Source organism: Sus scrofa, chromosome 5 (assembly GCF_054392235.1).
Source record: "Sus scrofa isolate SSC_HxYL_T2T_F1_AM1 chromosome 5, Sscrofa_HxYL_maternal_Yorkshire_Landrace_v2.0, whole genome shotgun sequence".
Taxonomy (NCBI): domain Eukaryota; kingdom Metazoa; phylum Chordata; class Mammalia; order Artiodactyla; family Suidae; genus Sus; species Sus scrofa.
Window position 1 is genome coordinate 73014252 of NC_139387.1, and position 57725 is coordinate 73071976.

Consider the following 57725-nt stretch of genomic DNA (forward strand, 5'->3'; position numbering starts at 1 on the left):
CAAATGGAACTGGCTGAGAACTCACTGAAAACATGAACACAACCGGAATGCCTTTAAAGATTAGGTCTGTGAAAAGTTGGATCACAACAGTCAGCCAGTTATAGCTGTGCTTCAGATATCTCCAGAAGGGACAATGGGGTGATGGCAAGACAAATCGAAAAAGACAAGGTCTTCTGTTTTAGGAGAACTTGTAAAAATTACTCTAAGGATGTAGAAAAAATGCCAACTGATTCCAAATAGGTCCGAGTAAAGGAATGAGAGAATAATCATAGTCGCTTTAATCAAAGCCAATTTCTTATAGAATAATGGCTTGCCCTTTGTTGTTGTACTAAATTATTCAGTCATCCTGCCGCAGCCGTGCTGTATGCAAGACATTCATTCGGCCAAGAGTCAAAGGTCCGTAAACCTGGTAGCAAGATAGAAGCACATGCTTAGTTCAGAACCTCTTCAAATTCTCCACGGGTGATGACAGGAGATGAAGGGAAGGAGGAGGGTCTCCCAAATACCAAACAGGCTCCCGAACTCAGGGGAGGACAGTAGGACTCGGGAGTCAACATCTTGGAAGCCAAGTTTGAGTCCCATGGCGAGAATCTGAAAGAAATCTGGATACAGTTGACCTATCCAAATTATCGCTCGTTTTATTCAATGGCTATTTAGCACAACCTCCAGTGTGTCCGATATTATGCAAAGCCGTGTGACTTCAAAAGAAGCCCTGGCCTTTCCAACACCTCTAGACTTTCATCACTTCGGGTCTCTCAGCTCATTATCCGATTTTTAAGAAAAAGCAAATTTGCACCTCTCCTGGAGGGCCCCCTTTACTTCAAGATAAGAGGTGATTTAAAATGCAGGATAGTAGATTATGGTATTTTGATTCCCACAGATGGAAAAGGCTGCAGACAAGTAGAGAATGCTTATAAAACTTATCTAGAATCATAGAATCCCTTTGATGAAAGGAGACTCCCAAGACACGTCCTGGGTGGGGGTTGTGAGTGGTGCCAGGAGGGGGATGGGCTCAGACGACTGAGCTTAGGGCACCACTCCCGGAACTTGCCCTCCTGTATCCACCGACCTCAGCCCCCAGGAGGCACAGAGCACTAGTTGGAATGAATTAAAAAGACCGAGAGGACGCCAAGGGACTTGAACTGACTTTGGATTTCTTTTCTTCACAGAAATGTGCTTTTGTTCTGTCCAATATAGACCCTCACTAAAGCGTTGTGTCTCTGACAATTAACAAACGTGGGTGGGGACTGGGTGGGGATGGGTGGAAGGAAGACACGTTTTCTAGTTTATATAACCTTTTGTACTATTCAAATCGGTTATCATAAGCATTATATAGCTATAATATATATAATTATATATTATTATATAATATATGTACATTGAGATTAAAACTTACCCAAAAAGGAATATATAATTATATATATAAGATTAAAAGTTACCAAAAAAGGAATATATATAATTATATATTACATAATATATAATTATACATTATATGTAATTATATATTATATAATTCCACATTATATATATATTATAGATGTATATATATATTACTTATACATTAAGATTAAAAGTTACCACTTATAAAGGAAGGAAGAAACACTGACGTGTGTAGCTAGGTGGCACAACTAAGTAACAGGCTGGAGAAGGATTTGTAATGACCTCTGTAAAGCGTGCAAAGCAATGCTTTTCCATAGATGTTAAGGTGTGAGGTGCTTTTTTCCCTCTCCTAATTAATTATACATTTCCAGTGAAATGTGTTTCATTTGATTATTGTGCTTTTCTAAATTCTTGAGGAATAGTTGTGTGCCCAACCCATCTTTGGTTTTTTGGCCGTCGTGCAATTATCTGCCTGCAAGATTCTATAGCCCTGAGACTTGCATGGATGCTGGGAGCCTCCCCGGGGTCTGTGTGTCCTTCCTCCCATGAACAAGCCCCCCTCTGCTCCCCTTGATCCCACTTTGTGGAAACGGCAGCAAAGCGATGCTCATTACCCCCCAGTTAATTCCACTCCCTAGAACCTGATCTCTTTACTTCTTCCACCTTCCCCAGTGTTACTTTCTTTACTTGAAGCTGAACTATCCTTGGGCTCTTTAGTCTCTCACGATATTATCTTTCTTTTGGGGAGTTTGAAGCACTTGACATCTGTCCTCCTATGTATCGTTTACTGGCTAAGAGATGAAAAAAAAAAGACAATTTTCTACATTTATAGTGGAGGTTGCACAAAGTGGTAATAGTAACAATTTACTGGCATTTAGAAAGTGTGTTTACAATGGATAAAACATTATCTCCTTACATCCCGAAGATGACCAATGTGTTGTATAAAAACAACAGAGGTCCAAGAACTCAAATAAGTGGCTGCAGGTCACAGAGGCAGTAAATGACCCAGGGGACATGGGGGCCCCGGTCCCCTGCGTCTTCTGGGGTCCACGTCACTGGAGGACATGTCCTTGATGCCCGCCTGGCTGCAAGAGATGTGCCTTCCTTCTGCCACATCTGCCCTTGGGTCTGTGCAGACCTGCCTTGCACATCTGTACAAGGAGGGGCATCGGCTCTTCCATCTGCTGAACATCGGCTTCGGCTCCTGTGGGTTTGATTCGAGCCTGGGTGTCCTCACAGCAGTGGCTGCCGGTGCACCTGCAGGCTCTCCTCTGGTGGCACTGGCTCTGGAGACCACGCACACTGCCCACCTACACCCAGGTATCAGCTGGTGACTGCCAGAGTGCAGGCTTGGCATCAAGGGCGGGCCAGCCATCCTAACACGGCTTCCGTCTGCTCACCACTTTCAGGGCCCTTTTACAGCAGCCCCCCTGCCACCCTCCAACTTGATCCTAACTCTGTAGCCCTGGGAAGAAGGCGGACCCGCTGTGACTCCGCTCTCTTCCCAGCTGAGGATTCTGAGGCTGGAGCGATGACTTACCTGAGGCTACAAAGTCAGTGCAAGGTGCAATGGGGGACAGAATCCTAGCGCCTTGGCCTCCAGGCTCCTGGCTCAGCACCTCTCCCTGACCTGGGGGCCTGTGGCTGCAGCAGGGACTTTGGCCCTTGACCATGTCTCCTCAGGCTCGCTGTGATTTCGGTTGGAGACTGCTCCTGAGTGGTGGGAAGAGGATGTGAGGGTCTGACCTGAGTTTAAATCTTGCCTTTGTCTCCTCATCACTTTTTTAAAAATTTAACTTAATTCTTATTTTTTTATTATAGTTGATTTACAATCTTCTGTCAATTACTGCTGTTCAGCAAAGTGACCAGTCATACATATACATATATTCTTTTTCACACATGATCCTCCATCATGTTGCATCGCAAGGGACTAGATTTACTTCTCTGTGCTACGTGGCAGGACCTCATTGCTTATCCTGCCTCCTCATCAGTTAATTGGGATGCTGCCACTCCCGATACTGATACTGGTAACACAGACGAAAACAGCAGTTGGTTGAGAATTTAAGATGTGCTGCGAACTTAGAGTGCAACCAGTTACAAAATGTGATTTTTTTTTTTTCCCAACTAGGCTGAAAATTCATCAGGTTAGAAACAACTTCTTCCACGCTCCTTCCATTTCTCTCAGGCCTTAGATAAACCCTAGATCTGGGATGCACGAGTAGACCCCTCCCCCCCCCACCCCCGAGATGGAGATTTTACTATTTGGAAACAAATGACCTCTTCAGCCCTCTTTCTCTGCTTCCTCTCACCCGCACTTCCCTTAGCCCGTTGTTCTGTCATTCTGATTTCAGCCCATGTCAGGCTCTGCACTCAGCTAGAGTTTGCCTGTTCTCTCCCCAGAGGGCTTTGTACAGAGCCTACAGTGGGGTAGATTTGGGCTATAAGTCACCCCATGCGGCGCCACCACTTAGTGGGCACAGATCCCCGGCATTTATACCCTCTCCAGGCTGAGTTTCTAGAAGACTTGAACCGCTGCCTGGGCTCCCCCTCACCTTGGGGACTGTGAGGCCAAAAAAGATGCCTGGGGAATTAATGCGGCAGCACAGGCAAGGGGCCCTGAGACTTAAAGAAATGATTCTAATAGAAAATGTCAGATAGGACTTCCCGTCATGGCTCAGTGGGTAACGAATCTGACCAGGAATCATGAGGTTGCGGGTTCAATCCCTGGCCTTGCTCAGTGGGTAAAGGATCCAGCGTTGCTGTGAGCTGTGGTGTAGGTTGCAGACGCGGCTCGGATCCCACGTTGCTGTGGCTCTGGTGTAGGCCGGCGGCTAAAGCTCCGATTAGACCCCTAGCCTGGGAACCTCCATATGCTGCAGGTGTGGCCCTAGAAAAAGGCAAAAAAAAAAAAAAAAAGAAAATGTCAGATAAATAAACAGTGTTTGGGGAGGAAGTCTTGCTGAATTATCACTCATATCTCATCTTTTAGGGTCCAGTTGTGCCGTTGCTACAAAGCAGGAACTTCTGACTTTAACTAGTCATTGGTACTAGTTAAAATTGCAAATCCCCATGGGAGGGGCGAGGGGGGTGGTCACACTTAAAGTTGTTATCCATTACTTAGGGAGCAGGTCCTATGAATGGGTTTCAGTCCCTTGTCCAGGGCTAGTTTTCAAGAGGGTCATTGAAAGATCGTGTGGGGCTGTGTGGGGCAGGGCGGAGGAGGTGAGTAGACACATCACCAAGTGAGAAAATGACAGAGAACAGCAATGACAAAGCCGGAAGAAATTCCCTGCATCCTGAGATCTTTTCTTTTGTTTCTTTAATTCAATGAATTGTATTATATTTATTGTTGTGCCACCATCATCACAACCTAATTTTAGAACATTCCCCTCCCAAACCCCAAGTCTACCCCTCTCTCCTCACTACCTATCCTGTTTGGTAACCGTTAGTTTTTCAAAGTCCATGAGTCTTTTTCCGTCCTGTAAATAAGTTCATTTGTATCCTTTTTAAGATTCCATATATAAGTAATATCATATGATGTTTGTCTCTCACTGTCTAACTTCACTTAATGTGATAGTTTCTAGGTCCACCTGTGTTGCCGCAAATGCCCTTATTTCATTCTTTTTTATGGCTGAGTAATATTCCATTGTGTGTATATATATATAACACATCTTCTTTATCCATTCCTCTGCTGATGGGACATTTAGGTTGCTTCTATGTCTTGGCTATGGTATAAAATGCTGCAATGAACACTGGGGTACATGTATCTTTTTAACAAGGAAAGCTAAACCCTCTGCTTCCAAGCAAGCCACTCTGGCAGTGGGGAGGGAGCTGTGATCTGATAAGATCTGTGAACTTATTATAGCAGGGGGCACACACTCTGATACATGAGTTGTGCAGAGGGGCCTGAGAAAAAAAGAATAGTTCATTCTGATTAGGGAGAGATTAGGAAAGTCTCCCTAGAAATTGTGATGACTGGAGTTCCTATGGCTCAGCAGAAATGAAACGAATCTGACTAGCATCCACGAGGATGCAGGTTCAATCCCTGGCCCCCTTCAGTGGGTTAAGGATCTGGTGCTATCATGAGCTTTGGAGCAGGTTGCAGGCACAGCTCGGATCTGGCATGGCTGTGGCTGTGGTGTAGGCCAGAGGCTACAGCTCCAATTCTGCCCCTAGCCTGGGAACCTCCAAATGCCGCGGGTGCAGCCCTCAAAAAATAAAGAAAAAAAAAAAAAAGAAAAGAAATCGCGACACCTGAGCCTGGCCTTGAACCTCAAGTGTCCTTGATAAGCAGGGGAGGGAGGAGAGGATCCATTCCAGCACCGTTCTTGACACATAAAAGGTGCTGACCGCTGTATCACTGACTCCTGCCCAGCTACCTGGGTGGAGAAGCACACTCCATGTGAAAGACATCTGGGCAGAGATTTAAAAATCACAAAAGCAGAAGGCTTGGGAGAAAATGACCACCACCATAAACATGAAGAAGCATGAGCCAGCCAAAGGGGAACATAAAGACAGCCCAGGCAGAGAGGGAAACATGTGGGCACAGGTGGAGTTCGGGGTGCTCCTTAAAGGCAGAAGGAGGAGCAGGAAGCTAGATGGGGGGTGGAGGGGAGCAGGGGCTAGGGAGTCAGAAGAAAGAGGCTGAATAACCCATCTATGAAGCCATCACCACCACCACCCCCAAAATCAATCAAGGAAGGATTCCTGGAGGTGGGGACTGGATTCTCAGCACTGGTTTCATCTGAATGCTTTTCTCTGAAGGTGCCCTAATGATCAGGTCGGAGGACGCAGGCTTCGTGGTCATAACAGGCGTGATGAGCAGGAGATACCTCTGCATGGACTTAAGGGGCAACATTTTTGGATCGGTGAGTTTCCTTTTGTGCTGGATCATTACTGGCGAATGAGTTTCTCTGGCAAGACACGGCATTTTATAGCTTAAAGATTCCACGTGCAGTGTGCCGTGGAGATATTTTCTCTGAGTACTTTTTTTTCAGTCCGGGTAGCAAATGCTCAGGTTTATACACCTGGGGTCTGAACCCAGACCGTCCAGGCTCTCAGCCTCTGGGCTCACTTGCCCCTTGGTCCCACGTTTTTCTTTTTTCCTTGTGGTCCCCATTTTTGTATCTAGCACGGCACCTTTGTCTGCAGCCCAGGTCCTCAAGTCATGTGCGTTCATGTTGTGCAGTCTATTAGAAAGAAAGGGGGAGAAGCCACTGGGGTCTCATGATTTTGTTACTAGATGTCCTTGACCTTGGGCAAGTCCGCTTCCTTCTGCCACTTCAGTTTCCTTGGCTGGAGAAAATGAAGTGAGGTGGACCACGGGCTCTGCGGGGCACCCCCTGTTCAAGATCTGTAAGGAATTCTCTTGCTCCCAGCTGTGATGGCTGGTAAGAGAGTTCCACAAGCATGGGAGCAGCATATTCCAAAGCATTGGGACTTAGGACAGGAGCAGGACTGCCTCTTCCAGAAGTAATTCCCACCTGAAATTCCAAGAGAGCAACGACTTCATGGATCGCTTACTGCTGGGTCCTAGCACCTACCACAGTGTCTGGCCCAGAGTAAATACACAGCTGTTGAATGAATATGGACAAATAAACACATAAATATCTGTTGACCGCTTATAGGCATATGGAGAGTCCTCATCAGTAGAATATTCCGTGGGCTCTGAGGATTACATGACAATGTGTAAAGCCCTTAGTAGGCACTCAGCAAAAGCCAGTACTAGTCAGTGGCAGTGAGGGCTCAGGTAGGTGGTTTGGTGATGAAGTTCGCGTCCCTAATTCCCAAACTCTGTTCTGTCTCCCATGGGAGTATCCTCACTCACGTGGGGCCCTCCAAACCCCAGCCCACCCCTCTCCAGGTGAGGAGAGAGCCCCAAGCCACCTTTGAGCCAAAAGAGGGGGCAAAAGGCATTGAAAGGGTGGGACAAGGCCGTAGGTCGGCAAGCTGCCCTCCTTCCAGAAAGCGGGCACAGGGGCATCGGCACGGTCCCGCCCGGCTCCGGGCAGCCAGGTGCCGGCGGCGGGGCCCCAGGCCCGCCGGCGGCGAGTCCCCGAGGCGGTCCCCACCTGCCTGTCAGAACTGCGTCGGGTGCCAGGCACTTCGGAAATTAGTAGAGATCACTTTCCACGCAGGGCCAGGCGGGGTTAAAGGTGCCGCCCCAGTAGAGCCGGTGGGAGGGCTGGGACCCTGGGGTGAAGCCGGTCACACCCAGGTCCCCGAGGGCTGCGGTCGGGGGCTGGGGCCGCCCCGCCTCACCCATCGCCCTGCCCCGATTTCAGCTGCACTTCAGCCCCGAGAGCTGCAGGTTCCGGCAGCGGACGCTGGAGAACGGCTACGACGTGTACCACTCGCCGCACTACCGCTTCCTCGTCAGCCTGGGCCGGGCCAAGCGGGCCTTCCTGCCGGGTACCAACCCGCCCCCGTACGCGCAGTTCTTGTCGCGCAGGAACGAGATCCCGCTGCTGCACTTCGCCACCGCGCGGCCCCGGCGCCACACGCGCAGCGCGCACGACGGCGGGGACCCGCTGAGCGTCCTGAAGCCGCGCGCGCGCGCCACGCCCGCGCCCGTCTCCTGCTCCCGCGAGCTGCCCAGCGCCGAGGACGGCGGCCCCGCGGCCAGCGACCCGCTCGGGGTGCTCCGGGGCCAGCGGCTGGACGCGCGCGCTGGGGTGGGGGGCGCCGAGCGCTGCCGGCCCTTCCCCAGCTTCGCCTAGGGCGGCGGGACTCGGAAAGCCAAACTGCCTCGAGGACCGGCTCCCCTACACCCCGAGCAGGGGAGGTGGGGTTACAGCCCCCTCCCCAGGAGGTCCCCCCGGGGGATCGCCCTTTGAGGCCTGAGGAATGGAGTTCCTTGCCTTCCCGGTTCCAGCTGTATGCACTCTGGTGGGAGAGTCGGGATCCCCGCCCACCCTTCTCGCCATCTCCTTCACCTCTCCTGTCCATCAGTCTAGCATCAAGAACAGAGCAAAGGGAGTTCCATTCTGGTTCAGTGGAAACGAACCTGCCTAGTATCCAGGAGGATGCAGGTTCCATCCCTGGCCTCGTTCAGTGGGTTAAAAATCTGGCGTTGCTGCCAGCTGCGGTATAGGTCGCAGACGCCTCTCCGATCTGCTGTTGCTGTGGCTGTGGTGTGGACCGGCAGCTGCAGCTCCTTTTGACCCATAGCGCCTTGGAATTTCCATACACGCAGGGGTGGCCCTTTAAAAAAAATAAATAACAAAGAACCTAGCAAAAGCTAAAAGAATTCACCTCCTGGAAGGTGAAGAAGGGAGCCGGAGAGAGCCAGCAGTGCCCCCTCTGTTTTCAGGTCATCTGCCTGGACCTTGTTGGCATTTGAGTTTGCAACCGTGAACTGGGGCATCCATAGCGCGAAGGCAAACCCCAAAAAATCTTAATCTCAAGCCTTCATTCTTTCTTGAGCTGTCAAGATTGGTAGTGGGCTAGTCAGAATTTAGCCAGAAGGAATGCTGGGAGAACTGAGGCAGGAATCCCGCCAGAAATGCAGACTCCCTTTGGGGTGGCCCCCTCGTCCTGCTTGCGCTCTCTCTTTGCAGCTGGAGCCAGGAACCCAGAGTGACCCTGCTTTTCCCAAGTGCCCCCGACAGAGCCTTGCCTCTTGGCCCTGCCTTTGGCTTGAGTGAATTGGGCCAGAGGAGGAGCTTTGGTCCTGACTTCTGAAAATCCACCCTGCCTGGATTTGTTTTTCAAAGTGGAGCTAAATTCCAATTCTCCTAAGAGGCATTTAATTAAGCCTCTGCTTCCAGGTGGAGTGGTGATCCACTCTGGATGAAATGCAGTGTTGCAGGGAGGGCTTGAGACCACGGGGGTGCTGTGGGTTGGGTTCTCTGTGGACTAGCCAGTCGTGCCCGCTTGTGAAGTGGCATCAGTGATGGGGCAGGGAGGGAGGTCCAAGCACCAGGGACCACGGTGTAGGAGTCGGGAAAAGCATCACTCTCAGCTCCTCGTTGTCACCTCTGTGGCTCTGCAGCCACGGCTAGAGGCTTGGCTAACAGGCTCCTGGGCTGACACGTCTGTGTCTTACTCCCCTTGGAAATTCTGGGGGCACCAAATGAAGACAGCTTTCAGTCCCAGGAGCCCCAACACTCCCCCAGGAGTCAACCCTCACTTACGGAACAGCTGAGCCCCAGGCCTGGGGGTGGGGGGTGATGACTTAGTTGTCCTCAGGGGCCCCATTTCCTACCTCTATTCAAGCGGCCCCTAAAGCTCAGAATATCAGCCGGCAAAGTAGATCTGAAAGGCAGCTTCTTCCCACTCACCTTCCCCCCCTGCCATCCCCCAGCTTAGCTACCAATCCATTCTTCTCCTTGGGAGACAGACAGTGGACAGCTGCTCTCACCTGGTGGTTTTAAGCTGAATGGAAGGATGGGTTCCTATTTCAAAAACTCAAACCATGTATAATACTGTTTAGCAAATATTTTCTTTATACTTTCTGTTTCCCATTGGAGACATCATATTGTCTGAAACTACTGGACAACGAAATGGAAAGGACTCTGGCAGAAAACTGGCTGGAGTCTCACACACTCCATACCATCCTTTGGGGCTTTCTCTTTGGCAGAGCCAAGGCAGCCCTCATGGTTTCCTGGGTCCCTTAGCATGTGGCAGTATTTATTTATTTATTTGGAAGATTTTGCCTGTCGCTCTATATTTATAGATATTTATAAAAATGTAACCCCACCTTTTCCCTTTCTTCTATTACAATAAAGTTTATCTCTGCTTCTCTTAGCTTTTCTTTTCTGTATTAATACATAAAAGTATCCCAGAATATGAGAGTAAGGAATTATGGAAGGGGGACACTGGGAACATCTAGAGAAAGCAAAGCTGAAAAAAAAGATCAGAATTTCATTTTATTATTATTATTATTATTATTGTCTTTTTGTCTTTTAGGGCCGCACCCGTGGCATATAGAGTTTCTCAGGCTAGGGGTCTAATCGGAGCTGTAGCTGCCAGCCTACGCCACAGTCACAGCAATTTGGGATGCGAGCCGCATCTGTGACCTACACCACAGCTCATGGCAACGCCGGATCCTTAACCCACTGAGTGAGGCTAGGGATTGAACCCACAACCTCATGGTCCTAGTCGGATTTGTTTCTGCGGCGCCACAATGGGAACTCCAGAATTTTTAAATAGTCAAGGTTTTTTCCATATACAAATGAACCCAGCAATTTTGACTAATTCAGACAGAATTATTGAAAACAAAAATTTGAATCGATATCAGCCTTTGATTAGTCTAATTTGCTTCTCCTTTAAAGAGAGAAATTGTTTCTATTTGAAAAATACAAACACAACCACATCAAGATCCCAGAAAACCTCTCAAGTGAGATGACACAATCCAGATGCTCTGAGAAGAAATAAGGGGAAACAGCCCACAGCCAAGAGAAAGTGCCGTCCCTAGAAACCAACCGTGAGAGGACCCAGATCTGGGAATAAGCAAGCAGGAACTTTAAATTATAAATATATATTTAAGGGTTTTAGAGGAAAGAATGATAATAAGGAACAGATCAGGAACTCAAAAGAGAAAATAAATAATAAAAAAAAGAACCAAGTATTCATCGAAAATTGAAAGATACAATATCTGGAGTAAGTTTACTCAATGGGCTTAATACTAGACTGAAGATGAAAGAACAGCCGTTTAACATGTTATCTAAAGAATAAAGAAAAAAATACGTTTAAAAAAATCCAGAGCCTCAGTGATCTCTACAACAATATCAAACTGTCCAAAACACGTGTAAGTGACATCCCAGAAGAGGAGCAGAAAATGTTAAGGAATAGTATTTGAAGAGCTAATGGCTGCAACTTTCCCAAACTGGTGAAAAACTAAGGTACTGATACAAGAAGCTCAACAAACCTCCAGGAAAATAAACACAAAGAAAAATCACATTTAGGTATATCACATCGAGCTGCTGAAAATAAGGATAAAATCTTGAAAGCTAGAGATTTCCCTCTGTGGTACAGTGGGTTAAGATCTGACTACAGGAGTTCCTACTGTGGCTGAGCAGTAACAAAGCTGACTAGTATCCATGAGGACCTGGGTTCAACCCCTGGCCTCACTCAGTGGGTTAAGAATCCAGCATTGCCGTGAGCTGTGTTGTAGTTTGCAGACACAGCTTGGGTCTGCCGGTGTTGTAGCTGTGGAGTAGGCTGGCAGCTACAGCTCTGACTCCTTGGCTAGGAATGTCCACATGTCACACATGTGTCCCTAAAAAGCAAAAAAAAAAAAAAAATCTGACTACAGAGATGCAGGTTTGATTCCCAGCCCAGCAGAGTGGGTTAAAAGATTCGATGTTGTGTACGTGGCAGCTGCAGCTGTGATTCAACTCCTGGCCGGGAACTTTCATATGCAGTAGGTGCAGCCATAGGACAAAAAAAAATCTTGAAAGCTGCTGCAGATAAATGACCTTTACATATGGAAGATTCACAGATGCTTTCTCATCATAAAACAATGGAAGCCGTAAGGTGTTGAAAAGGTTGAAATAAAAAAAAAAGCCACATCTCCAGAATTATATATCCAACAAGAGCATCCTTGGAAAGTGGGGGAAAAATGAATGTGAAATAAAAACTGAGAGAACTTTTTGCCGGCTGCAAAGAAATAATACCATATGGAAAGAGACAGAAAACAAAGAAGAGCATCTGAAATAGTAAAAATGTGGGTAAACTTAAACAACTATAAATACAGGCTATGCTTTCATCTCTTGGTTTCCTTAAAATACCTCTCAAAGCAAAAATAACAACACTGTACTGTGAGGTGGAATTTCCACACAGGATGGGGAGAGGGAAAGTGAACAGATGGTTCTAAGACTGACGCTGCATGGGAAAGTGAAAGGACATGAATTCTAAGGAGATTGTGGTCAGAATACTGCATCTTATTTCTCAAGTGCCCACAATAATAGCAATGCCAAGAGGTATTGGCAAAAAGCCAACACAAGTATTAAAAGGGAATACGAAAAAAAATATTCAATTATCCTCCAAGAAGGCAGAAAAGGAAGAACGGTGGCACAAAAAAGAAAAATGACAGACTGAATCCAATCATATCATAATTAGATTATATATAAATAAAACACTACAGCTAAAGGCAGGGATGGCCACCCGTGGATTAAATCAAGATACCCACTTATGGGCCATCTATAAAAGATGTGATTGAAAGAAAAGAGTAAGATGCTGTGGTAGTTCGCCAGGGCTGCTGTAACAAAATGCCAGAGGTCAGCCTTTCCCCAGAGCTCCGGATGGATAAGTCCAAGATCAAGGTCCAGGAAGTGTCATTCCTTCTAGGGACTCTCCCCTTGGTTTGGCTTGGTCTTTGCCCTGTGCCCACACATTCCCTGTCTATGGGAACAAATTTCCTCTTCTTTGCAGGACACCAGCCAGCCTGGATAAGGACTCACCTTACTGGCCTCATTTTAACCTCACTGCCTCTTTCCAGGCCCTCTCTCCAAACACGGTCACATTCTGAGTTACTTGGGGCTAAGACTTCAACATGGGAATTGTGGGCGGGCGAAGGCGCACAATTCTGTCCATAACAGATATGAATAGTGAAAAAAGAAAGCAGAAGAAAGCTAGGCTTACTATGTGATCAGCTAACAACCCAGACTTCAAGTTAAGGAATACTGACATAGGTAAGAAGGAACCTATGGTTTTATAATGACGAAAGGGCCGATTCAATCTGTAAGGAAGACTTAAAAGTCATCAATGTTTATGTCTAAAGACAGAGTAACAAAACCCATGAAGCAAAATGTTCAACACTGCAGGGGGAAACAGATGGTGCTACTAAAGTATTATTCTTGTCACTTTTCTGTAAGTTTGATGCGTCAAAACCAAAGGTTACCACACACACACTTAGGGTAATTATTCTCCACTTACCATGAGGAAACAGCAGCTCTGGGATGTTAAAGAGACTTGCTCCGCCACAAAACTACTCGAAGAACTTGATGCAGGTCTTCTGATCACAAACATTTCCTGCATCACTTCCCAGTCCCGCGAGACATGAACCCTGCACTGGACGAGCCCTGGTCCTCAGCACAGGCCACACAGCCGCACCTCCCTCCCCATCCTCTTTGCTCTCTGCCCTCCTCTCCTATCACCTGCCCAGCAACACCCACCCCGCCACTGAGAGGCTCCCACATGCAGAGCCTGAGCCCTCCTTGGACCCCTCCGCCCTCCACTTGGTCTGGGTTGCTCCCCCCCGCAGGGACCAGCAGAGAGCGCAGTGTCCTCCCGCCCTGAGGGAGCCCTTCAGCACGTCCCCCAAATAAAGCAGCTCGCCTCCCTCTGGCCCCCTTGCTTCATTTTTCTCCGTTGCACTGACCACCCTGGCTGTGATTTGCCTTCCCCGACAGAGCACAGGTTCCACCAGGAGGGCGATTGGGTCGTTTTCTGTTCATTGCTACATATTCACAGTTGCAATAGTTCTAATGACTCTGATCATCGCTTCGCAAGTGTGTGCCATGCTCGATGTGTATTTACTGGCTGATTAGATAAGTGGACAAGTGCATGCGATCCCAATTAAATTTGCAACAGATTTTTCCAAAAATTGACCAATTGGTTCTAACATGTATATAGAACAGGGGTGCACACCCTACAGGGTGTGCAGCTGCGAGGCTGCAGTAACTGATGGTGTTACAGGAACCCGACCCACAGCTCTCGCTAAAACAGAACGAAGTCCCCCCACTCCAGCAAGTGCGGAGCTTGAGGGTCTGACACAGAATCACAGGCCAACTGAAAAAAGACTCCTCATCATGCTGTTGGGGGTAACTGTTTTACCATGTGGACAAAAAATATAGAAGTGAATTTTGACCCTATACCATTCAAAAACTCATTCCATGTAATTTAAAGTTTTAATATTCAAAAAATTCTCTAATACTGTAAGAAAAAGGAGATCAGGCTATGACCTTATGGTAGAGAAGGCTTCTTAGACACCAAACCCCCCCCCCCGCCCCAAACCACAAAGGACAAGGTTTATCAGTTTGACCTCGAAATAAAAAAACACTTATATGAAAAAAATGGATGATAACACAGGCAAGAGGCCAATGGACTGGAGAGTATTTGCAACATCTCCTGCAGCTCGCTAAGAAAAAGCCACAGAGTCCAAGAGAAACCTAGACAAAGAATGTTATGTGTGTGCTGGTGACGCGCCAGGGAGGGAATCCGAGTTGTCAACACGTATATGAAAAAAATGCTCAGACTCTAGTAGTCAGAGAAAAGCTCATTAAAGTAATGACATATTCGTCACTCATCAGATTAGCAAAATTTCATCAGACAGAATCAAGTGTTGCCAAAGATGTGGAAACGAAGAACTCTGTACACTTCTAGTGAGACTGAGGAACAGCAGAGCCATTTTTCATGACACAGCACAAGGCTAGTCCCCGAACCATTGCTTCTATAAGAAAACACTGACTACACTGAAATGTCTGCTAATAGAAGAATAGAGAAACAGGAGTCCCCATCGTGGTGCAGTGGAAACGAATCCGACTAGGAACCATGAAGTTGCGGGTTCAGTCCCTGGCCTTGCTTAATGGGTTAAGGATCTGGCGTTGCTGTGGCTGTGGTGTAGGCCAGCAGCTGTAGCTCCGATTCGACTCCTAGCCTGGGAACCTCCATGTGCCGCAGGTGTGGACCTAAAAAGAAAAAAAAAAAAAAAAAATTAGAGAAACAAAATATGCTGTATTTATTCTGCAGAATACAGTGGTTACAAGTAACTGGATCTATACATACCCATATAGAGCCCCAAGATATATTAAGTGAAAATACAGAATACAGAGAGCGTGCTGATATTTATGGATGTTTTTAGAACTTGAAGGATGCAGGAATGTACAGACATGCTGTGCTTGTCACCTCTGCAGGGACAGGAGGAAACAGGACAGCGACAACTGCTTAAAGGAACTTCACTTACAGCTCAATGTGTTATTTCTTAAAAAAAAAAAAAAGGAGGGGGTAGTTATTCCTTCTGGACAGTGGAGATGTGCACATTTCTTATTTGTCCTTTTTCGGTTACTCTGCAAATTTCCATCTGCAGCCAACTTCCTCTGCTCCCAGCCACGGGCTCCGCTCCAATGCTGGCAGGAAATCTGGTGGCCCTGGACATGCTGAGGCCAGCATAAGCCTGGACTCGATAGGTGATTTAAATGAGATTCAAGGTAGATTTTGACTGCACGTGATTTAAGCCTTAACTGACAGCTTCGTGTAAGCTGAGACTCACGCACTCATCAACATAATGGAAAAGCAAAAGGCACGGAAAACACGTTCTCCATGTAGATGAGGACGCAAGAGGGACCGGTCTCCCAAACAGTATTAAGTGAACCCAAATCCCTTTTCTCCAGCGCCATCTGGTGGAAAAGAGAGGTAAGCTCATCTGTACCGTCACAAAAAACGCCACAGTTGTGGTTATGACAGCACAGCTGCAGTTTTCAGTGAAGCCCCCCATTTGTTCTGTACGACTGTGAAGCACAAGTACGGAGCAACTGTTTACTGTCTCCAGCACCTTCCTCCAACTCAATTCTGACGCTTACTTGCTGGATGAGAAAGATCTGCTCTTCTCTCTTCTGCTCAGAGGTTCCTTCTTAAAGTTTTATCATCAGAGGCTGTTTCCTCAGGAGACAATTCTGGAACCACAGGCCGCATCCATCCATACCTTAAAGCCTCCAAAGCAAATAATGCCAACAGCTGATTTCTACATCAAATGTTTAGTGTCTGCTTTTACATAAACTATGACGGCAGGCATTTCTCATTTAAAGGACTTTTCAAATAGAATGCACTGTCACATAAATACAGAGTAGGACTTAAAATAGTTCCCTCTTCCAGGCACTGGCTGAGAGAGTACAAAACATACAGTATCTTATCAAGAGCCAATAAAGTAGGCTAGACCTTAAAGAAAAGTACTGACATTAAAAAAAGGGAAAAGGAGTTCCCGTCACGGCTCATCAGTAATGAACCTGACTAGTTTCCATGAGGACATGGCTTCAATCCCTGGCCTCACTCAGTGGGTTGAGGATCCGGCGTTGCCATGTGCTGCAGTGTAAGTCTCAGACGTGGCCTGGATCTGGCGTGGCTTTGGCTGTGGTGTAGGCCAGCTCCGATGTGACCCCTAGCCTGGGAACTTCCATATGCCACGGGTGTGGCCCTAAAAAAGCCAAAAAAAAAAAAAGGAAAGACAGCATAGTAATGGGGTTATTAATCCCCCAAGTTGCAGTATTGAGTCCCTTGATCCCTTTACAATCCAGAGATGCAGCGGAAGGAAACAAAGTCCAAGGCAGTCCCTCAGACGCTCCACAAGTTTTAGGTTTTGATGCAGATTTAAGGTTAGTGAGTTGCGGTCGCCCGGGTCAGATGATCCTGTAGATGCGCGCACACACACTGGGCGGTTGGTTTCCCTTCTCCTTTCTCGCAGTTTACGATGAAGACACTCATCCCTGTGTTGGGGCTGACGGATGTGAGTTCGGACCGACTCAGAGTCGCTGGCAAGGAGCACTTGAGGTCGGTCAGAAAATAGCCCAACAGGTTTCTCATGTAGGCGCCGTGACTCACGACTAAGACACTGGCCGCTAAGCCTAGAGCGGCGCCGTCTGAATTAAACGTGGAGGCACAGTTTTTCCCTAAAGGAAAGATCTCTGCCAAAGATGCTTCCAGACAGTTGCTTGGAGCTTCTTGGGAACACTGTTCATTTTGACCTGCTTCTTTCAGGATCAGCTGGCAAAGAAATTCAAAAAAGTCTTTTCCACGCATTTTCACCTATCGGGAGAGGGGGAGAAAGATGAAATAAAGTGACGTGAATGACCGTTTAAGACACAAATATATACATAATAGATTTGTATCTGCATCATCATGAGTATCATAGAAGCAAATGAAACTCAAATTAAAAGGGGGGGGTGTCACCAATAAGACTCAAAAGCAAGAACACTCGAAGGCAGGGCCACGGTGTCACTTACAGCTGCAGGGGCAGGAGAGGCGCGCCAGCCTCGCCGCTGGGCGAGGTCTTGCCCGGCCTCCTCTTGAGCAGCACTCCTGCTTCACTGACTCCCCTGCCTCTGCTGAAGCTCCTGCACCCTGTTCAGGGGGCTTTCTTAACAGGACCACCTAATAACCATTTCCCCAAAACCATTATCACTAATGACGCCAAGTTAATAAACAAGGAAGACAAGACAGCTGGGGCGGGGGGGGGAATGATATCGTGCAGAGTTGTTTTGTGAACCAAACAACTTTTTTTTTTTGCTTTTTAGGGCCATACCCATGGCATATGGAGGTTCCCAGGCCAGGGTCTAATGGGAGCTATAGCTGCCGGCCTACACGACAGCCACAGCAACACAGGATTCAAGCTGTGACTGTGACGTACACCACAGCCCACGGCAACGCCGTATCCTTAGCCCACTGAGCGAGGCCAGGGATTGAACCCACGACCTCATGAATCCTAGTCAGATTCGTTCCCACTGTGCCCCAATGGAAACTCCCCAACAACTTTCAAACTGCTTAGCTAAACAGAACCATCTCACGTCCACAAGTCAGAATGCAGCTACTCTGCCACTCGCAAGCTCATGCACATGGTGGCTTTCCTGGGCTACGTACCTGGTCCAAGGTCTCTCCTCCCGGCGGTGTGAACATGGCCCCCTCCTCCCCAGCGGCTTTGGCCATGGCCCTTAGCTCACTGAGAGGCTTGCCTTCCGCAACCCCGTATTTCTGCAATGATCCAACAGACAAAAGTGCCTCAAAGGGATGTGCAATACAACAACAAGTACGTGTGTACAGCAAATGCAGAACAATCATCCTGGGGATAACTCAGTTTCCTTCCGCTGACTTTCTCACAGCTCTGCTAAGAAAATTCAAACCCAGATCCATGTGACTTCAAAGCTCATCAGCTTCTTTAGGTTGATAAAAATTGAGGCTTAGCAAAGGACACACAAGTCACAGAGGACCACCAAGAAACATGAGAATTCTACCTTATTAGGAATCCATAGGAGTTCCCTTTGTGGCTCAGCAGTTAAAGAACCTGACTAGAATCCATGAGGATGTGGGTTTGCTCCCTGGCCCTGCTCAGTGGATTAAGGATCCGCCGTTGCCGTGAGCTGTGCTGTAGGTCACAGATGTGGCTCGGATCCTGAGTTGCTACGGCTGTGGTGTAGGCCAGCAGCTAAGCTCCAATTAGACCCCTAGCCTGGGAACTTCCATGTGCCACAAGTGCGGCCTTAAAAAGTAAAACAAAACAAGACGAAAGAGGAATCCATAGTATGAAAAGTGAAAATGGCACCTTTCTTAGGTTATTAAATCGGAAGACCAAAGAGACCACTAATGCTCAGTGCTGATGGGAGAAAAACTCTCCTAGACCATTCATGAGAGTACTGGCACATCTTTTCTGGAAGGAAATTTAGCAATATACACAAAAGCCTTTCAGAAAGTACATACTGAACAATTCCATTTCCAGTAAATGTTTTAGATATGTGTACGAAGATTATCTACAAAGATATTTATTTCAACATTATCTACATCAATGGAAAAATCTAGTCACAACCTAGATATCCTAAATTAGATCTTGGTTAAATAAATGATGCAATTATCAATATATCAGAATAACACAGTGTCATTAATTATATGATCATACTCATGTGCACTTATGGGCCTGAATGACAGCAAGTGAGAAAATCTGGTTAAAAACAATGCATACAGGAGTTCCCGTCGTGGTGCAGTGGTTGAGGAATCTGACTTGGAACCATGAGGTTGTGGGTTCGATCCCTGGCCTTGCTCAGTGGGTTAAGGATCCGGCGTTGCAGATCCTTGGTGGTGTAGGTTGCAGACACGGCTCAGATCCCACGTTGCTATGGCTCTGGCGTAGGCCGGTGGCTACAGCTCCGATTAGAGCCCTAGCCTGGGAACCTCCATATGCCGCAAGAGCGGCCCAAGAAATGGCAAAAAGACAAAATACAAACAAACAAACCAAAAAACAAACAATGCATATAGTAGGATTACATTTAGAAAGATATATACATAATCAGATAGGTAGACAGACAGATTTAAAAAAAAAGCAAATAAACATGAAAAAGTCAGGAGCACACACATGCCAAAATGTTCAGTGTTTGCGGGCGGTAGAAATGGTGATTGTATCCCCCCCGCCACAAATACTTTTAATTTTCTTACACCCTTGACTACATCTGGAGCAATCTCTAGTACGAAGAAGGCCATTAAAAACCATCTCTTAGTTTGTTTTCCCAGGAATGGAAACACCCAGCTGTTAAACATTCCAAAAGCTATGCTGGAGCATGTTTGGAGGAGAGGACGAGAGTGACAAATGGCTCCCCCTTGCTGAGACCGCCCCTGGCGGGGGTACCAACCAAAATGCAAGTGGAAGAGTTCCGTGATGGAGGGAAGGACCAGAGACGGGCAGATCTGGCGGAGATGTCTGGCCTGGACTCGGGAAGTCACAGAGGGCCACAGCCTCGGGTGAGTGGAAGCTGGCCAGGCTTGAGGAGCAAGCATTCCCAGCAGAGTGGAGCATAGATGTGGAAATTCAATGAGGACAGAACACAGAGGTGTTAGGCAACTTGGGGAAGATCCGTAAGAAGCACACAACCAGCGGTCCGGAGCATGGGCACCAGGCCCAGAGGCCTCAACCTGAACTCTGGTACGAAGGAGTGCTGTGACTCTGGGCATGGACTTGACCTCTGTGTGCCTTGGCTTCTGCCTGTGTAAATTGGGGGTTGAGAAAATGAGGGTTTTAAATCTTCACAGCATCGGGTCTTGTATTAACAAACCTGTAGCTTCAGGGAAGGGGTGGAATGTGGTGAGCACCATGCCAATGTGTGCCAACACTTGCCAATGTGATTGCTAAGTCTGGGCATTAAATGCAAGTGAAAAGGAAGGAGGCAACACAACAGACCCCATAGCTCTCAAGAGGCGGGTCAGAGTTACAACAGCTCTGGAAGGTGAAAGAGAAGTCGTGAACTGTCTGATACAGGGGCAGGTGTGGCAACCAAAATTTGCAAAGACTACTCTGGCTGCAGCATGCAGATTAGACTGGAAAAGGGGGTGCAGGACAGAGAGAGGAGGATCACTGTCCCATGACCCAGGTGACAGAGCACCGAGCTGCAGTGGGAGGGTAGCAGCAGGCCCATGGGGAAATGAAGAACTCAGGAGCCACTCAGAAGTCGAGCTGACAAGACGGCTGACACATGTGTGGCATGAGAGAGATAGTGCAGAGCCAAGGAGGAATGGCTTTGGCAACCAGGCGGAGCAGAGGCCACAGAGAGAAGACAGTGCAATGCACGGGCTAGAAGCAGCCACGGGGCAGCTAAGTCCAGGCAGCTTGATAAGTGAGCGTGCAGCTCAAGGAAGAGCCCACGGGCTGAAATCACAGGAGAGGATGAAACTACTCAGGGGGAGAGCACAGGTGAAGAAGGGACGCCCTGCCCACGACAACGCTTCCTCTGACTACCTCATGACATGCCCCGTCCAGCGTTTCCCAACTCAGAGTATTTTTCTTTCACAACATTCAAGCACTGGTTCCTGGGCACAGAGTGAGCTTTTCCAAGGAGCATTTATGCTGGAGCGCTGGTCTAGATGCTGAACGCTAACAGAGAACACACGCACATTAGGAAAAGCAGTTCTTCAAAGATGCTCTAGCCATTCTGTTACCGTTCTCTCCAGGTGTACTGGGAATCCCAGGCTGGCAGGACAGTAACCAGCTTACACGTCAGTACGACAGAGTAACCCAAAAAGGCTGTAGCAGGGGGAGACTTGGGGTCCAATCTCAGATCTGAAACTGCTGGATGGTTTTAGCTGAATCACAGCTTCAGGAAGATTCATTTCTGGTACATAAGCTGGGCATAAAAAATTCTTTTCATGCTGACAATTAAGGAGTCAGATTGGGAGGCTGGGGAGAGAACTTTTCACCGTTACTTTAAAACTGCTCTGTACTAAGTTCTCACAAGTGTATCTTGTTTTTATAACTGAAGATGCCTGCCTGTCTGCTATGATTTGAATAACTGAATAAGACACTATTTATAAGAGTAAGTAACAGTGACTGCCACAGGGTAGGTTCTTAACATACTAGCTCATGTCATATCCCTACTAGGAAGGCATCCAATTCCTAGCCATGGGAAAAATCGAGGTGGTGTATTGATTATTTACGGTAAAAACAACAATATGCAGGTAAGTTCCTTACCCTTTCTCGAAGTCTGGAGTCATATTTTACCGTCAGATCTTTGCAGAATTTGTTCTTCTCCAAAATCCCATGCACGGTCTGCAAATCAAAAGACAACTATTTCTTTTCTTATAAAAAAAAAAAAAAGAAAGAAAAAAAATCATCCTTGGAGTTCCCACTGTGGCTCAGCTGTTGGGTTAAGAATCTGACTGCAGTGGCTCGGGTCCCTGCAGAGGCAAAGGTTTGATCCCCAGCCTGGGGCAGGATCTGGCATTGCCACTACTATGACATAGGTCACAGCTGTGACTTGGATTTGACCCCTGGCCTGGGAACTTCCATATGCTGCGGGTGCAGCCATAAAAAAAAAAAAATCATTTGTGAGGCTTCAGTGCTTGGTTCAAATCTTTTGCCTTTTTTTTTTTTTTTTTTTTTTTTTTTTGGTGGCATAGGAAGACCCTGAACTCACCTCCTCCCGTGGACACAACAAATCTGTAACCACATGTGGAATAGTGCCCTTGGAAAGGGATCTGAAAACTGGGTGAACAGTCTCCTCAATGAAGGGTAAAAGGACAGCACCATGATGGACAGAAGGAGCAGAGGAGGGCTTGGCAAGGAGACCCCACACCCCGGCCCCAGCAATCTGCAAGGAGGAGGGGTGGCAAGGTCTGCCTCTCCCAGAGCGGGAGGGATCTGAGCTCCACACCAGACACCCCCGCCACTGCACGGAAGACCAGCCCCCACAACACCTGAGAACCAAGGTCTGTGGAACTGACACATTTGTTGATAGTCTAATGCTGGGCTCTAGCAACGATGTGTGGATATACCATGTTCATTTATCGACTCACCTACTGCTCAACACATGGGCTGTTTCTACTCTCTGCGTGTTACAAATAAAGCTGCCAGTACACAGTTCTGTACAGGTCTTCAGGTGGACACATGCTCTTACTTCTCGTGGATACATCTCTGGGACTGAAATTGCTGGATTATATTGTCAGCCTATGTGCAGCTCTCCCACTGTTTTCCAAAGTAGTTCTTCCATTGTACATTCTCACCAGCAATGTCTGAATTCTAGTTGTTCCATATCCTTTAAACTTCCATATTTTAGCCATGCACACAGTGGAATGGTATCTCCCAGTGACTTTGTGTTTCTGTCACGATCAACTATGCTGAGCACCTTCTCATGGGTGTACTGGCTTTCTACGTATCTTGCTTGGTAAGGTGCTAAGTGCTTGGTTCAAATCTTTTGCTTTTTTTTTTTTTTTTTTTTGCCTTTTTAGGGTCAAACCCATGGTATACCGAAGTTCCCAGGGTAGGAGTCGAATTGGAGCTGTAGCTGCTGGCCTACACCACAGGCACAGACACATCAGATCCAAGCAGCGTCTGCAACCTACACCACAGCTCACGGCAACTCCAGATCCTTAACCCACTGAGTGACGCCAGGGTTCGAACCCATGTCCTCATGTATGCTAGTCGGGTTAATTAATCACTGAGCCATGATGGGAACTCTTTTGCCTTTTTTCTTTTTTTTTTTTTGCTATTTTAGGATCTCAAAATAGCAAAACCTCCTCGGCATATGGAGGTTCCCGGGCTAGGGGTCAAATCAGAGCTGTGGGGGACGACATTCCAACCCTGTTATTCCCTCAAGGCGGTCACAAGTCTCTTTCTGCTGAGCTTTTAGGAGTTGATTTGGTTCTTTTTAAAATCTCTAGGATCATTTTTATAGGAACGTGTTCCCTAAAGATATTTCACACGCCTTTTATTTCTTTATAGTAACAGTTGCTCTTTAAACTGCATCGGGATTCTAATACCTGACGTCTCATTGGTTACATCTCTGCGGTCCTTCCACTGGTGCTCAGGACACCTTCTTTGCCTTTTTTTTTTTGCTTTTTTTTTTTTTTGTCTTTTGTTGTTGCTATTTCTTGGGCCGCTCCCGCGGCATATGGAGGTTCCCAGGCTAGGGGTTGAATCGGAGCTGTAGCCACCGGCCTACGCCAGAGCCACAGCAACGCGGGATCCGAGCTGCGTCTGCAACCTACACCACAGCTCACAGCAACGCCGGATCGTTAACCCACTGAGCAAGGGCAGGGATCGAACCCGCAACCTCATGGTTCCTAGTCGGATTCGTTAACCACTGCGCCACGACGGGAACTCCTTCTTTGCCTTTTTATAGGTGTTCTGTTAGATGTTTTCCCCAAGATACTCTTAATTTTTAAATTACCAAAATAAAATCAAGCACGACAGTAAAATGAAAGGAAAATAGTTCTGTGGGTGGGGAGAAGAGGGTTGCGTGTGATGTCTGTGGGCAATTTAATCCCCAACAGACTCTGGTGGCAAATTTTTCAAGGTTACAGCTATTGAGCCTTTGGACTCATCCGTATCAACCTTGATGCAAGACTCACCTGCTTTGTCCTCGTGAGGTCACTGGAGAAAACGTGAGTAAATTTCACGTTATTAAGAAATACACCAGCAGCAGCTGCCTGCTTAAATCCAGTTTCTGAAAGAGGCTCATCTATTCCTTGTCCTGCAGTATTAAGAGAAGGAACAGTATCATCAAGTACACGCGTGTGTGCACACATGGGATGTAAATGAAAATCTCACCTAAGAGAACATAAGCAGCATTTATCTGTATTTCATTAAAAGAGTTCCAGAGTTCCCCTTGTGGCGCAGCAGAAATGAGTCCATTTAGGAACCAGGAGGTTGTGGGTTCGATCCCTGGCCTCGATCAGTGGGTTAAGGATCCAGTGTTGCTGTGAGCTGTGGTGTAGGTCACAGACAAGATTCAGATCCTGCGTTGCTATGACTGTGCTGTAGGCTGGCAGCTGTAGCTCCAACTGGAACCCTAGCCTGGGAACCTTCATGTGCCACAGGTGTGACCCTAAAAAGCAAAAAAGGTAAAAATAAACATAAAAGATTTCCTTGGGTGCAACTTCTCAGAGAACTGAAAGCAAGCAAAACGAAGCTACGACCCTTACTGGCTCAGGTGTTCTGTCTCCCAGAAAAATGTCTGTCTGGCGGGAATGAGGGTGACAAGACTGTCCCAAGCTCTCCCCTTCACACTTGCCCATCCCTTCACCAGAGTGTTTTACTAACGCTGTTTCCAACCTTATGTCCTGAGTTCAGCTGCTGCAATTGGGTCAGAGCATCACCTAAGAAGCTTTCCTTCTTTATCTCCATTGCTCAAATTCAGGAACGTTCGATACTGCACATCATTCTCTATGACAAGTCTTCTCCTACGCCGGAGCGAATAACAGCTCCATCAATGACCGGGCATGATGGAAAATAACCCACTGTGAATGAGAGTCAGCAGAAACAGCACGTAACAGATGTGGAACCACTAATACTTGGGACCTGGATATCAGCCAACAGACACAAGGACCACAAAAATGAGCAACAATCAGAAGCCATCAGAAACAACCAGACGGCTTTCCAATAGAACCAGAGTCCATGAAAATGGAATTGCTAAGGAGGAAAGAAAATCCCTCAGTGGTTTACGGGAGAGTCAGCTTTCTGAGACGCTCAATGAACCCAAAGGCAGGACGGAAGCTGCTCCCGGGCACAGACACGAGGAGATGGAGCAGGTCTCAGATGTGTGAGGGACACAGAGAAAAGATGAGGATTCCTAAGCACGTCTACCAGAAGTCCCGGAAGAGACAGCAGAGAAGAACAGGAAGCAGGAAATGGAGAACAGTAACGAGGGAAGACATAAAACTACAGATAAAGGAAGCATGATGTACACCAAGAAGGATGGATTATTAAAACAAACAAACAAACCCAAACCTCCTAGATTTAGTAAGAGAAACCGCAGAATATCAAAATGAAATAAAAAGACTTTAAAAGCAGTTACAGTGAAAGACTACCCAGCATGGGACAGCATGTGGCTGAGAAGACTGCTGAACAGGAACAGAAGCCAAACAAAACAGCAGAGTAACAGCTTCCAAGAGCCAAGAGAACCATCAGTCTAGAACGGTCCAGACAAAAAATGATTGACAAGCATAAAAACAGAATTGTCTGGAATAGAGTGGGTTGAAGCTATCTTTGCCACCAACTGATTTACTTGAGAGGGCTTTTCAAAAAAGATGCTTCAGGAACACAGGACTGAGACATGAAAGAAATGATGAGAGAAACTGGCAAATAGAGGGAGTTCCCATTGTGGCGCAGTGGTTAACGAATCCGACTAGGAACCATGAGGTTGCGGGTTTGATCCCTGGCCTTGTGCAGTGGGTTAAGGATCCAGCGTTGCTGTGGCTCTGGTGTAGGCCGGTGGCTATAGCTCTGATTAGACCCCTAGCCTGGGAACCTCCACATGTCGTGGGAGCAGCCCTAGAAAAGGCAAAAAGACAAAACAAAACAAAACAAAACAAACAAAAAAACAAAAACAAAGAAACTGGCAAAGAGAGATGTAAATCTAAAGGAACACCACCTAAGTAACAAATTAGATAATGCCTGTGTCAGGTGGTTTAAGGACTGAGACACTAAATAATAGCAGGTACTTTGTATTTTTGGGGGGAGTATTAATCTTATACTTTATTATGCATGAATGATAAAAACTCAAAGGCAACCATTAAAAGAATAGAAATGGCTTATTTCAAAGCCAGTAAGGGAGTTCCCATCATGGCTCAGCGGAAATGAATCTGACTAGCATCCATGAGGACCCAGGTTTGATCTCTGGCCTCCCTCACTGGGTTAAGGATCCAGCGGTACCGTGAGCTGTGGTGTAGGTCTCAGACAAGGCTTGGATCCTGCGTTGCTGTGGCTGTGGTGTAGGCCTAGAACTACAGCTCCAATTCAACCCCTAGCTTGGGAACCTGCATATGCTGCAGGTGCAGCCCTAAGAAGAAAAAAAAAAAAAAGCTAACAGTGGGTCAAATAAGAAAAAGAAAAAGAAAAGCAGACACTTAAGAAGTAAAGATGGGAGTTCCCGTCGTGGCGCAGTGGTTAATGAATCCAACTAGGAACCATGAGGTTGCAGGTTCGATCCCTGCCCTTGCTCAGTGGGTTAAGGATCCAGTGTTGCCGTGAGCTGTGGTGTAGGTCGCAGATGCGGCTCGGATCCCACATTGCTGTGGCTCTGATGTAGGCTGGCAGCTACAGCTCCAATTAGACCCCTAGCCTGGGAAGCTCCATATGCCACGGGAGTGGCCCAAGAAATGGCAAAAAGACAAAAAAAGACAAAAAAAGAAAAAAAAAAAAAGTAAAGATGAGTGAGAAGGAAATGACCAGAAGAAGAAAAGAACTGCAAAGGCAAAGTCCAACCAACACACCAGAAACCAGAGTCATCGTGGACAGATCGCTCTCAGCAGTTAACAGAAAGAGTCTAATTTTTTTTTTTTTTTTTAAGAACCCAGCTACTTACCATTCACAAGGTAACATGCAGGACATCAGTACACAGCAAGGTTGAAAGGGATGGAAAATTCTACGTCAGGCAAATTCCAACCCCAAAGAAATGCGCAGCCATATCACTCTCAGAAACGCAGGACTTTCTGACAAAGTCTTAGTAAGAATTGTGAAGATCGCTATAAATAATCAATGTTCCAATTCACCAAGGAGATAGAGCAACTTTTAAATGAATGTGCCTAATAAAATAGTGTCTAACTCCATATAAGGAGAACACCAAGCACAAGCTGAGAAAATTTCAGGCATTAAAGGATGAGCTGGCCATCACAGTGGGTAATTCGACACACCTCACTCATTCACTGACACTTAGGTCATACAGGCAAGTGAGTAAATTTACAAAATTAATACAGTACAGAGCATTTGAACCCCAGAATCAAGCTTAATTGTTTGACATATAACTCCAAACCCAGCAACAGAAAACATAGATTTTTCTTAAGCATACAGTGGTAGACTTATAAAAACTGATCATGCTCACCAGCTTCAGATGTATTATCAAATAAACCATATTGCCAGTACACAAAGCAATCACTGGAAGTCAATCACGAAAGATGAAGAACAAAAATCAAAAAGCCCACTCGTTTGGAAATTTACAAACAGTTCTAAATAACTCATGGGTCAATGAAGAAACTGCAAAGGAAATTTAAGATACCCAGTGCTGAATACTCATGAGGTTACTGCAAATCAAAACTGTAGGTGTGTACACTGTAAGTCAGCCACACTCCAATAAAAGTACATGTATTCCTAAACTAAAAAAGAAAAGAAAAGCTGAGAATTGAGAGTTACATAACAATTGAAAATTCCCTAAAAAACAAACAAAAAACTGGAAGTGTGGAACAAAAAGGGTCCTTCAAATAGATAAGGCTTGAATGCTTAAAAAAAAAAAAAAAAAAAAAAAAAAAAAAAGGAGGCAGTAACTTTCCAAAGTTAGGAAAAGAACACAAAACAAACCTGAAAGACAGGTGTGAACTCAAAAATTTTTATTCATGTTCTACTGTGAAATGAGATGAAAGAGCAGGGCTCACGGACAAAGCTGTGTGTGCGGGGGGGTGCGATTAATTATCAGCCTAGTTTCCAGGAGAGGGAGTCAGACGTCAGACTCATGGGGTATAAAAAGCAGTTTCTGCAAAACCCAGATGTCCCTAACCCCAAAATATAAAATGCTTGTATAATCAGAGCACAGAAATAGCATGTCTAGCTGAAAGCTCACCCCAGATATGCTTTAAAAGCCAGACCAGATGGATCACAGGGAGATTAAAAGATCTGAACCCAAATGAACAGAACAAGGGAGGGAAGACTGTTCAGAATAAAGTAACAATCCCCATGTGAGAACAGGAATTCTCCTTTTAAACCATTTCTGTGGTACTACTAAAAATAATATAGCTATCTTAGCAGAAAAATACCATTAACACCCGCCAGTAAAGTTCTGCTCCCAAATGGGACATCATTTAAAACTCTGGCAGACACAGTTTAAGACAACTAGACCCAATATAACTCTTTCTCCAGCTGACTGGGCTGCTTTGAAGCTGCCCCCAAACAGCGTGGGGCACCCTCCTTTACCCCAGTTCACTTCAGAGACTTAGGCTTCTTGGTTACCATCTGCTCCAGTCATATTCCTGTGACTATGATGCTTTAATTCTGTAATCCCAGTTCACAGACCAGAGCTGCCCCCGTCCACCCTCCCCCCTTCCCCAGATCCCATTACCTGGCATCTCACATTAACACTAGCGGAGAAAGCTAAAAAAAAAAAAAAGAGAATACCAACCTTGAAGTATCTTCTCCTTGTTAAGTCTCGTTTCTCCACTGAAATAGAGGGGGGAGGGAAAGCCTTTATTACCAAATTAGGTTATTTTTGAAATGAGAAAAAAAAAATCAGCGATGAAATGTAGCATGCGAACCTTGTACATACTTCAGCATCTCACCTGCAGAAGTGAAAGGCATTCTAAACTAACATCTGCAAATGTCTACTCTATGTACCTAGTGGATGAGCTAAACATTTCAAACTGCCCCAAATTAAAATGTATACATCAATCTTGAGTGAACTGAAGGCAGCGAACACTATTTTAAAAGTCTATGTACAGGGAGTTCCCTAGTGGCTCAGCAGGTTAAGGATCCGGTGTTGTCACTGTACGGGTTGATGCCATGGGACACGTGCGAACCTGGCCTGGGAATTTCCACGTGCCAGGTGCAGCCAAAAAATACATAAATATAAATAAATATATATGTATAAATAAATATTTTGGTTAAATAATCCTCTTAAATATGTTGTCCAAAACAGCGTTCACAGGCATCCGGACCAAAACAGACACCGGGTCCATCAGTTGCTGGGCTGAAGGGGCGGAGCGCACAGCCCGCAAGCCCCGCCCTGCCTCCGAAGGTCCCCCGCCCCCGCTCCCGCCCCCACCGCGGCTGCTCAAGCGGCTCCAGGCTCCACTTGGCAAGGAACCATCCGCAGACCTCGCTGGGACGTTACAAAACCAAACCCGTTCTGAAGCAACCCGGAGTGACAGGATGGGAAACTGTCACGTGACAACTAACCTGGGGCTGGAGAGGGAAAGTGGAGGAAGGGAGCATGGGGACCAGGCTGGACAATAGAGCACATGGACAGTAAAGAGCACAGGAGGTGGTCTGGGAGAATCCCCCAGAAATTTCTGAGCTTTTTTTTTCAACAGGTAATTTTATTTAAAATGTTTTTCATTTGTTTATTTTGTGGCCACACTCTCAGAAGCTGCAGGGCCAGGGACTGATCGGGCGCTATAGTAGGTACCTGAACCGGGGCAGTAACAACGCAGGGTCCTTAACCCGACTCTCAGCTCTTTTTCTGTGCTGAGCACAGGGTCGGGCACTGGACACAAAGATGCACAAGACCGGTGGCTCAGAAGGAAGGAGCTGGCTTGTGCTGTGGGGACAGCAGACAGAGAAGTGGAAATGGTGGGTGCAAATACTCCACAGGCTCCTTTGGATCCATTTATCTCCTCTTTTGGAATCAAATGTCTACAGCCCACATGTACACCCTTCCATGCCTGGGAGAGGTGACAGTCCTTGAAAGGAAACCTCCCTGCATCTATCTGGCTCAGGAACAAAACTGCTCTGGCTGTACACTTAGCAGCTGTGTGACACTCGATGCCTCAGTTTCCTTGTCTGTAAAATGGGGATAATGATAGTCCCTGCCTCACGGGAGTCCCAGGATAACGGAGAGTAAAGCATTTAGAACACTGCCAGGTGTTTAGGAAGCACTCGGTAGTTGTATTTTTAAGTCATTTTTGGACAGACTATACACATGCCAAAGAGTTAATTCGATGCATTTTTAGTGTTTTAAAATTGTGAAATAAACAATATAAGTAGCATAATGATAAAGCCAGCAGACACGTAACACCACCCAAGTTAAACACTGAGCCAGCCTCCTGGACCCTGTCCCTGTCTATCACAATGTCCCCCACTCCCCAGGGGACCCCCTGCCAGGACATGTGCCTGCTCAAGCGTTTGCCTTTCCCCACAGTTTTCCTGCCCAGGTGCAGCATAGGTTTAGTTTGCCTGTTGTTGAATCTTATAATGAATTGCTTCTTGCTATATGCAGTTTTTGGTGTGTTGCTTCTTGTGTTCAACCTTTTGGGAGATACACTAACGCTGCTGAGAGAGGCTGTAATTGCATTCTCACTACTGTGTAAACTCCACTGGAAGAATTTACTGCAGTGTATTCCATGTCCAGTGTTGACAGACACTTAGATTGTTTCCGGTTTGGGGCTACACGGCCATGCAGATGTTTGTACAGAGTGCAGCTGACTCTCCAGGGCAGTGGTACTCAAAGGCTGGTCCCTGGCCTGGCAGCACCGGCATGGCCTGGAAACTTGCTGGAAGTGCAAAGTCTCGGGCCCCACTGCCACAGACACTTTGAATCAGGAACTGCACGGTGGGGGCCCGGCAGTCTGCGTTCGTAAACCCACCAAGTGATGCTGATGTGTGCTCTTGTTTGGGATCCACTCATAGATGGGAATCAACTCTTTGTGCAAACCAAGTTTTACTGGAATGCCGTCACACCCACGAGTACGCAATGTTTTCGATTATTTTCACCCTATAATGGTGGAATCGAGCAGTTCAGACAGGCCTTATGGCCTGCAAAGCTGAAATGATTTATTCTCCTGCCCTTGAACGAAAGGTCTGCTGACCCCTGCCTAGTGATCTATACCTAGCACTAGAACGGCTGGGCCACAGCATTTGCAAACACACTATGCTTATGCCAATGTGGTTAAACCACCACCACCACCACCACCACCACCACTCTGCAGGGTTCCACATCCTCACCATCACTTAGTAAGAGTTTTCAATTTGTGCCAATCTGGCACCTGAACAGTCTACCTCGCTTTGATTTTATTTGTATTTCCCTGATTACTTCCCTCCTGCTTTGTTTTCAAGTGAAGCACTAGTTTAAAAAGAAAACATTCTCAGAGTTCCCACTGTGGTGCAGTAGAAAAGAATCTGATTAGGAACCATGAGGTTGCAGGTTCGATCCCTGGCCTCGCTCAGTGGCTTAAGGATCTGGCGTCGCCCTGAGCTGTGGTGTAGGTCACAGACGCAGCTCGGATCTGGCATTGCTGTGGCTGTGGCGTAGGCTGACAGCTGTAGCTCCAATGTGATCCCTAGCCTGGGAACCTCCATGTGCCATGGGTGCGGCCCTAAAAAGCAAAAAATAAAAAATAAATAAGTAAAAGAAAACATTCTCATGTGGGATTGATTCACACAGATCCAGACAGGAATACCATCAGACCTTCGAGTCAGAATCACAAACCTGGGTCTCGTCCTAGAAATTCCACCCTTGTTTACAAAACCAGCTATCCGTCAACCCCACCTAGGACTCAGGTTCTCAAACTTGAATCCCCCTGGGCGGGGTGGGAGGGGGTGGGGGGAGGTGCTTAGGAAAACAGACTGCTGGACCTGGCCAAATCGTTCTCATTCCTGAAGACCCAACACAGCCAGCCAGTTCCTTGAGGCAGGCTTCCCTCCCATTCCCTGCCTATCCACCCCATTTAAATACCCTGGTTCTGTGCTCCCACTTTACGTGGCACTACTGCCAGGTAACTGCTAGTTAACTTTTGTAGTTGTGGGTCTATCCTGGCCGCAGTTCCTTCAAGGCACGGTCAGAGACTGCATCACCCTTATCTGCCTGGTACCTGGAGAAGTTTCTGGGAGATGAAAGAACCTCAGTGTATGTACTCTGCAGATGGAGAGTCGTTTGGAATTACCTATCAAAATGACACGTTTGGGGAGTTCCCTGGTGGCTCAGAAGGTTAAGGACCTGGAGCTGCCACTGCTGTGGCCTGGATTCAATCCCTGCCCCAGGGGCTTCTGTGCATGCCATGGGCACAGCCAAAAAAAGAAAAAAGAGAGACAAGTCTGTTTACCCTTTGATCCAGCAGCCCTATTACTAGGAATGCCTGCATTCTTCTCTATTTAAAAAAATACATGCTATAGTAAAATTCTAACATCAAAAGATGGCAAATAACCTAAATGCCCATAACAGGAACTGGTTATTTTAACAAGCAGTGCGATGCGATATCTACCTAATGGAAATCTATGCACCTGAGTCCCCTGGAAGGAGAATGATTTATGTAAAGATACGGAAAGGTCACCAGGACATTCAGCAGAAAAAGCAAAGTACAAAGTGATATACAAAGACTGCTAGCTTTTTAGAAAGGTGAGAAACAAGGATAAACATTTGATCTGCACAGAGACGCTGCGAGGACTCACAGGAGACATATCCCTGTGGCCACCTGCGGGGTGAGGGGACAGAAGACTTCAGAGAACTGTTCTGATGTCTAAGCATGTGGACGCGCTGGCTCAAAAAACATATGACAAGGAGTTCTCTGGTGGCCTAGTGGTTGTGCATTTGGCATTGTCACTGTTGTGGCGCGGGTTCAATCCCTGGCCTGGGAACTTCTGCATGCCACGAGTGCAGCCACACACACACAAAATATGACAAATAAATTACTCAGAACAACTTGCTACAGATTTGCCAGTATTATCATTCTGGAAGTGAATATCAATATAAAAGATGTCTTATACTCCAAAATCCATTTAAATCATATAAAATGGACACAAAAGAGGAGATTAAGCTCTGCCGTTCAGATGGATAAAGCATCCAGGGCAATGATGGGGAAGGTGGTACTTCTAATATGAAAACAGGTCCCCAACCCTGGATCCACTTCCAGTTTCAGACTCAGAATCTTGCTGACACCAAGAATGAAAGGACTGTACTTAAGTCCAAGGGACATCCTCTTTAGACAGTGGCTCTGGAATCAATTCCAGCTTCCAGCAGAGTTCAAAGAATGTCTCCCCTGCCCCAATTCCATATTTACTGTTATACAGGATCCTCAAAAGGTTTTCCCCACTTTATGTGGATGGATCACAAGCTCTCTCACTCATTTTATAAAACTAATGCCAAGGGTCAGAAGAGATTTAATAACCATGCCAGACCAGGTCTTTACGAATCACACAAATTCAGCAGAGATGAGAACTTTTGGTATGCTCACCGGAAAGGTAGCTCAAGAATTTAATCCTAACAGCTGATTTGATAAAGGATTCAGAATAAAACATCATCAAACTGTCATCCTATAAAAAATGGAATCCCACTACTTTAATAATTTGCAACCGTACTGCCCCAACCATCTAACCAGTTTCAGCAAACGGAGAAAAAAATAGTTATAATACAGTAAAAAGATTTTGCTGTAAGTCAGTAGAGACTACAGCAAACACTGCTGCATTATTCACCATCGCTGGTGTTCTGCTGGGCATTTTTTTTTTTTTTTTTTGCTTTTGAATCACTTTATAAATATTATAGAGCAGAAATCTAGAAATCGAATTTTCTCCCAAGAAGATACATAAATATTTAGTTTTACAGCTTTTATCAGCTTTATCAAGAGGTCTGTATAAATCTTGGAAGCGACTGTTTAAAGTACATCTCGGAGTTCCCGTCGTGGCGCAGTGGTTAACGAATCCGACTAGGAACCATGAGGTTGCGGGTTCGGTCCCTGCCCTTGCTCAGTGGGTTAAAGGATCCGGCGTTGCCGTGATCTGTGGTGTAGGTTGCAGACGCGGCTCGGATCCTGCGTTGCTGTGGCTCTGGCGTAGGCTGGCAGCTCCAGCTCCGATTCGACCCCTAGCCTGGGAACCTCCATATGCCGCGGGAGCGGCCCAAGAAATAGCAACAACAACAAAAAGACAAAAGACCAAAAAAAATAAAAAAATAATAAAGTACATCTCTTTCGGGAGTGAGAAGGAAAAGGAGGTGGCTACAATAGGTTTACTATCCATCTGCTTCCTTGGCCAAAGCCTGGCTTGTAGCAGCGGCAGGGAAGGTGGGGGAAGTGGAATGGTCAGAGGAACATAGTTTGAAGGGGTCAGGAGTACCACCACTCGTTTTCAAAATCGGCAGTGTGATCCACTTCCAAGTCAGACACCCGACTCTGTAAGAATCCAAACGCTTATGCCAAGAAGTCGAGTCTCATGACCGGCCATTTATAGGCCCACAAATATGCACCATTTGTTTTGCAGATGATCACGCTGCTCTTCACTTAAAAAGACATTTTATGTGGTCAGTTCTGCTTTGTAGCCTATGAAATGTCTTTAGAAATCATATAGAAAGCTTCATTTCCCAAACACGCCCTTTTGAGGAATTGAAATTCAACAGACGGGTACTCATTTCGCCACCAGAGACAAAACGTGGGATATCAGTATACATCTGGGGCAAGTCTTCAGAACAGACACACTTTGGTATTCATGGAAATGGAGTGTATGCACCTGATATTTAATCAGTGTTCGTGATTCACGAGGGCTTTATCCTAATTCCTCCATGCCGATTAATTCATTTGAAAATACAGATAGGAGTTCCCGTCGTGGCGCAGCAGAAACAAATCTGACTAGTAACCATGAGGGCACGGGTTCTACCCCTGGCCTTGCTCAGTGGGTTAAGGATCTGGTGTTGCCATGAGCTGTGGTGTAGGTCGCAGACGCGGCTTGGATCTGGCGTTGCTGTGGCTGACCACTAACCTGGGAACTTCCATATGCCTTGGGTACGGCCCTAAAAAGCAAAAAAAAAAAAAAAAAAAAATACTGATCATGCTCTGAGTTTCAAAGCATTTGACAGCATCAGGTAATAGAAAACTCAAAGTAAATTCCCAATATTGTGCTACATGATTCAATCTTGCTGATTCCAATAGAGTCATTATATTTAACTCTGCTGATTATCAATCCAATTTGAAGTTGTTTCTTTTCCCGAAAGGACCATCAATCTTTAGCTCTGAAACTCTGAAGCATGGCCCTATCAATTAATTCAACACTTTCTCTGTACTTTCCCATGGAAAAAACAGAACAAAGTAAATTCTTATCACTCTTCACAATTATATTAGGGGAAATAAAAAGTAGCCTCTAAAATGGCTGGTGATATTCAAGCAACCTACAGACTCTAGATTTTACCTCTACAAAGCAGGAGACAAAAGAGCAGGTAGTCAAGAGTAGTTTAAATCCCGCCTCCCGGAGTTCCTGTCGTGGCTCAGTGGTTAACGAATCTGACTAGGAACCATGAGGTTGCGGGTTTGGTCCCTGCCCTTGCTCAGTGGGTTAACGATCCGGCGTTGCCGTGAGCTGTGGTGTAGGTTGCAGACGCGGCTCGGATGCCGCGTTGCTATGGCTCTGGCGTAGGCCAGTGGCTATAGCTCCGATTTGACCCCTAGCCTAGGAACCTCCATATGCTGTGGGAGCGGCCCAAAGAAATAGCAAAAAGACAAAAAAAAAAAAAAAAAAAAAAAAAACGCCTCCCTAACTTGTCATGTGACTTTAAGTCACATGCCCTCCATGACTGTGTCCTCACCTGCAAAGTGAGACAGTCTTTACAGCAGAAATTGGTACTACGTTGTAAATCAAATGTACTTTAATAAAAATTTTAAAAAGAGAGAAGCAGTCTTTCTTAAGACTTATTTTTAAATTAATTCATCCTAGGATTTTTATGTGGAACCGGGTTTAAAAAATCAAGCCCTTTTTGGAGTTCCTTGCGACGCAGCGGGTTAAAGAGCCTGCATTGTCATTGCAGCAGCTCAGGTAGCTGCTGTGGTGCAGGTTCGATCCCTGGCCTGGGAACTTCCACATGCCAAGGGCGCGGCCAAAAAGATAAATAAAAATCAAGCCCTTTTTAAGAAGCAGGGAGGAGACAAAATCCACATTCATATAACTATTGTCTGTTAAGAATCCAAACAGGAATCATCTTGTTTCCCAAGGAATAGTTTAGCCAGATTTTCTATGACTTCTGCGCTTCAATTCTATGTCAGGCACTGCGCCAAAGCATCCAGAAAATGCTCTACCATTAGAGAAATCAAGGTTCTAGTTCCAATTTTGCTACTACATTAGAGGAATCAAGGTTCTAGTTCCATGGTCATAAAGCATTCTATAAAATTGAAAGGGATGGGGGTGGGAGCTTGATTTCTAGTTCAGACATTAAAATCCTAAAGGGACAACTCAAATGATTGCCAAGGTTATCTTTCTGTAAGGAAGAAGAGGACAAAAAAGACAACAGCTTAAGTCGTTCGGACAAGGTCAGGCCATACTGGTGTTCCCTGCAAGCTCCACGAAGTCAAAGATGGAATCTTATTACCTGCAACCCAGTCCTCTGACACAAAGTACCCACTCAGAATGCTGCTTCCATTAAACCACACATACCTATTAGAGGATTAAGTGCATTTGTACTAGAGCCCTCCCTTCAGAAATAAAAGTTATTTCATCTCCGATATATTTCTCCTCCTCCATTATGCTATTCACTTTACCTTTCTGCCATTTAATCGTCACGCTAACCCAGGAAAGTGGGCCCTATCACTACCCCCATTTTAAACATCAGAAAACTGAGGTCGTAAAGATTAAGCCGGTTAAAGGAAGCCCAGGTTACAAGGCTCCTAGCTGGAGCCCAGAATCTTAACCCATGTCTATCTTGCATGTGCTCCTGACCACCCTGAATTTCACTTTCTGTTAACACTGGGCAAATAAGCATTGAGAAGGAAAAAGGAAGAGACGTGAAGATATCTCGGCATCTAGCTCCATGTAACGTTATGATAAAAGTATTTGTTCGGGGTGATGCAGGCCGCCGACACCAGGGCATGGCCCTCCCCAGCCCTCTCCCAGCTACGTCAGCTCTGCGGGTTAGAAATGAAACTCAGACGCGAGCCAAGGGGACTGAGGGGACAAGACGGGGCGGGCGCAAAGCAACATCAGCCTGCACCAGCCCCTCTGCAGACCTTAAGGGGACAGGCTGGGGCCAACACAGGGCCAGGGAAGCGCTGGCACAGGGCTGTCTCTTCCGCTTCAGCTGCCACCGGGTGGCGGGTGACCTTGACCACTCACCCCTACAGACTTCTCAGTCCTTATCTAACAGGGTGACATCTGACACCCGGCGTCCCGCTAGACGTCGCTGGGGCTGGAGGGCCCAGAAAGTAACTCAGCGGAAACACCTAGAAAACCGCCAGGTCAAGCCGAGCCTGGGGCGGGGGCGGGGGTGGATAGTAAGCCTGAAGGACAGGGCGGGACAGTGTGGCAGATCCTCGGTCCCCCCGCCCAGCCCGCAACAGTCCGCAGAAGGGAGAGAGCAGCCCCCGCCAGCCATACTCACTGCCGGACCAAGGTCAGAGCGAAGCGCGTCATTCCTCCGAAGCCGGCAAGAAGCGAAGCAACTTCCGCATCTGCACCCCGCAGCCCGCACCCCTTACCCGGCACCAGCGCCGCAGACCGGCACTGCGCCCACCACGCCACCGCTTCCGCACCCCGCCGCCAGTCGGCTCCGTTGCTATAGGCCGAGGAGGCCGTTACGTCACTCCCGGATGGCCAATCAGGACTGTGGGAGGCCGGCAGGTCGCTGAGAGTGTTGCGCTGCGCGGCACCGTCCAGGTCTCCGGCGCGTGCGCTCCCGCGCGCCGGCCCGTGATTGGTGCGAGGCAGGTGCGTGAGGCCCCGCCCCAGGGGCGGGGAGGCGGGTCGTGCTTGGGCAAATCAAGGTAGCGGAGTCTCGGTGCAGATAAGGGAGCTGCTGCTGGGATCTGGGGTGGGTCTGATTTGAGGCTGGAGTGCAGCCAGCAGTCTTGTTTCGTGGGTGTACAGCGCCAGACACGTTCGGTCCTGCGAGATTTTGTGTTAGCCCTCGGCACTGGAGGTGTAGAGTCAGCAAGGTCTACGCGCTGAGACCCACCCGCCTTCGGCCCTCAACTCCTGAAGTGACCCGCTCCGGGAGCGAATCTAGTCTGGCCCTTTTGCGCCCTCGTCTAGACTAGGCCAAGTGCTTTGCCTACCTACCGACACCGATTTTACCAAAGAGTCCTCTCCTTGGTCTCAAGCTCCTCTTCCTGCCTTTAATATCTCACCGAGTTTCTCTGGGTCATTTTTCCAATCCTGAGCCTCAACCTGCCCCCTGACTACAAATCTCCATTGATTCCTGTCGTGTTCACAGTTGAATTCAGCATCTCTACCCCATCGCAACAGTCTGGAGTAACGTCTTCCACGTTGTTTTTTGAAGAGAATCTGGTGAATAATTTTCTCTTTTAACGATGAGAGAGTTACTTCACCTTCCTCATCCTACTTTACACAGAAGATACAATGGGATAAAGTACCTAGCCATGAAAGGGATAGGTAATGTCAGCTTTACCTTGTCTTCCATGCATTTTTGCTGTATTCTTATATTTGACGATGCGTTTGTTTCCTTGAATACCCAATTATGGAAGAGAAAATGAGTTTAGAGAACTTAACTGCTGCCCAGGAATTCAAAAGGGTTTCCTGTGGGTAATCACATTTGGCCCTCAGAACAACTCAAATATACAAGGTATCTTTACTTAGATGAGAAATCAAACCTAGAGAGAAACTAAGCAATGTGTCCAGGTTCACAGCTGGTCAGTAGTGACTAGGACTACTTCAGAGATTCTCAAACCTGCCTGTATTACTGGATTCATCAAGGCTCTTCTGAATGACAGGCTGCAGCCCAGAAAAATTAAATCAGAACCACTGTGGGAGGAGCCCAAGCATAATAATTTTTTCTCTTAATTGCCACACTCGTGGCACATGGAAGTTCTTAGGCCAGGGATTGAATCCAAGTTCCAGCTGCAACTTACACCACAGCTGGGACAACGCTGAATCCTAAAACCCTTTGGGCAGCGCTGAGGATCAAACCTGTGCCTCTGAAGTGACCCAAGCCACTGCAGCTGGGTACTTAACCCACTGTGCTGCAGGGGGATCTCCGGCATCAGAAATTTTGTTTTTTTCTTTTTAGGGCTGCACAGGTGGCAAATGGAAGTCCCCAGGCTAGGGAATAGCTAACATAATAGGAGAGAGGTTTTTTTCAGAGAAATTTAGAAAATTATAAAGTTCCAATGTTAATTTTTTAATTAACTAAGACCTATGTATAAAAACATTGTTTTTGAACTTTAAGAATCAGGAAAAAATTGAGTAATGAGGATCTTTGAAAGAATGGACATTATTCTGCATTATCCATTCAGCAGTTCAGAGATTACCCATCAGCTTATAAAATGAACAAGGAGTTAATGCATTTAAACTTTGTTAAGATAGGAGTTTCCGTTGTGGCTCAATGGTTAAAGAATCCAACTAGGACCCATGAGGTTGCGGGTTCGATCCCTGGCCTTGCTCAGTGGGTTAAGGATCCAGCGTTGCCATGAGCTGTGGTGTAGGTTGCCGACTCAGCTCGGATCCCGTGTTGCTGTGGCTCTGGTGTAGGCCGGCGGCTACAGCTGCGATTGGACCCCTAGCCTGGGAATCTCCATATGCCACGGGAGCGGCCCAAGAAATGGCAAAACCACAAAAAACAAAACAAAACAAAACAAAAAACCAAACCTCTTTTGTTAAGATAGAAGCTAGAAGGAACCACTGATATACTTTTGTGAACAATGTATCAAATCACATATGCCTTTTTTTTTTTTTTTTAATTGTGATGAACAAGGATGTTTTGTTGTGGCCTCTCAGGTGATGGAATTCTCAACTAGCCAGGATAGGCCACTTTATGCTGAAGTAACAAATTAACCCTGAATTTCCGTGGCTTACCACATAAAAGTTTATTTCTCGCTCATGCTACGTGCCTGACATGGACCAGAAAGGGGCTTTACTCCATAGAGTCCCTCAGGAACTGGAGTTAACAGTTAACAATGACTTGAGCACGCAGGTTCATGGTAACTAGGGCAGGAAATGAGAAATTGAGGCTCCTGAACTGGTCCTTGGATACTTCCATTTACTGTCCAGAGCAGCTCATGTGACCTCCTAAATGCAGAGGCGATGGGAAATGTGGGGAACATGTGACTGTTGAGTGCGTGGGCAACATTCTACATACAGTGCCTGTTGAACTGTCCCAGGATTCTGCCCTTGGTCCTCTTCTCCCCTCCCCCGTGCAGTCTCAGGTGATCTTATCCTGTGTGTAGATTTTGTGTCTCCAGCCTGCACCTAGCCCCGGATCGCCACTCTTTTTTTCCTCCCAGTTTTATGGAGATGTAATTGACATGCCGCCCTGTGTTATGTTTAGGGTGTACAACATCCTGATTTGCCTTATAAGCGTCATGAAATGACTCTCATGAAAAGTTTAGTGATTATCCCTCATCTCCTGGACATAAAATTAATGAAATAGAAAAAAAAATGTTTTCCTTGTGATGAGAACTCAGAATTTACTCTCTTAACAGTCCTACGTGACACACAGCCATGTGGATTATCTTTACCTGGTGTACATTACATGCCTGGTAGTTATTTATCTTATAACTAAAATTGTCTACCGTTGGACTGCCTTCATCCAATCACCACGAAGAATCTCATCTTTTTTTTTTTCTGTGAGTATGTTTGTTTGTTTTTGAAGTATATTCCTAGTTATTTCCTGTTACACAACATAGTGCTTCAGTACTTCTATACACTTCAAGAGAATCACCACCATAAGCTGTTAGAATGTGTCCCCTACATTCCCCACACTGTCCATTTCACAGCCCGAGCACATTTATTTTGCAATGGGAACTTTGTCCCTTTTAATCTCCCTCACCTCTTTCTTTCCTCTCCCCCACCAACCTCCTCGACCTCTAGCAACCACCGGTGTGTTCTCTGTATCTATGTTTCTGTTCCTATTGTTATATTTGTTCATTTGCTTTGTCTTTTAGTGAAGTCATACAGTATCTGTCTTTGTTTGACTTATTTCACTTAACATACTATCTTCTAGGTCCATCCATGTTGTCACAAAAGGAAAGATTTCATTCTTTTTTTAGGGCTGAGTACAATCCCAGTGTGTGTGTGTGTGTGTGTGTGTGTGTGTGTGTGTGTGTTTTATTACATTTTCTTCATTTATTCATTTATTGATGGGTACTTGGGTTGCATCCCTGTTTTGACTATTGTAAACAGTGAGATGCATGTGTCTTTTCCAATTAGCATTTTCATTGTCTTTGGGTATATACCCAGCAGTGAAATTGCTGGATCATATGGTAGTTTTAATTTTAGGCTTTTGAGGAACCGCCATACTGTTTTCCATCGTGGCTGCACCAGTGTACATTCCCACCAACAGTGCACCAGTTTTCCCTGTTCTTGACATCCTTACCAGTACTCATTGTTGTCTTTTTGATAATCGACCTTCGAGAGGTGACATCTCATTGTGGCTTTGATTTTCACCTCCCTGATCATTAGTGATGTTTAGCAGCTCCTCCTGGGCCTGTTGACCGGCTGTGTGTCTTCTCTGGAAAAATGTTTACTCATCTACTCTGCTCATTTCACCAGGTTGTTTGGGGGTATTTGACGTTGATTCGTGTGACTTCTTTCTCTATTGTGGATGTTAACCTATTCTCAGCTATGGTGTTGACAAATTTCTTTTCCCATTCCGTAGCCGTCCTTTTTCATTTTGTTGGTAGGTTCCTAAAAAGCTATGCAAAAGCTTTTTAGTTTGACTGTAGTCCCATTTGTTTAATTTTTGGCTTTGCCTCACTTTCCTGAGGAGACACACCTAAAAAAATATATATACTAAGATTGATGTCAAAGAGCTTGGTGCCTGTGTTTTCTTCTGGAAGTTTTATGGCTCCCGGTGGTATATTTAAGTCTTTCATCCACTTTGAATTTATTTTTGTGCATGCTGGGAGAGAATAGTTCAGTTTGGCTCTTTTCCATGTAGCTGTCCAGTTTACCCAACACCATTTATTGAAGAGACTGTCTTTTCCCCAGTTTCTGTCCTTGCCTTTGTCATAGATTAATTGGGCACCTAAATCTGGCTTCATTTCTGGGATCTCTGTTCTCTTCCATTGATCTATGTGTGTGTGTGCCAGATTATATATATTGTTTGGGTTTTTGTTTGTTTGTTTGTTTGCTTTTTAGGGCTGCACTCGTGGCATATGGAGGTTCCCAGGCTAGGGGTTGAATCAGAGCTGTAGCTGCCAGCTTACACCACAGCTCACAGCAATGCCAGATCCTTTTTTTTTTTTTTTTGTCTTTTTGCTATTTCTTGGGCTGCTCCCACGGCATATGGAGGTTCCCAGGCTAGGGGTCCAATCGGAGCTGTAGCCACCGGCCTACGCCAGAGCCACAGCAACGCAGGATCCGAGCCACGTCTGCAACCTACACCACAGCTCACGGCAACGCCGGATCGTTAACCCACTGAGCAAGGGCAGGGATCGAACCCGCAACCTCATGGTTCTTAGTCGGATTCGTTAACCACTGCGCCACGACGGGAACTCCTTTTTTTTTTTTTTTTTTTTTTTTTTCCCCCAGATCCTTAACCTACAGAGCAATGCCAGGGATCAAACCCGTATCCTCATGGATCCCAGTTGGGTTCATAAACCACTCAGCCATATATATTGGTTTTTGTTTTTGGGGTTTCTTTATAGCCCCATCTTCCATATAACCTTCCATACAGCATATGGAAGTTTCTAGGCCAGGGATGATTGAATCTGAGATGTAGCTGCAACCTACACCACAGCTGCATCAATGCCAGGCTGGAGACTGAACCCGCACCTCTGAAGTGACCTGAGCCACTGCAGACAGATTCTTAATCCACTGTACCATGGTGGGAACTTTAGATTATATTGTTTTGATTACTAATGGTTTGTCGTATAGTTTGAAATCAGAGAGTGTAATACCTCCAGCTTTGTTCTTGTTTCTCAAGATTTTTTCTTGGCTACTCAGGGTCTTTTGTGATTCAATACAAATTTTAGAATTATTTCTTCTAGATCTGTGAAAAATGCCATTGGTATATTGATATGGAGTGCAATGAATCTGTAGATTTCCTTTTTTTTTTTTTTTTGTTTTTTTGCTATTTCTTTGGGCCGCTCCTGCAGCATATGGAGGTTCCCAGGCTAGGGGTCGAATTGGAGCTATAGCCACCGGCCTACGCCAGAGCCACAGCAACGCGGGATCCGAGCCCCGTCTGCAAACCTACACCACAGCTCACGGCAACGCCGGATTGTTAACCCACTGAGCAAGGGCAGGGACCGAACCCGCAACCTCATGGTTCCTAGTCGGATTGGTTAACCACTGCACCACGACGGGAACTCCTGTAGATATCCTTGGTCATTTATATATATGATATTTACATACATATAATGTTTAACTGTATTAATTCTTCCAATCCATGAACATGGTGTATCTTTCCATCTGTCTATGTTGTCTCCCGTTGCTTTCATCAGTGTCTTATGGTTTTGAGTACAGATCTTTTACCTCCTTAGATTTATTCTGAGGTATTTTATTCTTTTTAATGCAATGGTAGGTGGGATTATTTTCTTAATTTCTCTTTCTGGAAGTTTGTTTTTAGTGTATAGAAATGCAGTAGATTTCTGTATTTTATTTTCGGATCCTGCAATGTTATTGAATTTGTTGATGAACTCTAGTAGTTTTTCAATGATGTCTTTAGGATTGTCTATGTATAGTATCATATCATCTGCAAACAGTGACAATTTTACTTTCTCCTTTCCAACTGGGATTCACTTTATTTCTTTTTCTTATCTGACTGCTTTGGCTGGGACTTCCAATACTATGTTGAATAAAAGTGGCAAGACTAAAAGTGGGCATCCTTCTCTAGTTTCTGACCTTGAGGAAATGCTTTCTGTTTTTCAGCCTGAAATATGATGTTAGCTGTGGGCTTATCATTTATAGCTTTTATTAGGTATTGAGGTGTGATTCCTCTATACCCACTGTGTTGAGAGCTTTTCATCATAAATAGATGTTGAATTTTGTCCAAAGATTTTCCTGCATCTATTGAGATGATTATATGATTTTTATTCTTCAGCTTGTTAATGTGATGTACCACATCAATTGATTTGTGGATATTGAATCCTAATCCTTGTTTCCCTTGGATAAATCCCACTTGATCATAGTGTATGATCCTTTTACTGTTGTGTTGAATCAGTTGGCTAGTGTTTTCTTGAGGATTTTTACATCTATGTTCATCAGTGATATTCCTATACTTTCTTTTTTATATGTGTGGTATCTTTGATTTTGGTATCAGGATGGGGCTGGCCTCATACAGTGACTTCAGACGCATTCCTTCCTCTGTAATATTTCAGAATAGTTCAAGGAGAATGGGTGTTAACTCCTCTAAGTGTTTGGTTGGATTTCCTCGTCAAGCCAACTTGTCCTAGACTTTTGCTGGGATTTTTTTAAAGTTAGTGATTCAGTTTCATTACTGATAAACTATATATGTTCACATTTTGTATTTATTCCTGGTTCAGTCATGGAAGATTGTACATTCCTAGAAATTTGTCTGTTTTTTAAGGTAGTCCTTTGTATTGGTGTATAATTTGTCGTAGTAATCTTTTATGATCCTTTTTACTTCTGTCGCATTGTTTGTAACTTCTTTTTCATTTATGACTTTATTTGATTTGAATCTTCTCTTTTTCTTGATGAGTCTGGCTAAAGATTTATCAGTTTCATTTATCTTTTCGAAGAACCAGCTCTTAGTTTCATGCATCTTTTCTATTGTTTTTTTTTTAAAGTTGCTATTTCATTTGGTTCTGCTCTGATCTTTATGATTTCTTTCCTTCTACTACCTTTTTTATTTTTTATTCTTTTCAGGGCTTCACCTGCAGCATATGGAAATTGAATTGGAGCTACAGCTGCCAGCCTACACTGGAGCCACAGCCACGCAGGATCCGAGTCGCATTTGTGACCTACAACCACAGCTCACAGCACCCTGGATCCTTAACCCTCTGACAGAGGCCAGGGATTGAACCCACATCCTCATGGATACTAGTCATGTTTGTAACCCACTGAGGCACAATGGGAACTCCTATTGGGTTTTGTTTATTCTTTTTCTAGTTCCTTCTGGTGTGAGGTTAGGTGATTTATTTGAGATTTTTCTTGTTTCCTGAAGTGGGCTTATATTGCTGAAAACTTTCCTCTGCTGCTAGGTGGGCTGCAGTGTTTAGGGCTAGTGTCTGCCCACTGGTGAGTGAGGCCGAGTCCTGGAGCTGGTGCCCGCCTAATGGTGGGTGGAGCCAGATCCAAGGGTCTCTGGATGCAGGACCCAGGGACCCCAGTGCTTGTGTTGGTATCTAACTAACTGCTTGGACTGAGGTGTCCCAGTAGTGTTGCTGGCATGCCAGTGGGAGAGACTGGGTCTAAATAAACTCAAGGGAGGCTTCCAACGTGGTGCTTTCCGGCACCAGTGCCCATGTCGTAGAACAAGCTCCCCCAAATGGTTGCTCCCAGTGCCTGTGTCCCCAGACATTCTGGGGCCTCATCTTACCAATCCAGGGCCCCTGGGCTGGGGAGCTAAATCTGGGGCTTGGACCACTTGCTCCTTGGGGAGAACCTCTGCAGTTGTAATTATCCTCCCGTTTGTGGGCTGCACCCTAGGGGTGTGGGTCCTGACTAGAGTGCATCTCTGCCCCTCCTACCCACCTTGTTGTGGTTCCTTTTGGCGTGGTGGGGGGCACACCCACATGCATTTGGAAGGTCCCGGGCCAGGGATCCAACCCATGCCACAGCAGTGACAATGCTGGATCCTTAAGCTGCTTAGCCACCGGGGAACTCTTGTCTTAGTTCCTTTTTAAATCTTTAGTTTTAGAGGATCCTTTCTATACTCTTTGGTCTTTCTCCTCAGTAGTTGCTCCATAAGCAGCTGTAACTTCGGTGTGTCCATGGGAAGAGGTGAACTCCATCTCGGCCTCTGTCCCCTCTGCTCATTTGTTTGCCCAGTCACCAGCTGAGCACCTTTCCTGGGATTCTAGTACAGACTTCTCAGGCCCCCTGTCTCCATGCAGAAGCTTTGAGTTTTGCCTCCAAAGACTGCTCAGTCCTCTTCAAGTCTTTCTCATCTTAGTAAATGGCACCACATCTACCCACCTTCTCACATCATCCTTGATTCTTCACCATAACCTAACACTGCCTATCAATGTCATCACAAATTTCTGTAGGTTCAATAACAAAACACACTGAGAGCTGGACTTTCACACTTGTGTTCATAAAAAGATTTAATCAGGCTTTCACTGAAGATGAGCCAAGCGTGAAAATACCTACTTGCAGGGTGGGATAAGGGAGAGCAGTTAAACAGTGCCAACAATAGCCTTAAGGGTGAAAATAATTACACTGTAACCAACTGTTGGCCTGTTGGTTAATCACAGTCAGTGAAATTTCTGTTTTTTTGTGTGTATGTATATATGTGCATATATATATATTTTTTTCTTTTTACAGCTGCACCTGCAGCATACGGAAGTTCCCAGGCCGGGGGTTGAAGCAGAGCTGCAGCTGCAGGCCTATACCACAGTCACGGCAACACCAGATCCGAACCACATCTGTGACCTATGCCACAGCTTGCCGGCATCACCAGATCCTTAACCCACGAGCGAGGCCGAGGATCTAAACTGCATTCTCACAGAGACAATGTCAGGTCCTTATCCTGCTGAGCCACAACAGGAGCTCCAAATATATATATTTTTAAACTGGAAGTTTTTCTTTATTCTGAAAGACTAAAATATTTACAGACTTAAATCTGTAGAACTTCAAAGATCTTTAAACATGCACACCTTTGAAATCTGGGAGGACTTGTTCTGTGAACTAGTACAGTCCGGTGGTGTAAGTGCTTTTTTTTTTAATGTGTGCTTGTGAAGGATGTCGATTCACTCATTGTTTGGCGCAGGGTTCTATGTATGTCTGAATCAAGCTTGTTAATTATCTCATTCAAACCTTCCATAAGGAAGGGAGGGAGGGAGGCGGGAAGGAAGGATTCTAAAACCTAAAAAAACCCACTGCTGTGGGCCCTGTCCGCAAATTACGTCTTGAGTCCACCACTTCTGGTAGCCTCACTACATCCTGGTCTAAGTCGCATCATCTGTGTGGGTGACTATGTGACCCTGTTACCATAGCTCTGCTGCCTGCACCCTTGACCCCTGTAAACCACTCCCTGTTCAACCACCAAAGTGCTATCTCTGGAATCATCTCATGCCACCCCCTTGCTGGAACATTCTCTAATGGAGTCTCATTGCATTTGAAATAAAGACTCAGCTCCTCCAAGGGCCAGCTGGCCGGCCCCTCTAAGTCTCCAACCCCACTTCCATCCTCCCTGTCCCTCTTCATTGAGCTCCAGCCAGAACGACTTCCCTCTGTGCCTAGACCTTGTCTTGCTCATTCCTGCCTCGGGGCCTTTGCATTTTCTGTTCCTTCTGCTGACAAAGTCCTTTCCCAACATATTTACATGATACCTTCTGCTCAGCCTCAGATCTTGACTCCAAAGTCCTCGCAAGAGCCTTCCCTCCACCTGAGCAGCCTGCCCACTCCCTGCGCATCGTCCCATTTTCGACCACTTACGTCTGAAGCGATAGCATTTATTTGCTGTTTTCACAGATTCATTCCCTGTCTCTCTCTGCTGGAAAGTAGGTTTTTTTGAGGGAAGAACTCTCTTTTTCTCTCCCATGTCTTCAGTGCCTAGAATGGTGATAGTCACGTTGCTGAAGCCTAATCAGTATTTGTCATCCAGGAGTTCCCGTCGTGGTGCAGCAGAAACGACTCTGACTAGGAACCATGAGGTCGTGGGTTCGATCCCTGGCCTCGCTCAGTGGGTTAAGGATCTGGCGTTGCTGTGAGCTGTTGAGGATGTGGCTCAGATCTGGCATCACTGTAGCTGTGGGTAAGCTGGCAGCTGCAGCTCAGATTCGATCCCTAGCCCAGGAACTTCCATATGCTGCAGGTGCAGCTGTGAGAGGGAAAAAAAAAAAAGAAAGACAAGAAGAAACATGTTGTTTGTGTCAAGGGTTTTTCTGGGCAATATTTATAATGTTAAAAATGCTTCTGCTATTCTACTATAAAGGAATTTTTTCCATAGATATACATATTAAGCATTTTTTTTCCATAGAGAAAATTATCCAGAGGATGGACAGAGGGGAACATATACATTGTTCTATGCTTGTGACCACTCACACATACTAAGACAAGCCAGATTACTAGTATACTATTTAATAATCTGATTATTCAAAAAGAAATCTGAGTTGATGCGTATTCTTGGTGTGTTCTTGGTATTTTTCTGTTTACTTCTGACAGTGTAATGTTAGGATTCTAAGATAAAGCTCTTAAAGACTCACCAGAAGAGAGAGAGGAAGATTTGAAGTTTAAGACTGAAAATGGTCAGACAAAATTGACCTGGGATATTGGGACAAACTATCAAGAGACTTGAGGACCACCTGGCAATTGTGGTTTTGCAATCACCCAAGTTATTTCTAACGCCGCTACTTTGCTTTTTCCCGCTATTGCTTTTAAGGTGGAAATTGTAGTGGTTTGTGCAACTTTAACAAAAGAGAAAGTCAGGGACTTTTATCGGCAAGGATTGTCTTGCACCACGCGCTGTCATAATTGATTACATGCTGTACCATGACGGAAGAACAGCATTTCTAGGCTAACAAAAAAATCACGAATACATGGTAAACCATCTGCTTTGTCCAGAGACTAAGAAATAATAATGTGAGCAGTGATCCAAGCGGGAAGGGACTGCCAGTCCAACTGTGCCCAGTGCCCCATCAGCTTGATGTCTGAAGGTAGAGGGAGATTTGTTTTGGCAGCCACTCTGCCAATATCTCCCATCTGTCACCCATAGTTCCCCATTATTGCCAGTTCCAAAAAATCCTATCTGCCGGTCAAACAGCTTTTCTCCGGATGAATGGTGCAAGGAGGCCTTCTTAGACTGACATGCTTCTGCGGACTCCCCTTTATTGGAATACATGTATCCAGTGCTCCCTTTTCATGCCTCGCCTTGTAGCCTGTCACTTCGAGGGGAAAAGAACTTTCCCTAGGCCCAAGTTCATTGCTGTTTGGAAGAATGGCAGCAGAATGGAGGGGATACTGGGGAGGTTGTAGTTGCTTATGGTTTTCCTGCCCTGAATCAGAGCAGTCTCCTCCTGTAGGACCCGCAGGAATAAACTATCCATTCCCCCCCTGGCTTTTTTGAAATGTTAATATTTGCATGAATGATGCCTTTAAAAATAGTTAACAAGGTACTTGATGTGTTTGCATATTCAGTTGTCCCTCCGTGTCCAGTGGGGTTCGGTTCCAGGACCATCCTCAGATACCACAGTCCACAGAGGCCCAAGTCCCTTATATACGACGGGGCACTATTTGCATGTAACCTATGCACATTCTTCCTGACACTTTAAAAAAATTTTTTTTGGTCTTTTTAGGGCCACATGCATGGCACATGGAGGATCCCAGGGTAGGGGTTGAATCGGAGCTACAGATGCTGGCCTACACCACAGCCACAGCAACATGGGATCCAATCCAAGCCAATTGTCTGCCACCTACACCACAGCTCATGGCAACACTGGTTCCTTAACCCACTGAGCGACGCCAGGGTTTGAACCCACAACCTCACGGATTCTGGTCGAGGAACTGCCTTCCTGACACTTTAAACCATCTCTAGGTTACTTAGAATAACTAATACAATGTGAAAGCTATGTAAATAGTTGCCAGTGCTCTGCTGATTTAAGCCTTACTTTTCAGAACGTTCTGGAATTTTTTTCTTGAATATTTTTGATCCTTGGTTGGTTGAACCTGTGGTTGTGGAAGGACAATATTCAGATGCTTGTTGAAGCTTCCTGTGTATTAGGCATTGTACAAGGACCACATCATTTAATCCTCTTAATAATCCAGCAAGATTTCCCATTTTACAACTAGCAAGCGACAGCCCTGGGATTCAAACACACATCTTCTCTATTTTTTTTGGGGGGGGGTGGGGGGGCATACCCATGGCATGTAGAAGTTCCCAGGCCACAGATGGAACCTGCACCACAGCAGTGACCTGAGCTGCTGCAGTGACAACACCGGATCCTCAACCCGCTGAGCTACAAGAGAACTCTCCAGCTAGTTCTTTTGTCTTCTTAGGGTCACACCTACAGCATTTCGAGGTTCCCAGGCTAGGGGTCCAGTTGGAGCTGTAGCTGCCAGCCTACACCACAGCCACAGCAACGCCAGATCCGAGCCACGTCTGCAAGCTGCACCACCACTCATGGCAACACCAGATCCCTAACCCACTGAGCGAGGCCAGGGATGGAACCTGCATCCTCATGGATGCTAGTCGGGTTTGTTAACTGTGAGCCACGACAGGAACTCCTCCCCAAATCTTCTTGCATGAATGAGCTTCTGTCTCCTCTAAGCATCCTGACTCTCTGTCACCATATTTGTGACAATTTATATGTAATATCTAAACGTAAGGTACCATCAGCCACACCACAGTAGCAAACACTGGGAGGTTATTGATTACGAGGCTTTCCCAGAGCCCTGACAGAGTGCTAAGGGAAAGAGAAGAACTTTTGGGCCCTAGAATCCTGGTCTCCTGGCCTAAGTATCTGGGAGGATTAGGGTATGAAGCCGGTAAAGCAGCAGGAGGTGCCATATTGAAGCGAAACTTCCATCATCTCTTCATTCTCATCCTACAGGGATGTATGGAAGGTATAAGTGGTTGCTGTTGGCGTGTCTGAGGAGGCATCAAGACGTTCCAGGAAGGTGGTGACCAAGGACTCAGCCTTATTGATAGGGCCACAAAGGGAAGCCTGCACAAGCCCAGCGCACTCTCCCCAGTTAACGCTTCCACTGCTGGGCAACCCTCCCCACTCAGAACAGCACGAGCCCCTGCAGGGTTTAGGCTACTGTACCCATGCTAGGATAGTATTTTTAAAAATGGTAATCAGTGTTTCTTTCTCCAGTATTTTCCCTCGGCATTTTTGGCCCTTTATCCCGACTCCCCTTTTTCAGGGAAGGGAAAGTGACAGAGAACCGGGGAAAAGACCAGCTCACTCTGGAGGACAAAGGAAATGATCTTGACATAAGCAGAGGCTTAGGAGACTGTGAAGAGAAGGCTTCCCTGCCCCCTGGACCAGCCAGATTCTCTGGGCTGAGTTGGGGGGAGGGGGGAGGGGAGGGGAAATGATGAGATCACAAATGTTGGTGGGTCCTTAAGAAACAGGGACATACAGCCACTATGGAGAACAGTTTGGAGATACCTTAGAAATCTATACATAGAACTTCCATATGACCCCGCAATCCCACTCTTGGGCATCTATCCGGACAAAACTCTACTTAAAAGAGACACATGCACCCGCATGTTCATTGCAGCACTATTCACAATAGCCAGGACATGGAAACAACCCAAATGTCCATCAACAGATGATTGGATCCGGAAGATGTGGTATATATACACAATGGAATACTACTCAGCCATAAAAAAGAATGACATAATGCCATTTGCAGCAACATGGATGGAATTAGAGAATCTCATCCTGAGTGAAATGAGCCAGAAAGACAAAGACAAATACCATATGATATCACTTATAACTGGAATCTAATATCCAGCACAAATGAACATCTCCTCAGAAAAGAAAATCATGGACTTGGAGAAAAGACTTGTGGCTGCCTGATGGGAGGGGAAGGGAGTGGGAGGGATCGGGAGCTTGGGCTTATCAGACACAACTTAGAATAGATTTACAAGGAGATCCTGCTGAACAGCATTGAGAACTTTGCCTAGATACTCATGTTGCAACAGAAGAAAGGGTGGGGGAAAAAATGTAATTGTAATGTATACATGTAAGGATAACTTGATCCCCTTGCTGTACAGTGGGAATAAAAAAAAAAGAACATAACTCTTGACTTAAAAAAAAAAAAAAGAAAGAAAGAAAGAAACAGGGACAAACTGGAGATAGAAAAAAAATTTTTTTTGGTTGCACCCATGGCGTGTAAAAAGTTCTGGGGCCAGGGTTCAAACCTGCACCACAGCTGCGACACGAGCCACAGCAGTGACAATGCTGGATCCTTAACCCACTGAGCCACAAGGGAACTCTGAGATGTGATTTTTTTTTAAAATGACGTACGTTTGGGAGTTCGGAAGGAGAGAGCAGAACCCCTGCTTCTTCCCAGACAGAGCACCCCTGGAGGTGGTGAGATCCCAGAAATGCCATGGCTTTGCAATGCCGTAGACTGAGCCTGAGATAATCTTTTGGTTCCAAGCCCCAGCATGGTGTGGGAACAGCATAATGATTCTTTTACAGCCAGGAGCAGTACAAAAAAGTCTTTGAAAAAAAAATAAAACAAAACACAGTTGCAATGTTTGTCCTTATCTTTAAAATAATTCAGAAGATGCAGTCTATCTGTGTGATTTAGGTAAGTTACAACCAGATGCTACAACCATTCTGTCTTCATTGTCCGGCACTGCTGTTAGAGAAGACCACAGACTGGGGAGTTTCAGCAGAAAACATTTCTTTCTTTTTTTTTTTTTTTTTTTTTTTGTCTTTCTGCCATTTCTTGGGCCACTCCCACAGCATATGGAGGTTCCCAGGTTAGGGGTCTAATCGGAACTGAGCTGCCAGCCTACGCCAGAGCCACAGCAACGTGGGATCCGAGCCGTGTCTGCGACCCACACCACAGCTCACGGCAACGCAGGATCGTTAACCCACTGAGAAGGGGCAGGGATCGAACCTGCAACCTCATGGTTCCTAGTCGGATTCATTAACCACTGCGCCACGACGGGAACTCCGGAAAACATTTATTTCTCATGCTTCTGGAGGCTGGAGGTTGGAGATCAGGGTGTTAGCATGGTCAGGTTCTGGGGAGAGCCATCTGCTGCCCGCAGACCACTGGCTTCTCTTTGTCCCCTTACACATCAGAGAAGAGACCATGTATAAGGGCCCTGATCCCATTCATGGGGGCTCCACCCTCATGATCTAATTACCCCCCAAAGGCCCCACCTCCAAATACCATCTCACCGGGAATGAGGTTGAGACGTATGACCTCGGGGAGGGCACATTCACTCTAGAACACATTCTCATCAAGAAGGTCCACTCTAAGGATGGCGCGCTGGTGTCCTAAGCAGGAAAACCACAGCCCCTGGGAACGTCCGTCATCTGTGTCTTGATTGGAAGGGACACGTGAATTAGCATCTTCAATTTCAGAAATGAGATTTTTGTCAGTGAAAATGGCAGCACGTGCAACACAAGTTCAACACGGGCCTCGGTGAAACCGGGTGCATCAGCTTAGACATCTTAGAGACACCCCCTCTCTCCAGATGAGGAATGAAGGGTCTAGGGACTCTGGCCTGCACCCCAGGGCGCTGCCAGCTGAGCCTCGTCTCTCTAATGACCCTCCATCAGGCCATGGGTTTGGGGGCCCTGCTGGTGGCTCTCTGCTGCCTCTGAAAGGAAGACCTCACCTTTGGAACATTTACCTGGAGAAAGGAGCCTTTCCCACAGGGTGGCAGAAGAGGTGGGGCATCAGAAGGGGGCCACCTCTGAGTCCCCATCCTGACTCCTTCCTGAGAGCTGTGTGTCCCTCAAGGCACTCGACTCCAAAACAAGGTGTCAGATTCACCAGGGGTTGGGCGAGTCACAGGAAATGCTTGTAAAAGCACTTTTAAAATTGCTTTTAGTGGTTAAAAATTGCTTTTAGTGGTTAAAAAGTCTCTTATCTCAGTGCCTAAGCTGGCGGTAGCTGAGGGGCTGAACCATCAGTGCCTATCTGGACACTTCATTTTGTACATTTTGTAAAGACCAGGTGCCTGTCTCACACTCTGCTGTAGCCTTGACCATGGCTAACACTTATCAAGCTCTGACTTTGTGCCAGGCCACGTGGACACGCTAAAATGAATAACTCAGGAGATGCTGCGAGTGTTGAACCCCATTTCACAGGTGAAGAACCCTGAGTCTCGCATAGCTAGCAGGTGGCCGGGGAGATGGCAGAAGGGGTTCCAGAGCAGCACTGTGTTTCTTACCATTGCACCGAATGGCACCTGTTCATTGTGTCTCCTTATCTGTCACTGCCGGAAGTGTGGGGACATGGTACCTGGAAGCCTAGGTGCCAGAGAAACATTTGTTGAATGGGGTGTCTCGAGCAGGGTGCCTGGCCTGTGACCAGCGCTCGCTCATTGAATGAACAAGCAATGCCCAAGAGCCCACTTGTGAGAGGGAATGATGCGAAGTCATCCTTTCCAATAGGTGGCATGATTGAGACATGGCCTCAGGATTTGTACTTTTCCAGCAGATCTAAAAATCACATAGGTTTGTCTCCTCGTGGAGTCACTATGGTGGCAGGAAAACTGAAAACAACTCCAAAAACAGACAAGCAACAGAGAAAAAGTTGATCTTGGACCTGGCCCACCTGCAGACCGCAGGGTGGGCGGACACTGAGGTCTCAAAGGGATTTCATAAATCTGGCCCAGCTCTGGGTTACCTGATAACTAAGAATCTATGAAGAGATGACAGAGCAGAGATGACAAAGCCTGATGAGGGAGGCAGGTCTTTTTTATTTGGGGTAGGAAAGTAAAGGGAGGATCCCAAGCCTGCTCTGCTCCACCTGGGGCTTATAGGGGTTCTACTGCACAGCCAGAGGTAGGGCAGACTGTAGAACTGCAGACTCCTCAGGGGACAGGCAGCTGACATAGGCAAGGGAAGCAGGTTCTATGGGTGCTCAGCAGCAGCCCCTATTATTGCCTTGCAGGCCTGTCTTTGCCAGAATGTGTATTTCCCCAGAGTAGTTAAAATCCTTACTTTTACAGGAAAGCGCTCATCTCAGAGCAGCTAGTTAAGTCATGATGGGGGCCAGACTAGACATGCGGCCAGGTTGGATTTGGTCTACAGGCTGCCCGTTTCCATCCTTGAACGAGACACAGAAAAGCATGGCTAGAGTCATGAACGGCACCAGTCACTCCCAGGTGGAGTCAGAAAGTGGCCATGCTGGGAGATGCTGCCCATCCCTCTCACCTTCGGGAGGGATGCAGGCTACACCTGGCTATGCTAGTGCTCCATCTAAGTTGCTTCCGCCCGTAGCATTAGTGCCACCTACTGGACTTCTCAGGAAGTGCTCCATGTTGATGTTCACTAAAGGCCAAGGAGTGGGGGGACCAGGGCAACTAGCAAAAAACGAGAGCCAAAGCCAGTGAGACCACAAAGGAAATGGAGGCCATGTTTTGGATAAGCATGAATGGCAAGCTCCCACAGGATGCTCAGGCAGGGTCCGAGGGAAATCAGCCAGCTGTCCTGCCGTGCCCTCTCCCACCCAGGCCAACATGCTTGCCTGCGCTCAGAGCTGATGGCATCTGCCCCTTCAGAGCAGCAGGGGGCCCGGAAGCCAGCCTCTTATCTCAGAACAGCCAACCTCACTCCTTAAAGGCTCAGGTGAAATTAGGTACCTGGGACTCCCAGCCTGTGGTTTGTGGCTCAGTTTGTCCTGTTTCCTAAGGCTAATATCTATATGTCTGTGGTGTTTGAAATCCACCACATTATGCATACTCTTCAAGCTATGGGACTATTTTCCCTTCTTTTTTAAGATCACTTCCCATCCCCTTATTTTTGGAAAAGGTTGAACTCTGTTTCCCAACTCTGCATTGTACCAAAAGTGTTTTTTTTTTCCTTTTCTGTTTCTCTTTGTTTTTCTTTTCTTTTTTTCTTCTTTTTTTTTTCTTTTTGTCTTTTTAGGGCCACACCCGAGGCCTATGGATGTTCCCAGGCTAGGGGTCAGATTGGAGCTGTAGCCACTGGCCTACGCCACAGCCACAGCAAAGCAGATCCAAGACGTGTCTGCGACCTACACCACAGCTTACGGCAATGCTGGATCCTTAACCCACTGAGTGAGGCCAGGGATCAAATCTGCCTCCTCATGGATGCTGGTCAGATTCGTTTCCACTGAGCCGCGACAGGAACTCCCAAGGGTGCTTTCCTAAAACTCATTTACTCGAGGAAACCCACCCCCATCTCGTCAGGAAGTCCCCCCACCCGCACCCTGGGCACGGGTGGCGTGCGCTGAGTCCTATGGAGCCTTGGGGGCCTGTGTGTTTTGTTTTCCATGGAAAGCCTCTTCAACCAGGGTTGTGTTTGCTCTGCTCTTCCCTGGAGGCCCGGGGTAGGCCCTGCACACACATGATGGCTGTGGGTCAGCTCTCTGTGACATGCTGAGCCTTCATGCCACCGTCACCAGCATTTTTCTGCCACTGTTGCTGTACGATTGGGGGAGAAACGATCTGTTGTGATACTCAGCTCTGAACGCCTGCTTCATTGGTGTTACTAAGCCAACGGGAACGTCTCATTTTAGTGTCACCTCTGTGTACTGATTTGAGGTCCCAGATCTCCGGAAAGTCATTAGAAAAGTACTGGAGCACAAACTGGGATTTCGCAGGCTTCGCCCCATCACTAACTTCCATGTGCAGAAGGGGCCCTGGCTCAAGTTCATTACCCAGCTGTAAGGTGAATTGGGTCTGGGCGCTCCTGCGGAGGCACTGCTGGATTCCCGAGCCAGCCGTGTGGAATGGAGCACTCGATCCGCTTCCTTCCCACCTTAAAACACCCAGAGCTCTGGATGGGAAAACCTGGGTCGGATGATTGGGGAGGAGTGGTCTTAACAGGCAGGGCACCAGCACTGCAGGGCAAGCGGATGGGGGCGGGGAGGGAGGGAGGGACCTGGTTGGACAGCGGATCAGGCAGAAGAGGATTCCAAGGATGGTTAAGAGTGGCAACCGGAGGCCTTGGAAACTCCCAAGAGGCCCCGCCGACTCCACTAGGCAGAAACCCAAGAAAAAAAGTCATCCCTGCTTTTCTCCAAGAAGAGTGGAAATCAATGGGGGACGGAGACAAAGGGGAAGTTCGAGAGTCCCTGTAAGCGGAGACACCCTGTTAAGTGGAGTTACTTGGGAGAGGCAGGGAATGTCTTCATCTGGACTTTCCCACCGTGACCAGTACGAACCTTCCTGCTTGCAGCCCGCGTCTGAATTCAACTGGAAACCAGTCTTCAGTGGCTTTGAAAGAGGCGGGGAACACTGAAGAAAATGAATTTTTCTCATACCATCAAAAGGGCTCTTAAGCCCTTGCCTTTTGCATCTCGGGGCACCCCTGGGGAAAGAAGCTGGTCGGAGTTGCTGAGGTCGGGGAGGGAGCAGCCAGGACCCGGGCCTGGCAGTTGCTTTAAGTGTGGACCATCCCACCCTTTCCTGGGGTTCTGCCTCCCCCCCAACTCCCCGCATCTAGCAACGGCCCTGGGAGCTGCTGGCACCTCAGATGCCAGGAGACACTCCCTACACCCAAGAGCGAGTAGCTAGCAGTAGTCAGGGGGCCAGCCTTTGAGGCCCAGTGATGACCGCAGTGGCTGATTCACCTTCCCAAGGTGGCCTGAGGCTGCTGGTTGACAAGATGGTTGTGCAGGTGACCCCAAAGCAAGAAAAGCCTGCCATCAGTTGTTTGTACTGCAGTAACACACGCAGGAGACCTCCCAGGTTAGGGCTGGTATTCTACCCCCACACCAACCGCTGCCAACGGAGTTCTGCCGTGAGAAAGTCATGCTGCATTCTGAGAATGGTTGTTCTAGAAATAAGTCATGAGAGCCA

The 57725-nt window shown here is 46.5% G+C and overlaps 2 protein-coding genes and 2 long non-coding RNA genes across 4 annotated transcripts in view; 2 read left to right on the forward strand and 2 right to left on the reverse strand.

Annotated features, from left to right (window-relative positions):
* The window catches only part of FGF23 (fibroblast growth factor 23), an 11120-nt gene extending 992 nt beyond the window's left edge, over positions 1-10128 (forward strand). The window contains exons 2-3 of the mRNA XM_001926525.5: positions 6145-6248; positions 7665-10128. Coding sequence (XP_001926560.1) covers positions 6145-6248; positions 7665-8099 — 539 coding nt within the window. The 3' untranslated portion in view covers positions 8100-10128. The remainder of the gene's footprint in view (positions 1-6144; positions 6249-7664) is intronic.
* Positions 4683-7743, reverse strand: LOC146403442 (uncharacterized). The gene is made up of 2 exons (XR_014845453.1): positions 7452-7743; positions 4683-6863 (listed from the first exon to the last, which is right to left on the reverse strand). It is a non-coding gene; the product is annotated as an uncharacterized LOC146403442 (long non-coding RNA).
* Positions 10129-15040: 4912 nt separating the features above from the next.
* On the reverse strand, positions 15041-37708 carry TIGAR (TP53 induced glycolysis regulatory phosphatase). The gene is made up of 6 exons (XM_005655710.4): positions 37557-37708; positions 28677-28714; positions 23920-24041; positions 21542-21619; positions 17956-18066; positions 15041-17124 (listed from the first exon to the last, which is right to left on the reverse strand). Exons 1-6 carry the CDS (start codon positions 37586-37588, stop codon positions 16696-16698), a joined length of 810 nt encoding a protein of 269 aa, XP_005655767.1. The 5' UTR covers positions 37589-37708; the 3' UTR covers positions 15041-16695.
* A 201-nt stretch (positions 37709-37909) lies between these two features.
* On the forward strand, positions 37910-52466 carry LOC146403443 (uncharacterized). The gene is made up of 2 exons (XR_014803946.1): positions 37910-38566; positions 50806-52466. It is a non-coding gene; the product is annotated as an uncharacterized LOC146403443 (long non-coding RNA).
* The last annotated feature ends 5259 nt before the right edge of the window (positions 52467-57725 follow it).

Coding starts and splice junctions, on each gene's coding strand:
- TIGAR (XM_005655710.4), bottom strand. CDS start 37,588: ATGACGCGCTTCGCTCTGACCTTGGTCCGGCA. Junction 28,715..37,556: donor GCTCTGACCTTGGTCCGGCA/GTGAGTATGGCT, acceptor CCTCTATTTCAG/TGGAGAAACGAGACTTAACA. Junction 24,042..28,676: donor CAAGGAGAAGATACTTCAAG/GTTGGTATTCTC, acceptor TTAATACTGCAG/GACAAGGAATAGATGAGCCT.